This window comes from Arachis stenosperma, chromosome 1, assembly GCF_014773155.1.
Source record: "Arachis stenosperma cultivar V10309 chromosome 1, arast.V10309.gnm1.PFL2, whole genome shotgun sequence".
Lineage (NCBI taxonomy): Eukaryota > Viridiplantae > Streptophyta > Magnoliopsida > Fabales > Fabaceae > Arachis > Arachis stenosperma.
In genome coordinates, this window is record NC_080377.1 from 82503054 (window position 1) to 82575142 (window position 72089).

The 72089-nt window shown below is 37.6% G+C and overlaps 2 protein-coding genes across 3 annotated transcripts; one reads left to right on the forward strand and one right to left on the reverse strand.

Annotated features, from left to right (window-relative positions):
* Window positions 1-34107: 34107 nt before the first annotated feature.
* Window positions 34108-35475, forward strand: LOC130980696 (high-affinity nitrate transporter 3.1). Its single transcript, XM_057904352.1, has 2 exons — window positions 34108-34353; window positions 34627-35475. The coding sequence occupies exons 1-2, from the start codon at window positions 34221-34223 to the stop codon at window positions 35112-35114; spliced, it is 621 nt and encodes a 206-aa protein (XP_057760335.1). The 5' UTR covers window positions 34108-34220; the 3' UTR covers window positions 35115-35475.
* A 364-nt stretch (window positions 35476-35839) lies between these two features.
* On the reverse strand, window positions 35840-38198 carry LOC130980682 (manganese-dependent ADP-ribose/CDP-alcohol diphosphatase-like). Of its 2 annotated transcripts, none has more exons than XM_057904339.1 (2): window positions 37986-38198; window positions 35840-37061 (listed from the first exon to the last, which is right to left on the reverse strand). In XM_057904339.1, the coding sequence occupies exon 2, from the start codon at window positions 37022-37024 to the stop codon at window positions 36026-36028; it is 999 nt and encodes a 332-aa protein (XP_057760322.1). In that variant the 5' UTR covers window positions 37025-37061; window positions 37986-38198; the 3' UTR covers window positions 35840-36025. The 2 variants fall into 2 exon arrangements, with proteins under 2 accessions (XP_057760322.1, XP_057760328.1); XM_057904345.1 differs by having other exon boundaries at window positions 35840-37058; window positions 37986-38130.
* Window positions 38199-72089: the final 33891 nt, after the last annotated feature.

Sequence of the window (72089 nt, forward strand, 5' to 3'; positions counted from 1 at the left end):
CAAGTTTAAGGAAAGACCAATGCATATGTGATAAAATTAAAGAAAAGTTGATGCATGAGTACTTAATGCAAAAGTGGGAATTTTGGGAAGCTAGACATGATTTCATAGAGTGTGTGTATGATAGGTGATAGCTTAGGTTACTCAAAGATTCAATTTATAGCTCACTTGGCCATACATATATCGTCACTCTTACCTTAGCCCCATTACAACCTTGAAAAGACCTCATGATGTTTGCATTGGTACATTAAATATTTGTTGATTGGTTAGATGAAGGATAAAGTTTTAGAAAGCATGACTAGAGAAGACTAGAGTGGATTACCCCATACACTTGAGTGATTAGAGTAATATACACCATTAGTGAGGGTTCAATGCTTGATTCTATGTTCCCTGCTTTCATGAGCTATCTTCTTACAAGCTTAATTTGCTCTTATTGTATAATTTGAATTAGTGGAATTTGATTTATGTTTGTCTTGAAGAACTTGCTTACTTTTGACCAAGTAGATAGAAACATTTTAGCATATAGTTGCATTCATATACATAGGTTGCATTGCATGAGTCTTACTTTCCTTATTCATTCCTTTTGTCTCCTTGAGCTTAGCATGAGGACATGCTAATGTTTAAGTGTGGGGAGTTTGATAAACCACTATTTTATGGTTTATCTTGTGCTAATATGAGTGATTTTTATCAACTCTTTACTCACTTATTCATATGATTTGCATCATTTTACAATTCCTCCCGAATTTTATCCTATGGTTGAAAACTTGCTTCCTAGACACCTAAATTATATACTTTTAATTCCCCTTTATACCATTCGATGCCGTGATCTGTACGTTAAGTGTTTTCATGCTTTATAGGGCAGGGATGGCTTAGAGGATGGAAAGGAAGCTTGCAAAAATAGAAGGAACGCAAGGAAACAAAGAAACTGACCAGCGAGGAGCGGCGCGCACGCACACCTGGCACGCACGCGCACATTAGCACATTCACATATTGACACGCACGCGCACTTGGCACGGACGCGCAACAAGCAAAAAGCACAATCGACGCGCACGCACACCTAGCGCGCACGCGTGACATGCGCGACGTACAGCAGTTGCAGAGAAACGCTAGGGGCGATTTCGAGCCATTTTTAAATCCAGTTTTCGGCCCAGAAATACAGACTAGAGCCAGGGAACAGCAGAGACTCAAGACACATTTCTCATTCTACATAGTTTTAGTTTAGTTTTCGAATCCAGAGAGAATTCTACTCCTTCCTCTAGGTTTTCTTTACATTGATAATTTTAGAGTTTTAGTGCTTTGCTTTGGATATTGAGAAGATTCATTACCTCCGTTGGAGCTTCATCATTCTAGTTTGTTTCTCTATTCCTTTACTCTTTAATTGCCCATTGACTCTGTTTAGATAAGTATGTTCATGATTTTGGAATTTATTAATGCAAAGAACCATATTTACTTTTAATTGATTTTTGGTTATTAATTATCATGTCTTCTTTTTGTTCCTCTCTTAATTCTGTGAAAGTTATATTCATGATAATGGAGTAGTTCCCTAACTTGATTGGGAGCTGATTAAAAGGAAAACCTTGAGTTGGAATACTCAAGTGTTAATATTAATTGGAAGTTGTTGGCTAATTCTCCTGTCTTCGACTCTAATCCTTTCTTAGGAAAGGATTAGGACGCAAGTGATAGGATTAGTTTGATAGTTACTTGACTTTCCCTTATTATATAAGGGATAACTAAGTAGGATAACAACCCTTTTATTATTACACTTGGGAAAGTTCAACAAGGATAGAACTTCCATTTAATCTTCTCCCGGTCAAGGCTTTTATTTGAATTTACTATTATTTATTTCTCTGTTTCTCAAACTCAAAAATTTCTTGGAAAACCTCTGATTAATAAAATAGCACTCTTTCTGCAACTCGTTGGGAGATGACCTGGGATTCATACTCCCAGTATTTTATTTCTAAATTTTGTGACAACCCCTTCTAAATTGATAAGCAGATTTTAGTGAGTTGAGAACTGTACTTGCAACGCTGTTTTCTCTATAAATTCTTAATCGGTCAATTTTCGCCACGTTAGCTCCCAACTGAAGGCCTTCCCCTATGTGTGCGTACGCACAAGGCTGTGCGTGCGTACATGTTTAAAATTTCACAGGGATGTGCGTGCACACAAGGCTGTGCGTGTGCACATACCAGAAATCACAAAATTATTCAACTTTGTAGAATTTCAGATTTTGACACAAACTTTGAATGATCATAAATCCCTCTTCAAAAATCCAAATTCTACAAACTTTAGATCAATTTGAAGAGTTTTCAATGAGTTTTAATTCTAAACAAATTTCAACAAATTTTGAAAACCAAGGCATAAGTTATGATCCGTCAAAGTTCACCAAAATTTCAGTTTTACCAAAAGCCTTTAAACCTCAATTTTACCAAACTCTCCACCCAAATCACTTATTCCACATTCAAAATAGTCCCAAGGTTCCCAAAATCATATTCATATACCTTTCCATAAAAATCATCAGTTCCATATACCAATTTCTACTTGTAAACTCAATCTCAACAATTTACATCACAAAATATCATTCCACTATCCTCTATCGATAAAATCCATCAATCATTAACAATCCTCAAAAATCATCATTACCCAATCCCCACATCATACATCAACATCATCATTCACCATAATCATCATAATCATCAAAATCACAATTACCAGCATTCAAAATCATCAACAACATCCTTTTTCAAATCTCAACACCCACTAACACAACTCATGAATAATCAATATTGCTTACAACATCAACAATATTTCTCACCCAGATTCATCACACATCATACCCCAACATATACATTTATTTTAATCTCATCATCATACATATATCACAAACAACCACATATCCAATTCTATCCTATCATATGAGCCACTAGCTTAAGTGTCCCAAAATATTATATATTACATTGAGAAAACTGAAACCATACGTTGGCCGATTCCCAATATGTAGAAACCACCACTTTGAGTCCAAATAAGCTTCCAAAAAGCCAAGCCAACTCCAACAAGCACCAAAGTTCAAACTAACATCACATATATCACCAAAATCAAAATATAGAACCCACAACATACCACACTACAAGGGTTTATGAGCAACTTTACCTTGTCCAAAGAAGATTGGGACAATATCCAACAATTACCCGCTACTAGAGATCACCTAAACAACCAAAGCCACAAAATCTACTCAAAAACTATAACCCAAAAATGTAGAATTCTAGGGCTAGAATATGGGGCTTGAGCTGAGAGATCTTACCAGATTTTCTTAGATAGAAAGAAAGAACCCGTCAGCGCTTCGCGTGGCCACAAATGGCTTGTCAATCAGAGCTCTGGATCAAAAGTTATGAAGCTTTGAAGGAGGAGGTGAATAGTAACTGTTTCGAGGGTTACCTGAAACTGTAGGTCGATCTCGGTCGAGATCTTCTGTGTCGGTCGGAGCCGACGTGTCCGGCAGGTGTATAGCGGCCGGAGCTGGTGTGTCCGACTTGTGGAACTGAAAATGCTGCTGATCCTTCGTCCCCAGAGGGTGGGGGGTACCTGCAAGGGACTCCGATACTTAAGTTAGCAAGGGTATTAAACAGGTATTGAGTAGGATCAGAATATGAGTTATACCTGGGTGCTCCAGTGTATTTATAATGGTGAGATGTGGCCTCCTGTGGATAAGATAAGTTTAGTTATCTTATCTTATCTTTATCTTATCTTCAAGTGAGGTCATCTTATCTTCAAGGGAACCGCCCTTCTCTTGTAGGCTTGGGCTGCCTTAGGATCTGGGGCGTGTTCCTCTATTTGGGCCCTTTGTTTGGGCTTTCTCGTGACTTGGCCGAGCTCTTTGAGAAGAGGTCGGATTATCCTGACCTGAAGAGGTCGGTCGCTTTGTCTGTAGAACATCCCGGGTCGGACAACTCGACCCAGGATATGAACAGTGCCCCTGCTTGAGCTCGGTCTTCTTTTTGAGGTCGAGTCCTTGACTTCGGTCTTTCTTTGGTGAAGCCGAACTCAAGAATTTTGTTGACTCCTTTTGTAGCAGCTTTGAATGTAGAACGTTTCTTCTAAAAGATGCGCGCTTTTATATCGGCACTTTTTTGGGAACGTGCGAGGGTTTAATGCCTTCTTTAATTTGAGCATTAATTGCCCCGTTTCCCTTTGACTCTTTACTTTGATTTTGAAAACCCAGAAACGATTTCTCTCCTTTAGCCTTTTTGTAACTTCTTTTCTCTGCTCTCTTTGCTTTCTGTTCTTTCGTTTGCGCTTCTGCTTTCTCTTGGAGTTTTTGTAGTTTTCGTGTTTTCTCTTCTGCGACATTACCCTTGTTCGCGTTTATACTTGTGAAAGGGCGTCCCAAATTTCGTCTCCTTCTTCAATTTTTTTGAAGCTTGCTGTTCTTTCCAGGTTAGTACTGGCTTTCTTGTAGCTTCGTTTTCAATTTTTGGTGAAGCTTTTAATTTTGCATGTTTGAAAGTTTGAATTTTTCCAAGGTCTTGTATTTGCTTGTCACTATAACATGTTTTTCCTGTCTTTCTTTTATGCATTCTCTTGGCTTTTCTGTTGAGGCTTTCTAGGGTTTTATTGTCGCTTGTGGTTTTTTCCTGCCTGATACTTGATAAAAATCTGCGTCTGTTCCTCGCTTTGTTTGGAGATTTGCTTTTTGTCTGATCTTGAAAAGGTTGCATCTTTAGTGGTCTCTGCTTGGCGTGTTTGGTAGAATGTAACGATTTTTTGTATTTCTCCTTGAAGAAAGGTGTTTGATGTTTTTTGAATTTCTTTTTGAGGCATGCTGGGATGTAAGCTTGTAGATTGATTTCTGGAAACCTTGCTTTGTTACTGCCTCCAAAGGATGCCCCAGGACTTTGGTTTGAGTCTTGGGGTTTTCCTTTTCTTTGTTCCATCGCCTGAGAAGTATTGACCAAGTTGTTTTCTCCCTTTGTCCGAGATGTTTGTGGTAACCCCATCTTCTTTTCTTACTTGTAGGGTTAGTTGGCCTCATGTCTTTTCACAATAACATTGTAGAGATGTCTTCCAGAGTTCCCGAGGGGATGTCCGATTGGCTGGACTCCCTTGTTTTTTGTGTGTTTCTGTTGTGGATGCTGAGTTTTGTACAGAGCTGAGGAAGCGCCATAGGATTTGTGGTAACACAGCCCGTGAGGAGGATTACGAGCTTGTTGCTCCTGATTCTGATGAGAGAGTTTGTTTTCCGACTTTCATTGAGAGGGAGTGTCCCTTCTTCTATGCCTATGAATACTTCTTCAGCCAGTTGAACGTTACTTTTCCTTTTACTGCTTTCGAGACCGACCTGTTGTGGTCGTGTAATATTGCCCCATCCCAGCTTCACCCCAATTCCTGGGGTTTTATTAAAATTTTTCAACTTCTCTGCCGTGAATTAGATGTAACACCTTCCCAGACTCTTTTCCTTTATTTGTTTGTTTCTGCCAAGCCTGGCGGTTCTTCAAAAAAGAAAGCTTCCTGGGTTTCCTTCAGGTCCGCCCAGGGCCATAAAGTTTTTGCTATGTATGATGAGTCCTTTAAGGACTTCAAGAATTACTTCTTTAAGTTTTGTGTTGTCGAGGGGGCCCGCCCCTTTTTTCTTGATGAAAACGATGAGCCTTCTTCCCTATAGAATGGCAGAGGGATGTGAGAGTGTCTCGCTATACCTGGGAGATGCTTGATGATGTTGAGCATTCCTTTGTTGTTGTTCTTGAGGATCTATGGGGGAAACCACCCCATCTTGATACAAAAAGGTTTTTGAATGACCCGTCCTTGGCTCGGACTGTTTTGGGTACTTGTCTGACTTGTCTCTTATACTTGTTTCTTAATTTTTTCTTCCTCTTGTTGTGACTGTAACTCTTTGCTGTGGCTAATTCTGTTTTTGCAGAGATGTCAAAGAACAACGACTCCATGAAGGCCTTTAAAAAGGCAAAGAAGGCAACTGCTGCTCTTAACATCTCGGCCAAAGTGGCCGGCGAGGGATCTTCTCAGGTCCCAGTGAAGCCTCTTGTGCCGAGTTCTCCCGGGCCGAGGAAAGCAATTCCTACTCCTCGGTTTTGTCAGGTCGATCCTCCACAGACTTCTGCTGTTGCTTCTGGTGTTCCTCCCTTAAAAAAGCAAAAAACATCCGAGCTCTTTAATCTGGATGCCCCGGATTTTGATGCTATTGAGTTTGTTGACCAGCAAATTGCCCCCTATAGTGGGCTCTCCATGGAAGACGTGTCTCTTCTTCAGCATCTGGATTTTATCACCAAAAGTAGTGTGAAAATGGCACATATGGGTGCGGTTGTTTTTCGAACAGTTCAGGGGATTACTTGTAATCCTCTTTCTTGGACCTTTGTTAGGTCTCTATCAGGGATTACTTTTACAACTTTTCTTGTAGGAGACCGACTTCATTAGGTCGATCTCTTCAAAGTTGTTTTTGTAATCCTCTTTCTTGGACCTTTGTTAGGTCTCTTTCAGGGATTACTTTTACAACTTGTCTTGTAGGAGACCGACTTCGTTAGGTCGATCTCTTCTAAGTTGTTTTTGTAATCCTCTTTCTTGGACCTTTGTTAGGTCTCTTTCAGGGATTACTTTTACAACTTGTCTTTATAGGAGACCGACTTCGTTAGGTCGATCTCTTCTAAGTTATAGCAATTCCTCTTTAATAGGGTTGGCCAGACCTCTTTCCAGGGATTTGCTGATAACTTGGATTGACTTGGTCCGACTTTTTAGTGTCGGCCAGTCTTTTTAAGTTATTATATAGCAATCCATAAGACCTCGTCAGGTTCTTTTTGGGATCACTTTCGATAACTTCTTGTATTTTTCTGTGTTCTTCTTTGCCGATTTGTAGATGGTGGTTTCTGTCCTGGTTTAATCGACCTTTAGGTAAATCGCATTTTCACCTTTGTCGGTCGATCATTTCTATCGAGATCGTATAGTGAATCTGTTCTTCACTTTCTGTTCGATCCGTTGCTTTATAATCGGATGATGAATGCTTCAGATTAATGCGTCTTGGGAATTTGTAGAATATCTGAAATGTATTTTATTTAAAGAAAGTGCAAATATATACAGGCGGGAGTTTTTCATACCCTTAAGTCGGATTAAATCTCAATCTTGACGCCTCATTAAAAAATCTTTTCAAGAAAAAGAGTGCATCTTGTGATGAGACCTTTATCTTTCCTAACTATAGTACCTTCTTAGGTTACAGGCGTGCCATGATCTGGGGAGTTCTCGTCCCTCGAGTTCGGACAGTCTGTAGTAGCCCTTCCCAAGTACTTCTGTGACTCGGTAGGGTCCTTTCCAGTTGGCTGCCAGCTTTCCTTCTTCGGGTCGGGTTGTTCCAATATTATTTCGGATTAGGATGAGATCATTCTCAGTAAAACCTCTTGGCACTATCTTTCGATTATACCTGGCAGCCATTCGCCGTTTTAGTGCTTCTTCTCTGATTCGAGCTCTTTCTTGGATTTTCGGAAGTAGGTCAAGCTCTTCTCTTTGAAGTTGAAAGTTGGTTTGTTCATTGTAGTGGACTACTCGGGGAGACCCTTCCTCTACTTCTATTGGAATCATTGCCTCCACTTCGTATGCTAATCGAAATGGTGATTCATTCGTAGTAGAATGGGGGGTTGTTCGATACGCCCATAGGACTTGTGGAAGTTCCTCGGCCCAAGCTCCCTTTGCTTCTTGCAGTCTCCATTTCAGTCCGGCCAATATGACTTTGTTGGCCGCTTCGACTTGTCCATTGGCTTGGGGATGTTCGACGGAGGTGAACTGGTATTTTATATTTAAGCCGGCCACTAGTTTTCTGAAGCCTGCATCTGTGAATTGGGTGCCATTATCTGTGGTGATGGAGTATGGGACCCCGAACCTTGTAACGATGTTCCTATATAGGAATTTCTGACTTCTTTGAGCAATGGCGTTGGATAGGGGTTCTGCCTCGATCCATTTTGTGAAATAGTCTACCCCGACTATGAGGAACTTGACTTGTCCCGATCCCTTGGGAAAGGGTCCGAGAAGGTCGAGTCCCCATTTTGCAAATGGCCAAGGTAAGGTCACGCTGATGGGCTTTTCTGGTGGGGCGATGTGAAAGTTGGCATGCTTCTGACATGGTGGGCATGTCCTTACAAATTCTGTAGCTTCTTTTTGTAGAGTTGGCCAATAGAATCTCGCTTGAAGTACCTTTTTGGTGAGAGCTTGTGCTCCGAAATGATTACCACAAATGCCGCTATGTACTTCTTCCAGGACTTCCTTTGTGCTGGAGGTCAGTACGCATTTTAACAATGGTATTGATATCCCTCTTTTGTACAGGGCGTTGTTTATGATAGTGTAGTACTGTGCCTCCCTTTTCAACCTCTTTGCCTCATTTTCATCTGTAGGGAGTGCTTCTGTTTTGAGGTAGTTAATTATGGGGGTCATCCATCCTTGATCCCGACCTGTTATGGCTAGGATTTTTTCTTCTTCCGATATTGATGGGTTCTGCAGTATTTCCTGGATGAGGCTTCTATTGTTGCCCGCTGATTTGGTGCTGGCTAGTTTTGAGAGTGCGTCAGCTCGGGCATTTTGCTCGCGGGGTATGTGGCAGATCCTATATTCCCCGAGTTGTCCGAGCTGTTCTTTGGTTTTATCCAAATATTTTTTCATGATAGGATCTTTGGCTTGGTAGCTTCCCGTTATTTGTGAGGTAACGACTTATGAGTCACTGTAGATGTTGAGTTTCTGAGCTCCAACTTCCCTAGCCAGCTTCATACTAGCTAATAATGCTTCGTATTCTGCCTGATTGTTTGAGGCCGGGAATCCGAATTTCAGGGAAAGCTCAAGTTGGGTTCCTTGGTTGCTTTCGATTATCACACTTGCACCGCTTCCGGTTTTATTCGAGGAACCGTCCACGTATATGTTCCATTCTATGGGGATTTCCGTGGTGTCTGTGAATTCTACGATGAAGTCAGCTAGGTATTGTGATTTAATGGCTGTCCGCACCTCGTATTGGAGGTCGAACTCAGACAACTAGATTGCCCACTATAGGATTCTTCCTGCTAGATCTGTTTTCTGCAATATCCCTTTTATGGCTGGTTGGTCTGAACTTTAATGGTGTGCGCTTGGAAGTATGGGCGAAGTCGTCAGGATGTGAGTATCAGAGCATAGGCAAACTTCTTTATTTTCTGGTAGTTCAGCTCTGACCCCTGTAGTGCTTTACTAATGAAGTAGACGGGTTGTTGTCCCCCTTCATCTTCTCTAATTAGTGCTGAGGCTATTGCCCGACTTCCAACTGCGAGGTACAGTATTAGTGGTTCTCCCTCTTGTGGTCGAGATAGGATAGGGGGCTGTCCCAAGAATTCTTTGAAGTCTCGGAAGGCTTGTTCACATTCCGTTGTCCACTCGAAGTTCTTTCCCTTCCTTAAGGTAGCGTAGAAGGGGAGGGATCTTATTGCTGACCCTGCTAGGAATCTGGACAAAGCCGCCAATCTCCCATTGAGTTGTTGTACCTCTTTGACGCAGGTTAGGCTTTTCATGTTGAGTATGGCCTGTCATTTATCTGGATTTGCCTCAATTCTTCTTTGTGTGAGCATAAAGCCCAAGAATTTACCTGTTTCCACTGCGAAGGTGCATTTAGCCGGGTTGAGTCGCATGCCGTGCTTCCGTATGGTGTCGAACACTTGAACTAAGCCGGTTAGTAATGTCTCTTCACTTTGTGTCTTTATCAACATGTCATCCACATAGACCTCCATGATTTTTCTGATGTGGTCTGAGAAAACTTTATTCATTAGCCTTTGATAAGTGGCTCCCGTGTTCTTAAGGCCGAAAGGCATTACGATGTAGCAATAATTTGCTTTTGGTGTGAGAAATGAGGTTTTTTCTTGATCCGGTGAATACATTGGGATCTGGTTGTACCCTGAGTATGTGTCCATGAACGAGAGATACTTATATCCCGATGAGGCATCTACTAGAGCGTCGATGCTTGGGAGTGGATAAGGGTCTTTTGGGCAGGATTTGTTGAGGTCGGTGTAGTCGGTGCACATTCGCCACTTCCCATTTGACTTTCTCACCAAGACAACGTTTGCTAGCCATAGTGGGTATTTAACTTCTCTTATGAACGCTGCCTCTAGTAGTGCTTGTACTTGTTCTTCTACAGCTTGAGACCGTTCTGGCCCGAGTTTTCTTCGTCTTTGTTGTACCGGCCGGGATCCCGGATAGACTGCCAACTTGTAGCTCATTAGTTCGGGATCTATGCCTGGCATGTCGGCAGCTTTCCATGCGAAGAGATCAACATTATCTCGTAGGAACCGTATTAGTGATTCTTTTGCGTCTCCTTTCAGGATTGTGCCAATATTAGTTGTTTTATCCGAGGTATCTCCGATCTGGACTCTTTCTATTTCTCCTTCAGGTCGTGGGCGGAGTTATTCTCGTCTCTGAACTCCGCCGAGTTCGATTGTGTGGAACTCTCCTCGTTCACCTCGGAGGTTTAGACTTTCATTATAACAGCGACACGCCATCTTTTGATCTGCTTTTATTGTAGCTATCCCTTCTGCAGTTGTGGATTTCATACATAGATGTGGAGTTGAAACTATTGCACCGAGTTGATTTAACGTAGTCTGACCTATTAATGCATTGTAGGCTGAACTTACGTCGACCACGATATAGTCTATCTTAAGTGTTCTGGATTGGTTCCCCTTTTCGAAGGTTGTATGTAACGATATGTAGTGGCTGTACTGGGGTATCCCCAAGTCCGAACAGGCTGTTCGGGTATGCTCTTAGCTCTTTTTCTTCTAAGCCGAGCTTGTCGAAGGCGGTTTTGAATAAGATGTCGGCAGAGCTTCCTTGGTCAATTAATGTACGGGGGAGGTTGGCGTTTGCCAATATGATTGTGATGACCATGGGGTCGTCGTGTCCTGAGATAATTCCGGATGCATCTTCTTTGGTAAATGTGATTGCTGGGATGTCTGGCGCCTCCTTCTTTCCTTCAACATGGTATACTTCTTTGAGGTGTCGCTTGCGGGATGATTTGGAGATTCCTCCTCCAGCAAATCCGCCGTGTATCACGTGGACGTGTCTCTCCGGTGTGCGGGGTGATCGTTCAGACCGTCTGACATCTTCATCCCTTCTTCTTTTTCTTGGTTCTTCGTCCTGATTGGCCAAGAACCGATCTAGTTTTCCTTCCCTTACTAATTTCTCTATGATGTTTTTCAAGTCAAAGCATTCGTTGGTGGAATGTCCTCGGACTTGATGATACTCACAGTATTCATTTCGATTTCCTCCTCCCCTTTTGCCTTTGAGTGGCCGAGCTGGGGGTATTTTTTCCGCATGGCAGACTTCTTTGTAAACATCTACCAAGGATACCCTAAGAGGGGTGTAATTATGATATTTTTTGATTTTCTCCCCGGAGCAATCTTTCTTCTTCTTGGATTCTTTATCTTTATCTCAGTAGGCAGAACCGAACCTCGAGGCTTTCCCAAGTCAAGAATTCTCCTTCATGTTGATGTACTTCTGCGCCCGTTCTTGTACTTCGTCTAGGGATGCTAGGGACTTCTTTGATATAGATTGGCTAAATGGTCCTTCTCGCAGGCCATTTATGAGGCCCATGATGGCAGCTTCTGTTGGTAGACTTTGTATGTCCATGCATGTTTTGTTGAATCTTTCCATGTAGTTACGAAGACTCTCCCGATCTCCTTGCTTGATTCCTAGTAGGCTGGGTGCGTGTTTGGCTTTGTCCTTTTGTATGGAAAATCTGGCCAGGAACTTTTTGGCCAGGTCGTCGAAACTCGAGATGGATTTTGGAGGTAGGTTGTCGAACCATCTAATGGCTATCTTGGTAAGAGTTGTTGGAAAGGCTTTGCAGCGAACTGCATCTGAGGCATCAGTGAGGTACATCCTACTTCTGAAGTTGCTGAGATGGTGGTTGAGGTCCGAGGTGCTGTCATACAGAGTCATATCCGGAAGTTTGAAATCTTTTGGAATTTTGGTCTTTATAATTTCCCTGGTGAATGGATCTTGATCTTTGTGAGAGCTATCCTCTGGGGTGGATCGAGTAGCTTTAGTTTTGAGATCAGCTTCGAGTTTCATAAGCTTATCTTCTAATTCTCGGCGTTGCCTTATCTCCCGATGTAGATCCTCTTCTTTTTCGCGTTGATGTTGGCCTTCTTTCTCAAGTTACTTTAATCGATCTTGAAGTGCTTCTATCACCCCCGGATTTGATGAATTTTTGTCTCCATTGGATTCCGGAGTATCTTTAAGTATAGCATCCATGTTCTTGTGCGGCGTTCTATCTTTCAAACCTAAGTCGTGGTCGTTGTCATGGTTGTTCGCCATGGTGTTGGGATGACTTCCAGGTTCCCTGGCAACGGCGCCAATGTTCCGAGGGTTACCTGAAACTGTAGGTCGATCTCGGCTGAGATCTTCTGTGTCGATCAGAGCCGACATGTCCGACAGGTGTATAACGGCCGGAGCTGGTGTGTCCGACATGTGGAACTGAAAATGCTGCTGATCCTTCGTCCCCGGAGGGTGAGGGGTACCTGCAAGGGACTCCGATGATTAAGTTAGCAAGGGTATTAAACAGGTATTGAGTAGGATCAGAACATGAGTTATACCTGGGTGCTCCAGTGTATTTATAATGGTGAGATGTGGCCTCCTGTGGATAAGATAAGTTTAGTTATCTTATCTTATCTTTATCTTATCTTCAAGTAAGGTCATCTTATCTTCAAGGGAACCGCCCTTCTCTTGTAGGCTTGGGCTGCCTTAGGATCTGGGGCGTGTTCCTCTATTTGGGCCCTTTGTTTGGGCTTTCTCGTGACTTAGCCGAGCTCTTTGAGAAGAGGTCGGATTGTCCTAACCTGAAGAGGTCGGTCGCTTTGTCTGTAGAACATCCCGGGTCGGACAACTCGACCCAGGATATGAACAGTAACCTTCTTCCTCCCTTCTCTCACCTAGCAGTGCCCTTTTTCTTTTATTTTGGGGTGGAATGGACTGAATTGCTCATTAAATGAGCATATATATGTTGGGCCTTGGGCCCGGTCTAATCCGTTAGCGTTTTTGGTCTGTTTGGTCCACTTTGGGTCAAAACCTTTAAAATTAGTGCCCGGTTTGTAATTCCAAAATATTTTTGTCCTTTAAAAACAACAAATCAATTTTTCAAAATCTTATTTTTTCAAAATACGCGGTACTGGACAGACTAGAGCCGGTACTGCCAGCTTAAGAATCAGTACGCATTTTTACAAAACTTTTCAAAGAAGGTACATTTTCCAACTCAGAAAAATTCATTGAAATCAAATTTAACTTTTATATTTTCAAATTAAAACTTCTAAATTTTGAATCTACTCCGGGCACTTAAAATTATTAGTTTTGTTAAAACGGTTTTACATGAAAAATTCTGGTTCTTATACTTTATCACCCGGTAACTTGGGCCAACTGGCTTAGGATTATCGATTGAATGCCCGCAATCAAGAGCTTCCTTGAGACGAAGCACTTAGAGTTAACATTTTAAACATCTCTCCCAGTTAAAAATATAAATGACTTCAAGGATCAAATAAGTTTAAAGAGGAATCTCATAATACTATCTGAATTTAAGTTGATGAAAATTCTTGATTCCCAAGATTTCAAGATTCATCAAGATAAGAGAAGACCGTTTATGATCACAGAGTGTTGAGTTAAGAAATTAACTAAATTAATTAGTGATGACAAACATTATTTTTGGGTAAAATAAATAATTAGTGTTGATTAATTTTAATTGCATATTACTAATTATTTATAAAATGTTGCAGGCCAAAATTTGAATTATAGCCCAAATGGAATGGTTAAACAAACAAGGCTGATGGGCTGGTTAAACAAACAAAGCCCTAAAGAAACAAAGCCAAAATCAAATGGGTTGCTTAATGGATGTTTGATCCAAGCCTAAGTTGATTTTAATTCCCTCCAACTTGATCTCACATCAAAAGCAACGCTCACCTCTGTGTGTGGGTCAGAAACTCAGAAAAGTGAGAAAGAGAGAAAGAGCTTCTTCCCTAAGTAAATCACCAAAGAAGCAAGAAATAGAGAGATTATGTTTGAAAGGTAGATGTCAAATCAGTGAGATCAAACCAAATCAAGTTTAAGAAAAGATTAAAGGTAACCTATTTCCTCTTGCATGCATCAGATCTTCTTCTCTTCTTCCCAAATCTCTACAAGTCCAAAAATGGCATACAATGGAATTTTGCTCTCTGCCCTAATCTGCTATATATCTACGGTCACAAGGTATTCTTGGGGACCAAGTAGCTTCTCAATGGTTCAGATTTGGTTGACCATTGGAAGACTTTTGTGGTTGATGTATTATGGCTTTCAGTCAAGATAGAGAAGTCAGAAGCAAAGTTTCCACTCTGATGCTTAATGAGAAAAAGTGAACGGCTGGGTTGGTGAAGCTCAGTGCTCAAGAAGTTGACCTAGGGTGAGCTATCAAGGAACATGCAAGGAAATAAAAAGAAGCTTTCTACTCATTCAGAACCAAGGAGAGAAAACCAGAGTTTGGTAAGTTGAGTTCTGTGTAGTTCCTCTACTTGAATAATGCTCTCTTTCAAAGAAGCATTCGGCCAACACTGAAGAACTGTACCTGAGGTTTGCAAATCTGGTTTTGCATATAGCAAAGAGGCTGTTGATGAAGTTAATCTCCTTTATGTTTTACAGAATGTGATGTTCTTTTCTATGTTTATCTTTCTGTAATTTCTTGTGAGAAAAAGCATTGTGAGAAAGCTCAAGTAAAAGCCATGAGTAGAAAAAGGCTGAGTGATACACTTGAGAGAAAAGCCTAGAGTTATTTTCTTATTTCTTTATGTTGGTTAAGTGTCTTGTATCTTGTACCTGTAAGGTATCCCTTTCTTAGTTGGGTTAGCACTAAGAGTGAATAGTTAGGTATTAGCATAGCCAATGTCAAGTTAGGTTAGAACTTGAGTGTGAAATTGGTGTATGTAATCCTTTTAACTATAGTGGAAATTCCTCCATTGTTGTGGAGGAGACTGGACATAGGTTGTATAGCACAAGGCAACCGAACCAGGATATATGCTGGTTTTAGCTTTTCTCTTCTCTGCTGTGTTCTGTTTTCTGATATTCATGAGACAAAAATAAATTGCCTCATAAATTTCCGCTACTGAGTACAAACAGAATCAGAATTAAAAGTTTGTTTAAAAGTATCATAACAATAACTTAAAAGGAAGGCATAGATTTAACCCCCTTATCTAAGCCTACCACAACCTTTAATTGGTATCAGGAGCTAAGATCTCAAGAATCAAGCTTAACCACTTGGAGCAAAGATCCAATGGCGAACAACTTGGGCACAACCACAGTTGCCTACACCCTCACTGAAGGCCAGTCAAACAACCGGCCACCTTTCTTCAACGGGAAGAACTATGCCTACTGGAAAGAAAGGATAAGGATCTTCATCCAATCTATTGACTACAACATATGGAAGATAGTTGTGAGTGGTCCCAAGATTCCAACAAAAATAAATGCTGATGGAGTGGTGACTCCAAAAGAAGAAGCTGAATGGAATGAAGATGATAAGAAGAAGATGGAGCTGAATGCTAAAGTAATCAACCTTCTTCACTGTGCTATCAGCTTTGAAAAGTACCGGAAGGTGTCTAGATGCAAGACAGCCAAATAAATCTGGGAAAAACTCCAGGTTACACACGAAGGCACTAAACAAGTCAAAGAAACGAGGATTGATATGCTGCGAAAAGAGTACGAGATGTTCAACATGAAGGATAGAGAAAGCATTGATGAAGCGTTTGAGAGATTCTCAATCATAATCAACAACCTTGATGCTATGGGTACAAACTATGCAAAACAAACCTTGGTGAGAAAACTCCTTAGATGCCTCACAAAAGAATGGAAAATCACTGCCACTATCCTAACCGAGAGCAACAATCTAAGTCCCATAACCTATGATGAGCTGAGAGGAAAACTCCTTGCCTATGAAACCACACACACAAACACCGACTCAAAGAAAAAGGGAATAGCCCTCAAGTCAAAAGTAGAACCAAAAGAGAGTGAGTCTAGTGATGGTATTTCAAATGATAAACTCTTACTTTTTGCTAGGAGATTTAGAAGGATGATGAAGAACAAGGGCAAGTACAAGGGTTCAAGTTCAAAGGAACACAAGATGGACTTAAGCAAGGTGACATGTCATCATTGCAAGGAGGCTGGACACTTCAAAGTAAACTGTCCAAAGCTCAAGAAGGAGAACAAAGGCAAGAAAAAGAGGAAAAGAGTGCTCATGGTAGCTTGGGAGGATCTTGAGAATGACTCAAATGAAGAAGAAGAATCTGAAGGTGAAGATAAAGACTGCTTCATGGCTGGAAACAACAATCTTGATGAGGTAAATTATTATGATTTGACCATTGATGATTTACATGCTATTATTGATGATCTCACTTTAAATACCTTAAAACTGCTTGACAAGTACAATGAATACAGATCTAAAAGAGATGTGTTGAGAGCTGAAAATGATTTTTTAAAAGAAAAAGTGAAGAAAACTAAATGTGCTTTGGACATTATTGAAGAAAACAGATTTTTAAAATCTGAACTTGAAAAATTGAAAGGAAAGCACATTGTGGATGCTTCTCATGAGTTAATTGCTGAAAATGAAAGATTAAATGATATGATTAAAAGGTTGAATGATGACTTAGCAAAATTTGCTCAAAGTTCTAGTAACTTGGACAAATTACTTGCATGTCAAAGACCATTATTTGAAAAATCTGGTTTAGGTTATATAGCCAATGAAGATGCAGTTTTTAATGATTCCTCTATAAAATTTGTGGCTTCTTCATCAAATGTTAAATCCATACCAATCAAATCTGGTATTGGATATGTTCCAACTTTTGAAGAAAAGTTTGATGAAGTATACACAAGTGAAACTAAACCTTCACCAAGAACCAAACCTAATTCAAATAGGCCAGGTTTGGGGTACATTTCAAAAAATGAGGTTGCTTTCAAGAAACCACCATCTCAAAACAAAACCTCATATTCAAAAAGTCCAAAAGTTCAAAACAATTCTGGTGAAAATGTTTTTGCAAAGAGGAACAATTTTAATAAAAATCAATTTGTCAAAAGAAATGCACCTCTTCCAAAAACCAGAAAATTTCAACCTTTCTATCATTTCCAGCAAAACAACTCACCTCAATTTCAGCGATACACATCAGAAAATCATTGTGTAATTTATAAGAAATTTGGTCACTCATATGCACAATGTTTCATTGAAAAGAGAGTTGTAAGAAACAAAATTTACAATGTTGTTTGTGATTTCAATGCACTTGGGTAACCAAGATGGATTAACTTCAAAGGATCCAAATTAATTTGGATACCTAAGGCTACTTGAAACTCTTCATGCAGATTTGCCTAGCATCCAAGAACAAAAAAGACATGTGGTACATGGATAGTGGATGCTCAAGGCACATGACTGGAAGGTCAACTTATTTCATCAAACTAAACAAGTATGATGGAGGTTTTGTGACCTTTGGAGATGATGGTAAAGGTAAAATCATTACTGTTGGAAAAGTAGGTAATGAACAATCTACTTTCATTGATGATGTATTTTTGGTATGTGGTTTGAAGCACAATCGTTTGAGTATAAGTCATCTATGTGATTTAGGATATTTAGTGACTTTCAAAAGACTTGAATGCTGTGTTGTTAATGAGAAAACAAATGAAGTGCTTTTTGTTGCCAAGCGTTTTAATAATGTGTATGGACTTACTCTTGATGAACTAAAGGATCAAAATATAGCTTGTTTTCATTCCAAAGATTCTGAAAAGTGGTTATGGTACAAGAGATTGGGCCATGCAAGTATGTTTTAAATAAACAAACTTGTAAAGAAAGAATTAGTAAGAGGTCTTCCTTTGATAAAGTTTGACAAAGACATCACATGTGATGTTTGCCAAATGGGAAACAAACAAAAGGTTCTTTTAAACCAAAGGAAGACATCTCTACTAAAAGACCACTTGAGTTGCTACACATTGATTTATTTGGTCCAACAAGAACTCAAAGTCTAAGTGGTAAACATTATGGTTTAGTGATTGTGGATGACTATACTAGGTTTGGTTGGATTTTATTTCTTGCACACAAAAATGAAGCCTTTTCGGCCTTTGAACCTTTTTGTAAGAAAATTCAAAATGAAAAGGATTTAAAAATCTCTTCTATAAGAAGTGATCATGGAACTGAATTTGAAAACAATTTATTTGAATCCTTTTGTGAGGAATTTGGAATATCTCACAACTTCTCTTGTCCAAGGACACCTCAACAAAATGGTGTTGTGAAAAGAAGAAATAGAAGCATACAAGAGATGACAAGAGCTATGCTTTATGAGAGTAATGTTCCAAAATTCCTTTGGGCTGAAGCGGTTAACATGGCTTGCCACATTTTGAATAGAACAATCATAAGGAAATTTTTGAAGAAAACCCCTTATGAGCTTTGGAAAGGTTACCCACCAAACTTAGACTACTTTCAGATCTTTGGATGCAAATGTTTTGTTTCAAATAACAAGGATAATTTGGGTAAATTTGACCCAAAGGCATATGAGCGTTTGTTTGTAGGATATTCCACAACTAGTAAAGCATATAGGGTTTATCATCAAGATGCTAGGATTATTGAAGAGTCCATACACGTTACATTTTGTGATACTAACTTGGTGCAAAGTATTTTGGAAGATTGTGATGCAAGAAATCAAGCTCAAAAGGACGTTGAAACTGTGCAAAATCAAGAAAATGGAAATTCTGTTCAACCTAAACCAGAAACTGCAGTTGCTGAAAATTCGAGAGACAATTCCATTTTGTCTCATGAATTTGAAGAAAATTCTGAAGCCAACAGGATCCAAAATCCATTGGTACCTAAATTTGCCTCCAAGTCCACCAGACCTCGTAAATGGAGATTCTTGAAGAACTATCCTAAGAAATTTATTATTGGGGACGTCTCTCATGGAGTTTGAACTCGGTCCTCAACTAGAAAGGCCAATGAAGAGACAAATATTGTCCTTCTCTCTCAAATGGAGCCTCAGAATGTCAAAGAATCCCTTAGTGACCCCTCTTGGGTTAAAGCAATAGAGGATGAGCTTCTTGAGTTTGAGAAGAACCAACTGTGGACTTTGGTTCCAAGGCCAAGTGAAAAGAAAGTGAGCGGCACCAAGTGGTATTTCGGAACAAGTCAGGAGAAGATGGCAGCATTGCAAGAAACAAGGTAAGGCTTGTGGCACAAGGATATGACCAAGAAGAAGGAATAAACTTTGATGAATCCTTTGCCCCTATTGCCCGAAAGGAAGCCATAATACTTCTCTTAGCCTATGCTGCATCTTGTGGTTTTAAATTATATCAAATGGATGTGAAATGTGCATGTTTGAATGGTGTGATAGATAGAGAAGTGTATGTGGAGCAGCCACCTGGTTTTGAAAATAAAGAGCATTCTAATCATGTTTTTAAATTATCTAAAGCTCTCTATGGTTTACGACAAGCTCCTAGAGCTTGGTATGAGAGACTTAGCTCTTTTCTTTTGAAAAATGGTTTTCAAAGAGGCACCACAGACACAACTCTATTTATCAAAAATTCTAATGATTCCTTTATTCTAGTCCAAATATATGTTGATGACATTATTTTTGGATCAGCCAATGAATCCCTTTGTTCTGAATTTGGAAAACTCATGACAAGTGAATTTGACATGAGTATGATGGGTGAACTTAATTTTTTCCTTGGGCTATAAATTAAACAAATTGAAAATGGTATTTTTATTCATCAAGAGAAGTATGCCAAGGAATTAGTTAAGAAATTTGGTATGAAAAATGCCAAACCCATGGGAACTCCCATGCACCCTAATTCTAAATTAGATAAGGGAGAAACTAAAAAAGATGTAGATAAGACTAGGTATAGAGGAATGATTGGTTCTCTTATGTACTTAACTTCTTCTATACCCAATATTGTGCAAAGTGTTGGATTGTGCTCAAGGTTCCAATCCAAACCTAAAGAGTCACATCTTTCGACAATTAAAAGGATCATTAGATATGTTCATGGCACATCCAACTTTGGTCTTTGGTATCCTAAGATTGATGATTTTTCTGCAGTTGGTTATTGTGATGCAGATTTTGTTGGTGATAGAGTTGATAGAAGAAGCACTTCAGGCTTATGTTGCTTCCTTGGAAAGTCCTTGAATGTTTGGTCAAGTAAGAAACAGCCAACAGTGGCGTTATCCACTACTAGGGCTGAGTATATAGCTACTTCTTCATGTTGTTCTCAGCTTTTATGGTTAAGAACACAGCTTGCTGATTACAAGTTAAATGCTAAAAATATTCCCTTATTGTGTGATAATATGAGTGCCATTAATATTTCTAAAAATCCAGTTTTGCACTCTAGGACTAAACATATTGAAGTGAAATTTCATTCAATAAGAGAACATGTTCAAAAGGGGGATATTAGCATTCAATTTGTTAAATCAGAAGAGCAATTGGCAAACATTTTCACTAAACCACTACCTGAGGACAGATTCTGCATGCTTAGGACTAGTCTCGGCATTTTGAGTTATAATTCATTGTTTGAAAATTGCTAATGTGTTTGCTGGAGCATTTTGTCTCATAAACAGGTATGAGACAATTCTGGGCAGGTGATGAACGTTCTAATCAAATTAGCATGTTCTGGGCTTGTTTCAAGTGAGAGTTAATCTGGGCCTTCCTCAAAAATCAGATTTAGAGTGGTCCAATATGTTTCCTTAAATCCAACCATCTCTGGGCCCAAATATGAATGTTACATTTTTGTTTGGTTGATTTTTTGTTGGCCTGTGTGTTTAATTTTTTTTTAAATGGTTCTCATTTAATGCTTTCTGGTCCAAAAGATTTTCAGTTTGATTTTCTTTCAAAAAGGGGGTTTTTTAAATTTAAAATTAATTTTCTGTTTTAGTTTAAAATCAAATAAAATCTTTCTTTTATGAGGTCATGTCTTTTCAAGTCTTTTCAAAAGATGATGCAGTTGCATGGTTTGTAAAAAACTTCCTTCGGTACAGTTACCAACGCTCCCTCTCTTCCCTCCATTATCTTCTCTTCAACTCCTCAGTTTCCTCCACTACCTTTACTGCCTCTCTTCCCTCAAAAGCCTGAACCTAACCAAATGAGGAAGAAAGTTCTTGCTAAAAGGCCTCCTCGAGAGAAAGTGTACAAGCTTCCCACAAAACCTTCAACTCGCTTGATGAGAGAACTTTTGCGTGGTCTAGAATTCAGAATAAATTCCCGTTGCAAGTATAGCTTCTAAACCAACAAAAGTCCTTTCATACAAACGTTTTGGTTGTCACAAGTAACAAACCCCTTTTTAAAATTGATAACCGAGTATTTAAACCTCGGGTTGTCTTCTCAAGGAATTGCAGGGAGGTATGTTCTTATTATTGGTTATGAGTTTGTAAATTGGGGTTTTGGAGTTTGGGCAATGGGCACAGGTATATATTTAAATGACAAGTAAAATAAATTAACAATAATAAATCTCTTGGCAAGGTATAAAGAACTGGAAGTCCTATCCTAGTTATCCTTATCAATTATGATGAGAATTAGATTTTTCTCCCACTTTGTTAACCACTAACTATGAAGGTAAGTTAAGTGGATGAATTAATTCGAATCCTCAAGTCCCAGTCTTTCCTTGGGAAAAGTTGGAGTTATTGGATCTTGAATTAATTCTTGAAGAATTCCAATTTTCAATCAACAATGAGTTTGATAACTCAAGAGTCACCAATTATTTAACCAAAGCCAAAAGGGAAAATATCTAAATTAAATCAAAAGCATTCATATAAATAAAACAATCATAAACTGAAATACCTCAAATAACATTAATTAAGAAAATCAATCCAAACATAAAGAGTTCATAAACTAAATTGGGAAAATATATAAAAGGAATATTGCACCTGTGATTGAAGAAGATGAAATCCTAATCCTAATCCTAATCCTAAGAGAGATGAGAGAACCTCTCTCTCTAAAAACTACATCTAAAACTAAAATTATGAATTATGAGAGCCTCTTGAGTCTCTACATGTTCCCTGACTTTAATCTGTGTTTCTGGGCCGAAAACTGGGTTGAAATGCGGCCCAGAATCTCTGCCAGCGACTTTTGTAATTCTGCAGATCGCGCACGTCACGCGTCCGCGTCGTCCACGCGATCGCGTCACTTAGCATTTTTCGTATTACGCGTGCGCGTCGTCCACGCATTCGCGTCGTTCATGCATCTTCCAATCCGCGCGGTCGCGTCAGGCACGCGATCGCGTCACTCTGATTTCTTCCATTTCACGCGGTCACGTGAGCCATGCGACCGCGTGACTTCTCGCTGGTCATCTCCTCAATTCCTTGTGTTCCTTCCATTTTTGCACGCTTCCTCTTTATTCTCTAAGCCATTTCTGCCCTATGAAGCCTGAAACACTTAACACACAGATCAAGGCATCAAATGGTAATAGGAGAGGATTAAGATTAGCTAAATTAAGACCAAAGAAGCATGTTTTCAATCATAGAACTAAACTAGGAAGGAATTGTAAAATCATGCAAATCATATGAATAAGTGGGTGAAAAGCTTGATAAAACCACTCAATTAAATACAATATAAACCATAAAATAGTGGTTTATCATCACTCCCAAGACCGAACCTTTACCCCATCTCCTTCTCCTCCTACCTCTCCTCCTCGCCCTGATCCCATGGCGCAAACCAAGACCACTCCAAGGTATCCTGCCTCTGCCAAACTGACGCCACCACCAAAGGCAACACCTTCCAAACCAAGCTCATCGAAACCTGCCTCATCCAAGGGCAAACGCCCTGCTGCTGAAGAACCTGCTCCGGAGCCACCACAACCTAGGTCAAGGTCTGTTCCTGTGCATTCTCAGCGAGGTAAAACTCAAGTTCCCCTTAAATCAGTTAGTGAACCTGACATTGGGCCTTTTGATCACAAAGTTCATTTTTTGACATCTCATTCGAACTATAATCCTTATAGATTCAAATCTGCCATGAACAATGACTTTTATGAAGGAGTTATTTGGTATTGTACACTGTGTCCATTTTTTCTAGCTGATTTGCCATCTTTGAAAAGAAAAGGTTTTCCATTTGTTGATAACTTGATTTTTCTGGACTGGAATCACCTTTTTGACATCAAAAAGCCTGTTTATCCCTTATTGGTCAAAGAATTTTATGCCAACATGACATATCATGAAGGCACTACTCACTCATATGTAAAGGGCTGAGACATAGTTTTAAACAATGAAACTATCAATGATGCTTTGAAGTATACTGATGTTGGGCCTTGTGCTTACACTTCAGTTAAGTGGGATGATGGTGTTGGTATTTCCTACAATGATGCATTAGCACACATCTATGAACATGTTTATTTAATTGATGGCATCACACCTACTCACAAAGCTCTGGGATATGAGCGCGCTCAGCTGCACCGAAAGGTCAACCACATTATACTTCCTCAAAGTAGTTCATATTAAAGGGTTTCCTACACTGATACTCTTGTTTTATATGACCTTCTCACCAAAACTGAAATTTTATTTGCATATTTGATGGTTAGATACATGTTTGACTCCGTTAGGAGTGAAAAAGACAAAGCACTTCCTTATGGCATGTTTCTAACTTGCATATTTGAGTATTTTGGTGTTGACTTTACCAATGAGGAGTATCAAAATAGACATTCATATCTAAAAGGAGGTGGTGCAGTGAAACAGCAAAAGGGACCTACTCGATCTGAGAGAGTGGTCTTAGATGATGAAGATGATGATTTTGTCCCTGAGGAATCTCCTGCTCCTTCCACCGAGGGTACTTCCATCTCTACTGGGAAGAAATTCGCTCTGCTGAATGTGGTCAAGGATGTTGTTCAGGAGTTTGTCTCCCAATCTAATCATCATATGATTGCAATGAGTAAGGAACAAAGGAAGCTAGCTAGCAAGCATGAGAACTTCCTAAGAAAATCAAGGGATAGAGTGGCTGTGTTCATGACTTTCATTGATAACCTTCAAAAGGATGAAGACCCTGCCACTGATGATGAAGAGGAAGCTGGCTCGGAGGGGAATGGTTCTGATGCCTAGAATTTGTCTCATGAAAACTGCTACTGCTCTCTTTTTTGTCTCATGATTTCTGTTACTTTTGCTACTGTTGCACTATTTTTTGGATAACTGTAATAACTCTAAATACTGCTGCACTTTTGGTTGTTTAGTTTGTACTTTGAACTGTGCTCTAACTCTTTCCTACAGGTTAATAGGGAGGTGTTTTTGTTGTTCATGCTTATTTTCTGCCCTTGATGATAAAAAGGGGACTAATAGCTACATTGGTATTTCTGCAGCCACTAGTATTGTGTTTTGTGATTATGTGGACTACTGTATTAGAACTTGCTTTTATAATGTGTTGGGCTGATTCTGTGGTGTTGTTAGTTCTCATCCCTTAAACAAAATAAATGTAGCTCTTTATTATGTTCTCTTTAAGTATAATGTAAAACAGGAACAAAAAGGAAAGCATAAATCCAGGGGGAGCTACTATTAAAAAGGAAAGGGGGAGCAACACAAAAGAAAGAAACATTAATCAAAGGAAAGTTTTTCAACTTTACTAAATTTCAATTCCTTTTGGTTATTGTGTAAATATGTTTGTCATCAAGGGGAAGATTGTTGAGTTAAAAAATTAACTAAATTAATTAGTGATGACAAACATTATTTTTGGACAAAATAAATAATTAGTGTTAATTAATTTTAATTGCATATTATTAATTATTGATAAAATATTGCAGGCCAAAATTTAAATTATAGCCCAAATGGAATGGAAAATAAAACAGGCTGATGGGCTGGTTAAACAAACAAAGCCCAAAAGAAACAAAGCCAAAATCAAACGGATTGCTTAATGGATATCTGATCCAAGCCTGAGTTAATTTCAATTCCCTCCAACTTGATCTCACATCACAAGCAACGTTCACCTCTGTGTGTGGGTTAGAAACTCAAAAAAGTGAGAAAGAGAGAAAGAACTTTTTCCCTAAGCAAATCACTAAAGATGCAAGAAAGAGAGAGATTATGCTTGAAAGGCAGATGTCAAATCAGTGAGATCAAACCAAATCAAGCTTAAGAAAAGATTAAAGGTAACCTATTTTCTCTTGCGTGCATCAGATCTTCTTCTCTTCTTCCCAACTCTCTGCAAGTCCGAAAATGGCATACAAGGGAAAGTTTCTCTCTACCCTAATCTGCTGTGTATCTACGGTCACAAGTGATTCTTGGGGACCAAGTAGCTTTTCAATGGTTCAAATTCCGTTGACCATTGGAAGACTTTTGTGGTTGCTGTATTATGGCTTTTGGTCAAGATAGAGAAGTCAAAAGCAAAGTTTCCACTCTGATGCTTAATGAGAAAAAGTGAATGGCTGGGTTGGTGAAACTCAGTGCTCAAGAAGTTGACCTAGGGTGAGCTACCAAGGAACATGCAAGGAGATAAAAAGAAGCTTTCTGCTCATTCAGAACCAAGGAGAGAAAACCAGAGTTTGGTAAGTTGAGTTCTGTGAAGTTCCTCTACTTCGATAATGCTCTCTTTCAAAGAAGCATTCGACCAACACTGAAGAACTGTACCTGAGGTTTGCAAATCTGGTTTTGCACATAGCGAAGAGGCTATTGATGAAGTCAATCTCCTTCATGTTTTACAGATTGTGATGTTCTTTTCTATGTTTATCTTTCTCTAATTTCTTGTGAGAAAAGACATTGTGAGAAAGCTCAAGTAAAAGCCATGAGTGGAAAAAGGCTGAGTGATACACTTGAGAGAAAAGCCTAGTGTTATTTTCTAATTTCTTTAGGTTGGTTAAGTGTCTTGTATCTTGTACCTGTAAGGTATTCCTTTCTTAGTTTGGTTAGCACTAAGAGTGAATAGTTAGGTTTTAGCATAGCCAATGTCAAGTTAGGTTAGAACTTGAGTATGAAATTGGTATATGTAATACTTTTAACTATAGTAGAAATTCCTCCATTGTTGTTGAGGAGACTGGACGTAGGTTGCATAGCACAAGGCAACCGAACCAGGATATATGCTGGTGTTAGCTTTTCTCATCTTTGATGTGTTCTGTTTTCTGATATTCATGAGACAAAAATAAATTGTCTCATAAATTCATGCTGCTGAGTACAAACAGAATCAGAATTAAAAGTTTGTTTAAAAGTATCATAACAGCAACTTAAAAGAAAGGCATAGAATCAACCCCCCTTCTCTAAGCCTACCACAACCTTTACAAAGATTATTAAAAAATCCCATTGTTGAATTGGACATGAACATTCAAAGAGATTCAATTCTTTTCTTTTCTTTTTACTTGAGGACAAGCAAAGTTTTAAGTTTGGTGTTCAGATCTGATACCACACCATCCTCTTCTTCAGTTATTTATGATTTTTCGTAAAAAGGTCTTTGCATGCATCAAAATAGATAAACATAAGGATTGATCTTCCAAAGAACTAAACATTTCCAAAATCCTTGACACTTTCACTCATTGTTTACTCTCAATCAATTTCATGTTCACTAGCTCCTTAACATTCAAACATTCAAGCATTTTAAAGTTTTAGCAAGATAAACCCTTCATCAATCCAGGTTCATTTGATCTAATTAGAAATTTGACTCGATATTTGTAAGAACTAGAATAAACGCTTTAATAAAATAATAATTTTATTGTCCAAAATAGGTTCAAAAATATAGAAGTGTTCTTTTTAAAATATAAAGGTGAAATTTGAATTCAACAAATTTTTTAAGTGGAAAAATGTATCTTTTACAGAGAGTTTTTGTAAAAATGTGTACTGGCACTTAAGCCGGCAGTACCGGCTCTAGTCTAACCGGAATCGCGTATTGAGAAAAATAAGATTTTAAAAATTGAATATTATTTTGAAAGGACAAAAATAATTTAGAATTGAAAACCGGGCACTAATCTTAAAAGTTTTGACCCAAAGTGGGCCAAACGGACCTAAAACGCTAACGGGTTGGACCAGGCCCAAGCCCAATATATATATACCTCACTTAAGAGCCAATTCAGCTCATTTCCACCAAAAAATAAGAAAAGGGACGCTGCTGAATTGAGAGAAGAGAGGAGAGGGTTTACTATTCACATTCATCTTGTTTCGCTTATAACTTGAGCTACGAAGCTCCGATTGACGAGCTGTTTGCAATCACGCATCGCTCTCGCTAGGTCTGTCATTTCTAACTAAGCCTTGCTGGTAAAAACTCGCGTCTCCTCCAATTTTCTGTCCTAAGTAATTTCACATTTTTGAGATAAAATTACTCATACTTTTTATACTCTATATGGTAAATTTGAATTATATTTTTTTAATGATTATATACATATATCTTCCTACTTTTTCTTTCTTTTATGCATTTTATTTGAATTTCGAAAAGAGAATTATCATGGCATATGGAGTGTAAAAAATGAGTAGTTTTATCCCAAAAATATCCCTCCCATTAAACTCAAATTGACAATGCATGTATTTCTGTTGAACTAAATCAAGTCATAGATGGCAATATATTTCTATATTAACATCTTTTGTCTTAATCCAATTTAACCAAGTATGATATCTATCGACAAACCTTTAAAGGTACAAACTAATTTGTTACGAGATTTAAAATATCACTTGGGGATAAAATTTTTAAAAATTGAGTTTTCAAAATAACCAAAAACACATTGTTAGACTTATTAAAAATGTTACATTTTAAATTTAATTTTTATTTGATATAATTGTGACCTAAAAGTGATGAGATTTTATTAAATTTAAATTCGAATTAGGATCTAAAATTTAAACCCAATAAATATTTGTGGTAAACTTTTATCAGGATGAACCTGATCTCAACTAATCATGTACAGCACTAATTAGGAACAATAGAACAAAAAAACTAATTAATGTAAAAAATTATTTTCGTGGACAAAATTTTTGGTCCAAAATACAAATCCAACTATTTTATATTTTTAGGATAAAACATTTAAATAAACTAAAGTCATGTAAATATTACGCAAATCACCTAAAGCAAAAAACGTTATGTAAATGTCACTATTTATGTATCTATATAAATTGAATTACATAAATTCGATTTTTAATTTATAATAGTAAATTGAATTAGGGTGTATAGATTTATATTGGAATGTTGTGTTAACTATAAATCGAGTCGAACGTACTTGAATTACGTAAACTCAGACGAATTCGACTTATTCGATTTACATGGTACAACAATAAAACCAACTAAACTAATTAATTTTAGTAAATCGAATAAGCTTGTGTCGATTTACTCCTTGCTATTAGTCACCTAGTAAATTGAATAGGATTGTTTCGATTTGCATACAAATGAATAAATCCAATCCACATAGTTTGATTTACCGTGTATTTAGCAATATATATAAATGGATTTATGTTAATTCTATGGTGCAAACGTACATAAATAAGAGTTGAAATTAATTTATGTTTTGAGAATTTTATACTAAAATTAATTTTAATAATATAAATATTGTTTGGATAATATTAGTTAAACTCACTTTTAGATAGATAATTATTATAAAAATATGATATTAAATTATAATATTATCTTTTAAATATATTTAATTTTTTTATATTTTTTTAGTATATTTTTTATATTATATAATAGTATTTAAGTACTCTATTTTAACATGTTATAATTTTTTATTATTATAATAAAAATTAATATTTGCATCGCTATGATTTATTTAAGTGTTTTACCCATATTTTTATCAGAAAAGCTCTACATACAAGCCATTAGGACTTGTATGCTTTACAAGTTCATTAAGCAATAAACCCACAAAACGCGTTGCATGCCCTACGTCCAATACACGCGCTATATAAAGATCCCGCGTATATGTAACTACCAAATTTAAAAGATTTGTTTCCTTCTTCGTTCTCCTTATCGTTCTTCTTCTTCTCGTTCTTCTCTCTTTATTTCTAGATTTGTTTTCTTCTTCGTTCTTCTTCTCGTTCTTCTTCTTCTCGTTCTTCTTCTTATTATTCTTCTCTCTTTCTAACTCTAGCTTCGTTTTCTATCGATTTTTGTTTACTGAAATCAAAGTTTGGATTCGTTTTGAAGATAATGGATGATTCAACCTCAGATTCTCAGCTGAATCAGGGGAAAGTGGATTATGGATTTGAATCTAACGAAGTTCCTGAGGTTTGATTTACATACGTTTACTCTGAATTTTGTTGCAGTAATTTGTATAGCATTGTGTAGCTGAATAATTCGTGAACATTGACTGTGAGACTAACGCGTCAACATAAATCTGTGGATTGAAAGTAATGTATTTGATTGATTATCTGAAATTTATAGCAGACGCTCGGGTGTAGATCAGAGCTTTCTTTGGGTGTATTTGTTTCGGTAGTGTGGGTGTATTTACATTTATGACTTTTTCTGTTATTTTAGCTGAGTTGTTGTCGTTCGGGTGTATTATATGAGACATGATTGGGTGTGTTTTTAGTTTTCATCATGGTGTATTCTGCAGCCTGTGTATTTACAGCTTATGGCTTTTATTGTCATTTTGGTTGAGTTGGTGCCGTTCGGGTGTATTATATTACCAATGATTGGGTGTATTTATAGTTTTTGACATGGTGTATTCTGCAGCCTCTCTCTGTTGTTGATGACCAGTTTATTCTGAAGATTGGAATGACCTTTACCACCCTTGAAGATGCTAGAAAATTTTACAGAAACTAGTATTTCGGAGATGTTATTTCATTTGACACCACATACAATACAAACAGGTAATAAATTGTCCCTTTTTATGATTCTAAATTAATGTGTTTTATGAATCTGCCACAGAGATGTATATTGGGTGTTTTTTGGGTGTATACAAAGCATTTGTTGGGTGTACGTAATGATTTTCCATTCTGCACTATGGTAATTTGTTTCAGGTATAATTTGGTTTGTGGTTCTTTTGTCGGGGTGAATCACCACGGTCAGTCAACACTTCTTGGATGCTCTTTGATGAAAAACAAAGAAATTGAATCATTCAAATGGTTATTTCAATGTTGGTTTCGTTGCATGGGAGGAAATGCTCCGAAAGGGTTTTTCGCCGATCAATGCGCATCAATGCAAAGGGCTTTAGAGGCCTGTATGCCAACAACAATTCACCGTTGGTGTATTTAGCACATCATGAAGAAGATTCCAAGCAAATTAAACGGGTACAAGGGACATGCAGAAATTGAACAAGAAATGAGCGAAGTTGTTTGGAACTCTGATAGTAAAGACTCATTTGATAGGAATTGGAATGAATTTCTGCTGAATTTTGGTCTTGTGGACAACAAGTGATTTTTAGGTAATGTTTGTTTAAAATCTGCAGCAGAGGTGTAAATTTAATTTTCTTCGGGTGTATTTATAGTTTGTGTTTGGGTGTATTCTGCAGATCTCTATGAAGACCGTCATATATGGGTTCCAATCTATCTGGATCACCACTTCTGGATAGGGATGAGAAGCACGCAAAAGATCTCTATGTTATAAAATACTGTTTATTTTTTTTACAATGGTTTAAGGGTTTTGGGTATTAGGGTTTAGGGTTTTATGGTTTACAGGGTACGGGTTAGGGTTTAGGTTTTAAGTGTTTCGTGTTTAGGGTTTTAGTGATAAAGCATCAGGGGGATAAATTTTTTGGTGTATATTCAACGTTCTTTGGGTGTAAAAAATGGCAAGTTATGGATGTATATTTGGTTTGATTTTTTCTTTCATATTATAGTACCTGTAATTCATACATTTTGAATACAACAGAGAGATTTTAATTATTGAAAGAAATTTTACAATAAACAGAACTATAATTGAAAAATTTTTATAGCATGTGTTCAATTTGTTACAGGACTATATAACATTTACATTAAACAGTGTCAATATCCTCAGAATCTATCTGACAATATGGACTCAATAAAAACGAGGATGACTTGGACAGTCTTATTGCATTACTTTTCCTAATGGCTTCAGCTTTGTCTAGATTCATGTCATGGAATAGAATCCTGGAAGCATATTCCACTCTAAAGTGGTCCACCTCGTCCTATAGTTAAAAAGAATATTATGTTTAATCAACCATGTTAATTGAGAAATGTAATACAGAGTTATTTACTTTTTAAACACATTTACCTAGCTGACATTTATTTCATCTAAGCACACTTACATTTCTTCCAACTTGGTTTCTGGCTGCCATTTTTTCTGAAATAAAAAATACACTCATATATATCAGCAAGATACACCCAATGATATAAATAAGATACACCCATAGATATGAGTCAGATACACCCATAGATATCAGTCAGATATCACTCAAACATGCATTAATATACAAGGGCAAGCAACATTACAAGGTCAGGCAATATACACCCATGGACAATCAAATATTAGAACAGTGAAACTGTTGAATATATATTACAGTATATCAGTTCAGAAAAATACACCCATAGATATCAGCAAGATACACCCAAGGATATAAATAAGATACACCCATAGATATGAGTCTGATACATAGATATCAGTCAGATATCACTCAAACATGCATTAATATACAAGGGCAAGCAACATTACAAGGTCAAGTAATATACACCCATGGACAATCAAATATTAGAACAGTGCAACTGTTGAATATATATTACAGTATATTAGTTCAGAAAAATACACTCATAGATATCAGCAAGATACACCCAAGGATATAAATAAGATACACCCATAGATATGAATCAGATACACCCATAGATATTAGTCAGATATCACTCAAACAAGTATTAATATACAAGGACAAGCAACATTACAAGGTCAAGTAATATACACCCATGGACAATCAACTATTAGAACAGTGCAATTGTTGAATATATTACAATATATCAGTTCAGAAATATACACCCAACAAAGTATGTGATATACACCCAACAAGTTACTCCATATACACCCAGCAAATTACGCATTATATTCCAAACAATCAATTACCAGAAGAACTAGAAAAACAACTATAGTAATACCTAGAACAACTAAGAAGAACACTATAACCTAGAACCAAAAATAACAGTAAAACGTAGAACAAGTAGAATATTAAAAACTGTAAAATGAGACTTGGAACAAGAACAGTAAAACCTAGAAGAATGTAGAAGAACAGTAAAACCTAGTTCTTCGTTTTCGAAATCTGGAAAATATAGAATATGAGTGAAATAGTAACATAACGTACCTTGAGTATTATAACTTCGTTTTTTCTTGAGATTCTTGATCGAGAGTTCTACGTTGTGTTGATGGAGAGTTCTGATCTTCGCGACAAGTGCTATCTCTGCAGTTTGGAATGTTGCTCGAAAATAGACGGTTTGTGTTTTTTTTGAACGGGTTGGAGAAGTAGAAGAGTGCGCCATTAAGGAGCGCTATTTGCGAAGAGAAACCATTTGAGTGGGACGCGTGTAATTTACGCTCCATTCAAAGTGAGATGAGTGCGCGTGTGAATGATGTGTGGGTTGGAAACTTGTAAAACTTGTAGGGCCTTTTTGCTTGTATGTGTAGGGCAGGCCCGTATTTTTATATACCTTTTTGTAGTTTATTGATAGAAAGAAAAAAATATATCAAATTTATATTCTTGGAGATTAAACAAAAAAAAAGGAAATATGTACTAGGTAAAAGAGAATAATGAGCTCCAATATTTTGTTAATTGAAGACAAATTATAAATTAAGAGACCTGGAGTACGGAAATTACGGGACATCGTATGACCAACGAATCATGGATTACTTAATTTCTTTAATATAAAATTAGATATAATTTAGCCACATAGATGAGTTATGTTCAACTTAGTTCGGAATTTTTTCTTTTTGGCAGAGTGAAAAGAAAATTAAAAGGACAAACCATCCACTAAAACACCAAAAAAAAGAGGACAAGTCAACGATGATGAGCAAATGCATCATCAACCATTAATCATTCATATCTTAATACCTCTGGATAAAATTATAACGAAAGTTTATTGGAACTTTTTTTTACTTGAACAATAATTCAGATTTCAGAATGATGAGACCAAATTGTAAATACACAAGTGTCAACGAACTATAATATATATTGAGTTTGCGACATTAAAAGCGTGTAATAATAACAATAATGGAGTTATGTTATTTGAATATTGAGGTTTAACATACATTTAAACTATGGGTTAGCATTAGGTAGTAAGTATCAGGGTTGGGTCATTGTGTGGCTTTTCCAAAATTGTATGGATATGCATTCCAGTTTCCAATACGCTACGTATTTCTTATCTGATTGTCCTTTCCCAGACATAATGGGACATAAGAATATATACTAAATGAAAGGGCTAAAAGATACTCCCTACATGTATAGAGTATTAAACTCCGATCATATATATTATAGAGTAAAACAAATTATTAAATTTCTGACGCACTATATGCTGGCTAGAAATTTAATCCAAATCAGTTAGAATTTATTTTATTTAATATTTATTAATTATTATAATAAATATTAACTAAAATAAATTTTGATAATTTTTTATTTTTTTAATATTACCAAAAATATATATATAATTTTATTTTATTAAAATTATTTAAAGTCGTAATATGTAAACTCGCGTGTCTAACCATTTGAAGTTACTAATGTCAGTATGTCACTTTTTCTACAAGATCATTTACATCACTTTTTTTCTTCCACACCTAGAGTATAATAGTTTATAGTTAGGATTATCTAGTTATATTATGAGGAGGTTTATTTTTCATTTTTTATTTTTCGCTATTTTTAAAAAAAATGAAAAAAAATGTGGAGTTTCATGTTAAAAAAGGAAACGAAAGGAACTGAATCAACTTACCCGTAACTAATACAATAACTAATATAACTAAATACACTTGCGCTAAGATTGTTAACATCTCATGTGTCATGCATATTTTAGAAGAAAAAAAAAAGTCAACATATAAATTAGGAGTTGCTTCTCAGATCTCAGTATGAATTGGCCCTTTTAACAAGCTCAAGGGCCATATCTACCACTTGACTGTTTGAAACTTCCACTATTTTTGTCCAAAAACAACTCAAGTAGTATTAATAAAATTTAAAATTTTTGGGCTTGGACTTTTCGTGGCTATGGTTGATAAAAACTCAATTTATATTCCTAATACATATTTATCGATTTCCTAATATTTTATAGGACCGGGCCTTGTATAAAAGGCTTAAAACTCATGCGTCCCACTCAGATTCCAAATTACATAATTTCCAATTAATTTGATTCGGCCGTGCGCTCTCTCTCTTTAACTCACTCTCTCACAAAGTTGACTTTTCTAACCTTTGCAACAATGGCATCAAGATTGGTTGTGGTAGCATCACTACTTGTCCTTTGCTGCTTAGCCGGAATTTGTTATGGCAAAGGTCACTTCTCTTCCTTGAAGAAAACCCTTGATGTCACCGCTTCCCCCAAGAAAGGACAAGGTAACAAAACCACAACTCACGTGCCAAATTCCATCATCATTAATCTTAACTTCTCCGAACCAAACCCAAATTTTGCATATCTTGTATAATTAGGTCACCAAATAAAAGGACCTGATTAGTTTCATTATTTGTTTTTAGTATTTTCTGTTATCAATAAACAACAACGAAATTAAAATTAGTTAATGCATACTAGGTGTAAATTGCACAACTATATTATAATCGAAATTCAGTGAATTTATAATAGTTATTTATCGGCTGTTTCCAATTTGGCAGTTTTGAAAGCTGGAATAGACAAAATAACAGTGACATGGGGTCTTAACAAGACCTTACCAGCCGGGACAGACTCTGCATATCAGACCGTTAAGGTGAAGCTGTGCTACGCGCCAATCAGCCAGAAAGACCGCGCGTGGAGGAAGACGGAGGACGACCTCTCAAGGGACAAAACGTGCCAGCACAAGATCCTGGCCAAACCCTACGACGCTTCCAACAAGACCGTTAATCGTTTCGAGTGGGTGATCGAGCGCGACGTGCCCACCGCCACGTACTTCGTACGCGCCTACGCGTTTGATTCTAATGACGCTGAAGTTGCTTACGGTCAGACCACTGATGCTAAGAAGACAACAAACTTGTTTGAGATCCAAGCAATCAGCGGGCGCCACGCGTCCCTTGATATATGCTCAATTTGCTTCAGTGTTTTCTCGGTGATGTCACTCTTTGTGTTCTTCTACATCGAGAAGAGGAAGGGTAAGGTTTCCAAGTGATTGATAGGATATCAAGTCTCAACTGAAGATGCATGCTACTAGGTAAAAGTACTGGAAAAGACACGTAGCTTTGTTTTCTTTCTTTTGTGTTCTTGCTGTATGGTGTATGTCACAACATAAGCGCTTGCTGCTATAATTTTTTTTAAAAAAAATGTACCTATGTTAAGTTCATGCTGAGTTATTAAAACAGAGCAAGCAGAATTAGAGAGGGGAAATTATGAAGATATGGAGATTTATAGTTATTGTTGAATAAGTAAACTATCTCTTTGGTGTATGAATTATAAAATTGGATCATTAATTCCATAATGATTAATAAATAATCATGAGGGTATCGCGTGAAGCACGATGAACTCTTCCGAAAGTTGTGTGTTTTTTTTTTTTTTTTTTTGGGTTTAAGGAAGACTGATATCTAACTCCTTTTGTTCTCTTTTTTCCATAAATATAGTATTTTGGTATATATTTATGTAAATGTAGCAATGACAAATAAAAAGAAATAGAAAGTGTAATAACACAATTTAATGTCTAGGATTGCATCTAGGTGAGTGGTACATCATGAAAGCCAAACTCAACTCCAAAAATGTAGTATTAGCTTGCAATGAGAGCTAAGCCACCTGGAGTGAAGTAAGCTGAAAGCAGTTGAATTCGCAGATTTAGATTGAATTTTATTTATTATTTACTTAATTTTTATAGTAATGAAAAATAACTGCACTAAGAAACAAGAGGAAGTTTATCATTGAATATATATATTTATATATATCTGGAACAAAGCCTGCTAACAATTTTACAAGAATAATCAAAATTTGTTAAAGCAGATCATTTCTGACAAAACCGCCATTTATGTTAGTGCTTGCTGAATATTTTCTCTTCAGCAGAACTTTGTAGACTCATGAACCAACCAAACAATCTTTTGATCACAAATCTGCCTTAGGATTAAAGTACATATCTACACTCTTCATTCTATCAGTGCCATGAAGCGATATTCTGTCATCATAAACATCAGCATATCCAAATGCATCTGTCCCAGGAGGACACTCCAATGCAGCTTCAAGAACTTTATGGTGTACGCCATGTGAATCAATTGAGTATCCACCTTTGTGATCATGTCCTGCTATACATAGCTTCACACAATTGTATCTATGTATTAAGTTCATTACTTCGTCATAATTCCATAACAGTGCCTCCTTCGACGATGCGCCGGGATGCAGAGGAAGATGGCAGCAGACCACAACTTTCTGTTTCAATCTTGTTGAATCTTCAAGGACGCGGTCCAACCATTTCATTTGCTCCTCTCCAACACCCCCATTGAACATGAGGAACCTTCTCTCAAGCCCAACCAAACCCATTGGACTGTTCTTGTCCTCGTTCGGATTCTTTGCCTGCAAGAATTTTAAGGCCTCTAATGTTCTTGGATGATCCTTGGGCCAACCAATGGCGCTGATGTCATATCCATCGAGAACAACGAACCTATACTCTGGCATGGGCGAGAAATCATAGTAACCGTGGCCTTTATCGCTCTGAATCCTCAACAACGGAAGCAACTGACTGCGAGGGAGATTGTATAGGCAATGATTGCCAATCAAGTGATACACGGGTCCCTTGAAGTTCTCAAACTCATGAACAATTTTCTTTACCGTTTTGAGAGACTGATCTTTCGGACAATATCCATCAACAATGTCTCCAAAATTTATCACAAAATTATGCCTCTGGTGATTGTTCCATTCTTTAACTGCTCTTTGCAATACAAGAATGCTATGCCTATAGTACCGAGGAACACCAAGAAACGATCGACCATCTGGAATGTCTGCATATTGGACATCAGTAATCAATCCAAAAGAAAAGAGAGGTTGTTGTTTCCTATTTGAAGTAGATTCTCCATTAACATAACTAGCTTGCCCGTTGGCATAACCCATTGTGTATCTATGTCTCTAAACTCCCCACAAGCTCCTACTGTACATAGAAAATCAATTATATATGTATCAGCAGAATAGAGTTTTCTCATATATAAAAAATTTAATTTGAGATTACAAATTACTTCTTATACGAGTTTTTTTGTAATGATATTAACTAACTTCATTAATTCTACAAATATATACTGGGTACATTAATCTATCATCCACCAAAAAAGTTCTGAATTTGATAATATCAAAAAATTTAGTGTTTATGGGAATGAGAAAATACAGTAGCATACAACAAAAGTTTAAAAATCATGGCTTGTCCTGATATAACTAGACAGTTTCAAAATCAAACAAAACTAGAGATACAACATCAGTTATCTGGTAACAAGTTTCAACTTTCAAGTCCAGATAAAAAGACATTCTCATTGTACACAAACTGCACAGTGATCTATAGATATTATAGAAAGAACTTAAAGAAGGAAGTGCAGAAGAAATTGTTCGAAGCATGTATGATAGGACACACAGTAATCACAATTAGTTGCGATCAGAATAGTGTCTATTGAAGCATTATAAAGCGCGAGAACATGAGAAATTCTGAATTCTAATGGCCAATTAAGATTGAAAAGAATATCAAAAATTCAAAACCCAGTTACACCCTCGTTTTCATTATTTGATGTCACAATCACATCAAAGATTCCAGATTTCCCTTCGAGTTAAATTAATAATTTCCACATATTAGATTAAATTTGTATGTAATGTGCCCACTAAGGTGCACGAAAACCACCTATAAAGCAAGCAAACCAACGAAGAACAATTGCTTTCAGATGATACAATAAACCAGCAAAATATATATATATATATATATATATATATATATATATATATATATATATATATATACAGAGAGAGAGAGAGAGAGAGAGAGAGAGAGAGAGAGAGAGAGAGAGAGAGAGAGAGATCAAATTAAAGGACGTACTTGTCCGAGTTTAATAAACAATGATTGAATTTGAATCCTGAGATGGAAGTGGAGCAATCATCAACAGAGCATATATATGTATATACCACAATGACACAATGTATGTGGATACTGGAGAGAGTTTTCGATTGTGACGAGGTTTGAAGCTGCAGTTTAGAGTTGGGGTTATATAAACTTTTTAATTTGGGGGAATTGCAAGGAAGTTATTTATGAATTAATAAGTTAAATTCATAATCGAATGACTAAAAATTTAGGTTTTTTGTTGGCTAAAAAAAGTAGAGGGGCTAAAATTGTCTTTTTGTCGAGTTGTCAGGCACACGGGACTAACACAGTTATCAATTAGTCTCTAAGTCTCTCTACCTGTTCATTAACGCCACGTGTCTTCGTAACCAAGGCCATTGACCAATGTCTCACGCGCCCCAAGCTACCATGTGTGTTGTCTCTTGCTTTTTCTGGCGTATTTCATCTTCCTTGTAATACTGCGGCTTTGTCTCGGATTTTAAACTCAACCCACCAACACCAGCATGTTTGCTTACTAAATACTAATTGTAAATATTTTAGGGGAGTAATATTGTAATTTTTAATTAATTATGTTAAGTGTATATTAAAATTAATTAATTATTTAAATATATTAAAATATAAAATATGTATTTTTTAGTGGTTAATTTTAATATATAAATAATATTTTTATTTTTAATTAATAACATCAGCAACAAATTTAAAAAATTTTGATAATGAAAACAAAATATATATAATATAATAATAATTTTTATAATTATATTATGTTATTATGAAATATTATTAATCTTTGAATTATTTGACTAATAAATTAAAATAATAATTTAAAATAATAATAAATAATTTAAAATTTTATTTTTTTAAAATTGTATATTTTAATTATAGGAATTTTGGCAGAATTCTTTAGTTCTTCAGTTTTTTATTTTGTTAATTTTATAATGCTGAATAGAGTTTTGATATAATTTTGGATTTAAATTTATGTTTGCTTCAATTTATAGTTGTTTTTATTTTGTTAATTTTTATGAGTTACTAAAATTTGAAATTTAATTTTTTAGTTGCTGTTTCTTCCTCTGTTTGTTGTGTTCTAATTTGGGGTGAGTTGCTTTTTTTTTTTTGTGTTTTGAGTTAGAATTGGTGGTGATGATATGATTGCTGAATTTGGATTAATTATTTAATTTTTTTTGTTTTTGGATTCTTTGATTTTTTTATTTTTAAATTATAAAAAATTATTTTTAAATATTTTCTTATTTTATATTTTTGTTGCTGATTGATGAAGATTGCTCATTATCTATGAGAACTCGGGAGAATAATGTTGTTGCTTCCTCTCTGTTAATTGGAGAACTTGACTTATTTAAACTTGTCACATGCTGATTTTCTGGGACAATTCCAATAGAGATTTTTCAACTTACATACTTGGTTACTCTTATCTTTCACTATCTTTTGACATGAATAGTTCAATGCTTTGTTGTTACTGCCTCTCCTCCAAGAATTGAGCATGTGGCACTTTGGATTGATAGGAACATTTTCTCCAGAGATCTTCCATATTACAACTTTGTCTTATATTGACATTCCAATAAATCAAGACCTCTATGGTTTCTTTTTGGACTTTTCACTCAGTGGATCTCTTCATACTATAATAGTAGATCACACAAATTTCAGTGTGTTAAGTTTTTGGTTTCTATAATTATTATGAAATTGGAATAATTGTTGATGGTTGATTTCAATGAATCTGAACTAATTTTATTCTACTATTTTACTTCTTTTAAATTTTGATGGATGATAGTTAATGGTATTTTGTTAAAATTTTTAAAATAATTTTATTGATGATTGATGTTTTTTTAAATATTTAAAATTATATATTTAATTTTTAATATTTTTACTTAATATTTAATAAAACCGATTAAACTCTAATTAAATTTCAGTCAAATTATTAAACCAATAAACCAGATATTCTACTTATTCTTTGATTGGTCTGGTATCGTAACCTTGGTCAAAACATATATCTAATATAAAGTAGTTGACTAACAAATAATAAAATTAAATAAAAAAATCTAATAGATAGAATTAAAAATTAAAAAAGAATAAAACATAAACCAAGAGCTAGGGACTTGGGAAGCTGAGATAATTAGAGTAATTATAAAGGTGTAATTTATTTTGACTTTTAATTTTTTTATAATAATTTTAGTTTAATATTAAAATAAGTTTAATAAGATAATTTTTTTAATTTGGGATTAATTAATACAATAATTTTATATATTAGTAGAGTTAATTTTAGTAAAATAATTTTTATAATAACTTTATTATAAACTATTCAAGAACGTTTTAATTTTTATAATAATTTTAGTGGGGCAAATGAATTTTTTTATTAAAAACTATTCAAGAAAGTTTAAAATTTTACTGGGGCACTTGGCCACTCCCTTGTGAATAAATCTGTCCCGGATAATATCATTTTTTATTGACTTTATTAATTTTAAAAATAAATTTATTATCCTATATTCTAATCTAAAATTTGTGGTAAGCTAAGGATATATTTGAATCTAATTTACAGATATAGGATAAGAAACATGTAAAATGTTATCGATCTTCTTGGTCTAAAATCGTTACTTTAACGTTAATGATGTGAATTTGGATTTTTTTAATTTTAGATTTTTATTTTAAAAGATAAAATAAAATTTTTATGATTAAATATTTTTTTATATATTTTTTTAGTCTTATTTATAAAATAAATAGTGATAGGTCATATCTTATCTTCTAAAATTAAATTCAAAATTTAAAAAATTTAAATCCTAATAATATATTTGAATAGAAGATACAATAATATTATTTATACACAAAACGATTTTGATATTCGTATAAGAATAGAGTTGTATGGATTAATTATATATTCATATAATTTTTAATTGTATTCCACTGTAGTTATAGATTTATCATATATGATATTAATAAATTACATATATAAATCTAAGTAAATGGGAAGACCTCCTTGACGGATTATTTTTTAAATAAATAAAATAAATATTTTATTTATTAAAATATGTAATTTATAGAAATTTTATAAAAACGCACCTTATTTTTTATCGTGTAAACGAAATAAGACTACATATATTTCGTTTATACTGTAAACGAGATAAAGTACGAAACGGCATAACCGTATTACATTTACATATAAGTTGTGTAAGGACTTTATCTCATTTAGAATGTAAATAAGATACGTGCAGTTTTATTTCTTCTATAAACGAGATAAGACTAAACACGGCTTATATATACAATTCGTTTACAATATCATTTGGAGTTGTTTTTCATCTATTTCTTCAAATTTTCTCCAACTTCTACCCTCTTCTAACTATATTATCGACTTATTAGATGAGCATGACACACACATATATACATGATCTGGACATTAATTGCCTGAATGCGATATGACACAATGCAGGGACAGCCAACTTCGAGGTTAGTGTTGTTGTCTTTTTATTTATGTTAGAATATGTATGAATGAAGCCATAGTTAAAATATTTTTTTATAGAATTAGTGTACAAAACATGTTAGATAGATGAATGTATAGTTGATAAAGTTTGTTTTTAGTAATTTAAATTTATTTATTAACTTAATATTTATTAATTTAGTTATTAACTAACTTAATGTTTATTAATTTACTAAGTAAATATTTTAACTCATTTATCGAATTTGTTTCTACTTACTTGTTAATTTAGTTATTAATACAATAGATGTGTGATATTTTGGTTATTAATTATTTAATATGATTTTTTATTTAAATTAAATATACATGTTTACTAATAAAGTTATTAATTAATTAAGTAAACATTTTTATTTAAGTTAATCTATTAAATAAATATTTCTACTCATTTGTCAAATTTATTTTTAGTTCTTTATCGATTTAGTTATTAATTAACTAGTTGTGTAGTATCTTAGTTATTAATTATTTAGTACAATATTTTTATTTAAATGAAGTTATTTATTAAGTACATGTGTATTAATAAAGTTATTAATTAATTAAGTTGATGTTTTTTATTTAAGTTAATTTCTTTTGTGACTGTTAATTGGGAGTATAATTTGGTGTTAATTAATCTAGCTTTATAGTTTTATAAATTTTTTAATCAATTTTTCATTTTTTATCAGAGGCCTCGGTTGTTTTTTTTTAGGTGAGTGAGTCACACACTTACTCCACCGGATGCTACTATCCTTTATTTGAGGGAGGCTAGCTTTGGCGATACGGTGCCTCTCAAAAATTTTGTATTTGATAACTCCCTGATCACAGCATTTGTGGAGCATTGGCATCCGAAGACACACACTTTTCATCTACCAAGGAATGAGTACACCATCACCCTATAGGACGTCACATACCACCTCGGGTTATGGGTGCATGGAGAGCCAATAGATGGGTGTTTTCGCAATTTTCACACATGGTATACGACGGAGAGCTGGGAGTTGGTGGAGCGGCTACTTGGTGCCAATCCTCTTGTGGTTCAGCAGTAGGGAGCACAGAGGAAGGAGTTTTTCTCCCTCAAGCTAACATGGCTTTGGGAGCGACTCTAGCAGATACCCGTTGATGAGCGGATATTTTATACGCTTTTTGGCATTATTTTTATATAGTTTTTAGCATGTTTTGTTTAAGTTTTATTATATTTTCATAAGTTTTAGTGTAAAATTCATATTTTTAGATTTTACTATGAGTTTGTATGTTTTTATAAAATTTTAGATATTTTCTGCCTGAAATTGAGAAGATGGAGGAAAAGTCTAATCCAGAGGCAGAGACAGAACTGCAGATGCTGTCTGATGGGATATTTTAGGTTGAGACAAGAATCTCTCCCAAAAATAACACCAATCTAACCGGCAAGTATACCGGGTCGCATCAAGTAATAAAAATTCACGGGTGTGAGGTCGATCCCACAGGGATTGAAGGATTGAGCAATTTTAGTTTAGTGGTTGAATTAGTCAAGCGAATCAAGATTTGGTTGATTGAGTTGCAGAATTTAAATTGCATTGAAAGTAAAGAGAGCAATGAGTAAATTGCTGAATCTTAAAGAACAAGAAATTAAATGGCAGAAACTTAAAGAGCAAGTAATGTAAATTGCAAAATCTTAAAGTGCTGGAAATGTAAATGACTTAAATTGTAAAGGGAATTGGGAGTTGGATTTGCAGAAATTAAACAAGGAAAAGTAAAATTGCATCGAACAGAAGGATAATTGGGAATTGGGATTAGATCGTAGTTAAAACAGAAAGGTAAATGAATAAGTAAAGCAAGAGCAGAAAATTTAAAATGTGAGAATTGGATCTCAGGACCCAGAGACTAGAAAACTGAGTCTAGATCTCAATGCCCTTCCTAGATCCAACAAGAACAATAGCCAGGAAATTGTAGATTGCAAGGGAAATAGAAGAAGAGCAATTAACAGGAAGCTAAATTCAATTAAACAGTAAATCAAAAGAGAGATCTAAGGTGAGATTGAAACAGAATTCCTTCAATTCTCCAACCCAAGATCCCAGACAAGTGTAATTGAAATTGAAAGCTAAGAGGAAGAGAATGGACTTCTCCTTCCCCCGAAACAAGAAACTAAAGATCACTCTATAACTCAAAACTCAAGGAAAGCTCTCAGCAAAATTCTAAAAAGAGAACTCCCCAAACAAATTGAATTCTAGCCTATTTATACACCTTCTTCAATTGATCTTCAAGCCTTGGTTTGGGCCTTTGCTCTTGATGGAATTGGGTTGAAGGAGGCCTTGGTTGATTGCTCTTGAAATTTGGAAAGAGACCCAAGTGAATCAATTGAACCGGATGTGAGTTTTGCAAAGTTGGGTTTTTAAAGTTAGCCTCAAAGTTAGGGGCTAACTTCATGGCTAACTTTTTTTAGCAGCAAACCCCATTCTCTGCACTTCACGTTTGGGCCAACGTTAGGGGGCTAACTTTGTCCCTAACGTTGGCCTTGCTTCATGTTGGAATGGCGCCAACGTTAGCCTCCAAGTTAGGGGCTAACGTTGGCGCTAACGTTGCACACCCATGGGAAACAATTCAAATGCCAACGTTAGCCTCCAAGTTAGGGGCTAACGTTGGCGCTAACGTGGCTAACCCCTGGGAGCAATTTCTCATGCCAACGTTAGCCTCCAAGTTAGGGGCTAACGTTGGCGCTAACGTGGCTAACCTCTGGGAGCAATTTTAGTTCCCAACGTTAGCCTCCAAGTTAGGGGCTAACGTTGGGGCTAACTTCAATTCCAACTTCATTTGTTCCTGGTTCAATCTCCCTTAATTCATTGTCTCATCTTAGCTTCTAGCCATTCCTTCTCACTTCAATCCTTTTCCAAGCTTTCTTCACCTATCATAAATCAACCAAACACATCAAAGCTATGCTTGAAATCATGAGATGATCATTCTATCCTAATATGCACCAATTATGGCATCAAACCTCATGAATTTGCATTAAATCATATATGGTTGGTTTAATCAAAGGAAGCATGAAAATCTACCTAACTTAGCTTGCTTAAGCCTCAAGAAAGTGCATAATCTAAGTGAAATTAAAAGAAAAAGACTAGTGAAACTAGGCTAAGATGACTTGTCATCACAACACCAAACTTAAAGCTTGCTTGTCCCCAAGCAAGAAATGAGTTATTAAGAAGAAAGAATGAAGTGGAAGAGAATGTTCATGCTAGCAGAAAGTTATTTGGAAGTTCATGGGATTTTGTGTGGATATGCAATGCTCACTCCTTATTGATTCTTAGGCTTAGAAAGTCTCCTTCAAGTTTCAAGCACCCTACTGCTATGCCCTCTCATTATTTCTTCATCCTTGGCTATTTACTTTGTTCAAAGCTTTATTTGAGTGTCATGTGTAACAAGTTCATCTTCTTTTCTGCATACTTGACACATTATTCACCATGGACACTTGGCTCACCTTTCCTCTTAAACATTGATGCCCAGCACCTTTTGTTTTGGTTACTAAATGTCTTGTAGTTAGGTTGCTCTTGATAGTGGATTTTCAGCTGATGATCCCGGATTAGTTAATCCATGTCACCGAGTGTTGAAGCACTCCAAAGAGCTTAGTAGTCCAAGCAGATCCTAATACACAGACACCACAGGCATATATTTGTGGAGGTTCAAGCTATTGGTGTCTAGCCTTGTTTCTTTTTTTTATTTTCTTTGGTTCTGCCATCTTTTGGCTATTTCTTTTCTTTCTTTCTTTTTGTTTTTCTTTTGAACCAAGGATTTTCTTTATTGAGATTCATAGACAGCAAGTCACTTTATGCTTCGAAAAAGACATCCTAGCCCTTTATTCACTAAAGTGAGTTTTTATACAATCACACACATACCACCACTTACTATTATTCTACTTCTTTCTAACAATGAATAATCTCATTTCACATTCAAACATTTCTTTTATTGAATTAAAGATGCAGGGGACAGACATTCTTCTTGGTTAAGTGAAAGTAAACACACAAGCATACTCTTAGACTAGCTTATTTATTGTAGAGACCAATTCCTCTTGTATTAAAAGAACACATTAGCAAGACATACTAGAACTCCTAAATTAGAACATTTCTCAATAGCAAGAAACAAGTGTAAATACAACCTGTTAGTTTGCAGCTTGTTTGTTCTTCCTCCTGTTATGCCCCTTTTTAGTCATAATGCACAATGTCTTCAAATGGTGGCTAATTTCCTGCATACTCATCAAAAGTTGCTTGCTTCTCAAGCCTTTAGGTAGCAGGTTAGTATGCAAAGATTGGTTATGGCCTCTTGAACTTACTTTGGTGTGTGAACACCAAACTTAGTCCCTTGCCACTATTTCCCTTGCATCAGATTAACCATATGTGGAATCCTTTTTGTCTTTGCTAAAAGTAGTAAAACTAAAGACTAGAAAACAAACAATGGCTGAATAGTTTATCTGATTGCTCGGAGCTAGCAAATCTTTATGCAGGGAGTTAGAATGTGCTTTTAAATGAGATTTTGGTGGGACACCAAACTTAAAATCTTTCATTCTCACTTAAATTGTTTTGGTGTGCAACACCAAACTTAGCTCTTTGCACTACATATAAAACTACTCAATCTTTTTATTAAAATAGTTAGGAAAGAAAACTACCTCAGGTTGGGTTGCCTCCCAACAAGCGCTCTTTTATTGTCATTAGCTTGACATCTTCTGTTTTTGCTTCAAGGGGGATTTAGGCTCTGAACCTCTGCTTCTTTGTTCCATTGCCCTCCTAGGTATAGCTTTGCTCTATGTCCATTTGCTGTAAACCGATTCTTTGTTGCTTCATCTAGCAATTCAATACTCCCATAAGGAAAGACCTTAGTCACCAAGTATGGACCTGTCCATTTAGACTTAAGCTTGCCAGGGAATATCTTGAGCCGTGAGTTATACAAGAGAACTTGTTGTCCAGGTTTGAACTCTTTCTTCAAAATCTTCCTGTCATGCCATCTTTTGGCTTTTTCCTTGTATATCTTGGCATTTTCATAGGCTTCTAGCCTAAACTCATCTAGCTCATTCAGCTGCAACAATCTTTTCTCTCCTGCTGCTTCAGAATCCAGATTTAGAAGTTTGGTGGCCCAAAAGGCCTTGTGCTCGAGCTCTACAGGGAGATGACAAGATTTACCATATAGCAATTGAAATGGGGACTTCCCAATGGGAGTTTTGAAGGCTGTTCGGTATGCCCAGAGTGCATCTTCCAACTTCCGAGCCCAATCCTTTCTTGTGCTACCAACTGTCTTTTCTAGGATCTTCTTCAATTCCCTGTTTGCCAATTCTGCCTGTCCATTAGTTTGAGGATGATATGGTGTGGCTACCTTATGAATAACTCCATATTTGTGGAGAAGTTTCTCCATTTGTCTATTGCAAAAATGACCACCACCATCGCTGATGAGACCCTTGGGTACTCCAAATCTAGTAAAGATGTGCTTCTTTAGGAATTGAAGAACAATTTGTGCATCACAGGTAGTTGTGGCTATGGCTTCCACCCATTTTGAAACATATTCCACTGCCACCAAGATATATTTGAATGAATAAGAGGATGGAAAGGGTCCCATGAAATCAATGCCCCATAGATCAAACAATTCCACTTCCAAAATGAAGTTCTGTGGCATCTCATTCCTTTTTGTTAATCCTCCTGCTCTTTGGCATTCATTGCATTGGTGGACAAACTCCCTGGCATCTTTGAAAATGGTTGGCCAATAGAACCCACTTTGTAGTATCTTTGCTGCTGTTCTTTCTGGACCAAAATGTCCACCATATGTAGAGCCATGGCAATGCCATAATATGTCTTGCATTTCACTCTCAGGGGCACATCTTCTAATTATTCCATCAGAACACCTTTTGAACAAATAAGGTTCATCCCACAAGAACTTCTTTGATTCATTGATCAGCTTCTTCACTTGTTGCTTAGTGAATTCTTGAGGTATCTTCCTTCCCACTTTGTAGTTAGCTATATCGGCAAACCATGGTGTTTGTTGGATCAGCATAAGGTGTTCATCTGGGAAGCTTTCATTCACAGGTAGTGAAGCCGTTTGGATTGTTTCTAGTGGCAGCCTTGACAAATGATCAGCAACTAGATTTTCGGTGCCTTTCCTGTCCCTCACTTCAATGTCAAATTCTTGTAAGAGTAGAATCCACCTGATGAGTCTTGGTTTGGCGTCCTGCTTTGACATCAAATACTTGAGAGCAGCATGATCAGTATAAACCACAATTTTAGACCCTATCAAGTATGATCTAAACTTATCAAATGCATAGACTACAGCCAACAATTCCTTCTCTGTTGTAGTGTAAATTTTTTGAGCTTCATTTAATACTTTACTTGCATAATATATGACATGATGCAAGTTTCCCTTCTTCTGTCCAAGTACAGCACCAATGGCAATCTCACTTGCATCACACATGAGTTCAAATGGCGAATTCCAATCCGGAGGTGTGATAATTGGTGCTGTTGTGAGTTTCTGTTTTAAAGTTTCAAAAGCATGCTGGCACTCTTTATCAAAAACAAAAGGTTGATCAATCATCAAAAGGTTGCTCAAAGGTTTGGCTATTTTAGAAAAATCTTTGATAAACCTTCTATAAAATCCTGCATGCCCCAAGAAACTTCTAACAGATTTCACATTAGTTGGTGGAGGGAGTTTTTCTATTATCTCAACCTTTGCCTTATCAACCTCTATCCCTTTTCTTGAAACTTTATGCCCAAGAACAATCCCCTCAGGTACCATGAAATGGCACTTCTCCCAGTTCAAAACCAAATTAGTTTCTTGGCATCGTTTCAAGACAAGAGTTAGATGGTTTAAGCAAGCATTAAAACTATCACCAAAAACAGAGAAATCATCCATAAAAACCTCCAAGAATTTTTCAACCATATCTGAGAAAATGGAAAGCATACACCTTTGAAAAGTGGCTGGGGCATTGCACAATCCGAATGGCATTCTTCTATAAGCAAAAACTCCAACTGGGCATGTGAATGAAGTCTTTTCTTGGTCCTTTGGGTCCACCACTATCTGATTACACCCAGAATATCCATCCAAGAAGCAATAATAAGCATGGCCAGCCAACCTTTCAAGCATTTGATCAATGAAAGGAAGTGGGAAGTGATCTTTGCGTGTGGCATCATTCAACCTTCTATAGTCAATACACATCCTCCACCCTGTCACAGTTCTAGTTGGAATGAGTTCATTTTTCTCATTAATAATGACTGTCATTCCTCCTTTCTTTGGTACCACTTGGACTGGGCTTATCCACGAGCTATCGGAAATAGGGTATATGATTCCTGCATTCCATAATTTCATCACTTCCTTCTGGACAACCTCCTTCATTGCAGGGTTGAGTCTTCTTTGAGGTTGAATCACTGCTTTGGAATTGTCCACCAAAAGAATCTTATGCATGCAGACTGTGGGGCTGATGCCTTTCAGGTCATCAATAGTCCATCCTAAGGCATCCTTGTGAGTTCTGAGAACATCAAGAAGCTCTCCTTCTTCTTTCTTTGTCAAGGACGAGTTGATGATCACTGGGAGGCTTTCTGAAGTGCCAAGAAATGCATATTTGAGATGAGAGGGTAATGGCTTCAGTTCTTGCTTTTGCACCTCTTCTTTCTTGCTTGGTTTCACCTCTTTGCTTGTGAAGGTCTCGGCTACTTGTTCTTCTATTGCACTTTGATCTCCTTCTTGCTCTTGAGAACTTTCTTCCAGCATTTCTTCCACCAAACTCTCTATCATATCCACTTTTACATAATCCTCTTGCTCAGGGCTATTTTGCATTGACTTGAAAACATTTATGATCATTTGTTCATTATGGACCCTGAAGACCATTTCTCCTTTTTCTACATCGATGATGGCTCTTGCTGTGTGTAAGAACGGCCTCCCCAAAATGATTGAGTCACTTCCTTCCTCTTCAGTATCCAAAATCACAAAATCTGCTGGGAAGATGAATTCCCCAATCTTCACCAACAGATTTTCCACAATTCCATTGGGTGTCTTAATGGATCTGTCAGCCATAACTAATGACATCCTGGTGGGTTTGAGCTCTTCTATATCAAGTTTTCTCATCATTGAGAGAGGCATTAAATTGATGCTGGCACCAAGGTCACAGAGAGCTTTGTTGAGGATTGTTTTTCCAATGGTGCATGACACTACAAAGCCACCCGGATCCTTGAGTTTTGGGGGAATGCCCCGCTGAATCACAGCACTGCATTCCTCTGTCAGTAATATGGTTTCCTTCTCAAGCCAACTTCTCTTCTTATTGATAAGGTCCTTCAAGAACTTGGCATATAAAGGCATTTGCTCAAGTGCTTCAGCTAGAGGAATATTGATTTCCAGCTTCTTGAAGGTCTCAAGGAACTTATGGAAATGTTGGTCCTTAACCTCCTTGTTGAATCTCTGAGGATATGGTAGTGGAGGTGTGAGATGCTTTTCGACCTGCTGCTTTCCTTGAGTCTTTTCCTTTGAGCTATGTGGCTGGTTCTCCTGTTCTTTGAGTTTCTCATTGTTTTTGGTTGGCACCACACTTTGCTCCTTAGCTTGATCTGCTTTTGTTTGCTTCTCTTCCTCTGTTGGTTCTTTGATGCTTTCTTTTTGTTTCTTTGGAGTGTTGTTGTTCATCAATATTCTCCCACTTCTCAATTGTATTGCCTTGCACTCCTCCTTGGGATTTGGGATTGTGTCACTAGGCAATGAGCTTGAAGGTCTCTCAACAGTCATTTGCTTGGAAATTTGCCCGATCTGCCTTTCTAGGTTCTTTATGGATGCCTCATGGTTTTTGTTTGTCATTTCTTGGAGTTTCATCATTTTCTCTATCATAGATTCCAAGTTGGTGATTCTTTGGGGTTCAGGTGGTGTTTGTGGTGGGTTATGAGATGTGGTTGGTGGATGATAGGAATTTTGATTAGTGGATTGGTACTGGTTGGGGTTGGGGTAGTTGTTTTGAGGTTTCCTGTAGGTGTTTTGGTTGGTTTGATGCTGGTTGAAATTTTGATTGTGTCTTGGGTTGTTTTGGTTTGAGTTCCTCTGCCATGGTTGTTGGTGGTTTTGAGTGTCTCCCCATCTGAGGTTGGGGTGATTCTTCCATGAGGGGTTGTATGTATCACCATAAACTTCATTTGAATTAGAATGCATATACTGAACTTGTTCTTGCTGTGGCTCTTCTTGAACTTCTTCATTTTGTCCCCATGTGGTTGATGGTTGGCTAGTGTTGACTGCTGCAACTTGAAGGTTGTCAATCCTCTTGGTCATTTGCTCAAATTGTTGTTGAATTTGCTGCTGCATTAGTTTGTTTTGAGCCAGGATTGAATCTACTCCTTCTAGCTCCATTACTCCTCTTCTTTGTGATGGTTGGCGGCTTCTTTGATGAGCAAAGAAGTATTGATTGTTGGCCACCATATCAATAAGTTCTTGAGCCTCCTCTGCAGTTTTCATGAGCTGCAAGGAACCTCCAGCTGAGTGATCCAAGGATTCCTGAGACTTCAGTGTTAAGCCTTCATAGAAGTTTTGCAGCTTCTCCCATTCATTGAACATGTTGGAAGGGCATTTTCTGACTAGAGCTTTGTACCTCTCCCATGCCTCATAGATGGGTTCATTCTCCATTTGTGTGAATGTTTGTACCTCAGCCTTCAACCTTATCACCCTCTGTGGTGGGTAAAACTTGGCAAGGAACTTGGTTACCAAGTCATCCCAGTTGTTGATGCTGTCTCTTGGAAATGATTCCAACCATTGTGTAGCCTTGTCCCTGAGAGAGAATGGGAACAGCATCAATTTGTAGCTGTCAGGGGGTACTCCATTGGTTTTGACAGTGTTGCATATCCTCAGGAAGGTGGATAAGTGTTGATGTGGGTCTTCAAGTGATCCTCCACCAAAAGAGCAATTATTCTGAACCAAAGTGATGAGTTGTGGCTTGAGTTCAAAATTATTTGCATTGACATTTGGAGCCAAGATGCTGCTTCCACAATGTCTAGGATTGGCAAAGGTATAGGAAGCCAAAACTCTCCTCTGAGGAGGATTTTCATTGTTGTTGTTTGCTCCTCCTGGTGGATTAGTTGAATGTTCCTCCATCTCATGAAATTCTTCTTCAGATTCCTCTTCTCCAACAATATTTTTTCCTCTTTCAGCTCTCCTTAACCTTCTGAGAGTCCTCTCATCTTGTTCATGAAGGTTTAGTGTGCTTCTTCTTGTACCTGACATACAAGCATGACAAAAGGAATTCACAAACCAGTGATGTTTCAATTTACTGCTAAATTGAAATTTTAGTTAGTTAAAACAATAAATCAAACAGTTAGTGGGTTAATCAAAATTAAAGAAAAAGTGCTTGATCTAGATAACCACCTCACTTAATCATTGTCAATCTAATCAATCCCCGGCAACGGCGCCAAAAACTTGATGGGATATTTTAGGTTGAGACAAGAATCTCTCCCAAAAATAACACCAATCTAACCGGCAAGTATACCGGGTCGCATCAAGTAATAAAAACTCACGGGTGTGAGGTTGATCCCACAGGGATTGAAGGATTGAGCAATTTTAGTTTAGTGGTTGAATTAGTCAAGCGAATCAAGATTTGGTTGATTGAGTTGCAGAATTTAAATTGCATTGAAAGTAAAGAGAGCAATGAGTAAATTGCTGAATCTTAAAGAACAAGAAATTAAATGGCAGAAACTTAAAGAGCAAGTAATGTAAATTGCAAAATCTTAAAGTGCTGGAAATGTAAATGACTTAAATTGTAAAGGGAATTGGGAGTTGGATTTGCAGAAATTAAACAAGGAAAAGTAAATTGCATCGAACAGAAGGATAATTGGGAATTGGGATTAGATCGTAGTTAAAACAGAAAGGTAAATGAATAAGTAAAGCAAGAGCAGAAAATTTAAAATGTGAGAATTGGATCTCAGGACCCAGAGACTAGAAAACTGAGTCTAGATCTCAATGCCCTTCCTAGATCCAACAAGAACAATAGCCAGGAAATTGTAGATTGCAAGGGAAATAGAAGAAGAGCAATTAACAGGAAGCTAAATTCAATTAAACAGTAAATCAAAAGAGAGATCTAAGGTGAGATTGAAACAGAATTCCTTCAATTCTCCAACCCAAGATCCCAGACAAGTGTAATTGAAATTGAAAGCTAAGAGGAAGAGAATGGACTTCTCCTTCCCCCGAAACAAGAAACTAAAGATCACTCTATAACTCAAAACTCAAGGAAAGCTCTCAGCAAAATTCTAAAAAGAGAACTCCCCAAACAAATTGAATTCTAGCCTATTTATACACCTTCTTCAATTGATCTTCAAGCCTTGGTTTGGGCCTTTGCTCTTGATGGAATTGGGTTGAAGGAGGCCTTGGTTGATTGCTCTTGAAATTTGGAAAGAGACCCAAGTGAATCAATTGAACCGGATGTGAGTTTTGCAAAGTTGGGTTTTTAAAGTTAGCCTCAAAGTTAGGGGCTAACTTCATGGCTAACTTTTTTTAGCAGCAAACCCCATTCTCTGCACTTCACGTTTGGGCCAACGTTAGGGGGCTAACTTTGTCCCTAACGTTGGCCTTGCTTCATGTTGGAATGGCGCCAACGTTAGCCTCCAAGTTAGGGGCTAACGTTGGCGCTAACGTTGCACACCCCTGGGAAACAATTCAAATGCCAACGTTAGCCTCCAAGTTAGGGGCTAACGTTGGCGCTAACGTGGCTAACCCCTGGGAGCAATTTCTCATGCCAACGTTAGCCTCCAAGTTAGGGGCTAACGTTGGCGCTAACGTGGCTAACCTCTGGGAGCAATTTTAGTTCCCAATGTTAGCCTCCAAGTTAGGGGCTAACGTTGGGGCTAACTTCAATTCCAACTTCATTTGTTCCTGGTTCAATCTCCCTTGATTCATTGTCTCATCTTAGCTTCTAGCCATTCCTTCTCACTTCAATCCTTTTCCAAGCTTTCTTCACCTATCATAAATCAACCAAACACATCAAAGCTATGCTTGAAATCATGAGATGATCATTCTATCCTAATATGCACCAATTATGGCATCAAACCTCATGAATTTGCATTAAATCATATATGGTTGGTTTAATCAAAGGAAGCATGAAAATCTACCTAACTTAGCTTGCTTAAGCCTCAAGAAAGTGCATAATCTAAGTGAAATTAAAAGAAAAAGACTAGTGAAACTAGGCTAAGATGACTTGTCATCACTGTCAATATTTGACTTCCTTGCACTCAAAGGAGCTTTTCTAGAGCTACAGAAATCCAAATGGAGCATTCTCAATGGCTATAGAAAGCTAACATCCAGGGCTTTCTAGATATATATAATAGTTCACACTTTGCTTTAGAATTAAAGGCCCAAAACTAGTGTTCTTATTGATCTTCAAATTGTTCTTGTTTTTCTTCTTGTTTTGATCTTTAAAATTTTAAGTTTGGTGTCTTTAGGTGTTTGTCTTTGAAAATTTCTATATCTTGTGTCTTTAGATCTAAAAATTTTAAGTTTGCTATCTTTTGGTAGTTTTTCTCTTTCTTCATTAATTAAAAAAAAAATAAAAAAGATATCTTTTCTAACTTTTTTTTATCATAATTTTCAAAAATATAAAAAAGATTTCAATTTTTAATTTCAAAATCATCATCTTATTTTATCTTAGTTTTAAATTTCAAATTCAAAACCTTTTCAAAAATCATATCTATTTTCAAATTACTATCTTATCTTTTTATCTTTCTTTAAAATTCAAAAATATTATCTTTTCTTATTTCAAATTCAAATTTTAAAATTCAATTTCAAAATTTTAAATTTCAAATTTCAAATTTCAAATTTCAAAATCAAATCTTTTTCAAAAATCAAATTTCAAATCTTATCTCTTCCAAATCTTTTTCGAATCATTTTCAAATTCTTATCTTATCTTTTCCAATTTCAATTTTCAAAATCAAATCTTTTTCAAATCTTTTGAATTTCTATCTTATCTTTTGTAATTTTAAATTTTAAATTCAAATCTTTTTTAATCTTCTATCTTATATTATTTTCAAATCTTTTTTAATTAGTTACTTGTTTTCTCTTTGTTATTTTTCAAAAGTTCCTAACTAATTCTTCTCTCTTCTAATTTTTGAAAATATCTTCTCTCTTTCTCTTTCTTCTTTTTCGAAAATTGATTATTTAATTTTCAAATCTTTTTAGTTAATTAGCTTTTTTTCGAATTTAATTAATAAATAAAATAAAAACAAAAATATTTTCTCTTTTTACTTCTAATTTTCGAATTTATGTCCCTCTCTTTTCGAATTCTTCTCCTCTCTTCTCTATCTTTGTTCTTCTTTCTTCTTCACATCTCACAGGGAGTCCTCTGTTCTTGAACATAGAGCTCCCATTCTTCTTCCTTCTTGTTTTCTTTTTCTTGTTTATGAGCAGGAACAGGGATAAAGAACCTCTCTTTAATTTTTATCCTGAACCTGAGAGGACCTTAAAGAGGCATTTACAACAAGCTAAAGCACAACACTCCGAAGGAAATCTCACAAGGATTTTCGAACAAGAAGCTGAAAGCATGGCAGTCGAGCCTAATAATGAAGGATAGCTGACCAGCAAGTGCACTGGGTCGTCCAAGTAATACCTTACGTGAGTAAGAGTCGATCCCACGAAGATTGTCGGCTTGAAGCAAGCTATGGTCATCTTGTAAATCTCAGTCAGGCGGATTCAAATGGTTATGAGGTGTTGATAATTAAAAGATAAATAAAACGGAAAATAAAATACAGTTACTTATGTAGTTCCTTGGTGAAAATTTTAGATAAACATTTGGAGATGCTTTGTTGCCTCTGAACCTCTGTTTTCCTATTGTCCTCATTCAATCATGCGTACTCCCTTCCATGGCAAGCTGTATGTTGGTGGATCACCATTGTCAATGGCTACCATCCGTCCTCTCAATGAAAGCATGTCCTCTACGATTTCCTGCATGGCTAATCAGCTGTCGGTTCTCGATCGTATCGGAATAGAATACGTTTATTCTTTTGCACACTGTCACTGCGCCCAACAGTCACGAGTTTGAAGCTTGTCACAGTCATCCCATCCCAGATCCTACTCGGAATACCACAGACAAGGTTTAAACTTTTTGGATCTCAAGAATGCTGCCAATTGATTCTAGCTTATACCACGAAGGTTCTAACGTCACAGATTCGAATGCTCTGTTGTCAGGAGAGGTGATTCAGATCCGTGGGTCAGAAACCAAAGAGAGTATACTGCAGCTGTCGTCCAATGACTACGTTGAACATCATGTAGACCGTTTTGGGGTTGTCAGGCACACGGATCTTGGCTAAGCGAGTAACGAAGATTGGGTGATTGTCACCTATCACCCCTTCATTCCGACTTAACTGAATGAAGTACAAGAGTATATCTTGGAGGAGAAGTAGGCGTGAATTGAATAGAAAAACAATAATACTTGCATTAATACTCGAGGAATAGCAGAGCTCCTCACCTTAATCTGTGAGGTGTAGAAACTCCACCGTTGGAAAATACATAAGAACAAGGTCTAGGCATGGCCGAATGGCCAGCCTCCCCAAATAGCATAATACATTAGAAATAGGGTTCAAAGACCCGATCAAAAGATCAAAAGTGGTCTAAAGATGTGAATACAGTAGTAAAAAGTGCTAGTTATACTAAACTAGTAAACTAGGTTTACAGAAAATGAGTAGATAGTGCAGAAATTCACTTTTGGGACCTACTTGGTGTGTGTTTGGGCTGAGCATTGAAGCTTTCACGTGCATAAGCTCTTCTTGGAGTTTAAACGCCAGTTTTGGTGCCAGTTTGGGCATTTAACTCTAGCTTTGGTGCCAGTTCTGGCGTTTTACGCTAGAAAAGGGTCTCTGGTGGGCGTTTGGACACCAGTTTGGGCCATCAAATCTCGGGCAAAGTATGGACTATTATATATTTTTGAAAAGCCCAAGATGTCTACTTTCCAACGCAATTAAGAGCGTGCCAATTGAATTTCTGTAGCTCCAGAAAATCCACTTCGAGTGCAGGGAGGTTAGAATCCAACAACATCTGCAGTCCTTTCTCAGCCTCTAAATCAGATTTTTGCTCAGGTCTCTCAATTTCAGCCAGAAAATACCTGAAATCACCGAAAAACATACAAACTCATAGTAAAGTCCAGAACTGTGAATTTTTCATAAAAGCTAATAAAAATATACTAAAAAGTAACTAAAATATACTAGAAACTACCTAAAAACAATGCCAAAAAGCGTATAAATTATCCGCTCATCACAACACCAAACTTAAATTGTTGCTTGTCCCCAAGCAACTGAAAACAAAATAGGATAAAAAGAAGAGAATATACAATAAATTCCAAAACACCAATGAAGCTTAGTTCTAATTAGATGAGCAGGGCTAGTAGCTTTTTGCTTATGAATAGTTTTGGCATCTCACTTTATACTTTGAAGTTCAGAATGATTGACATCTATAGGAACTCAGAATTCAGATAGTGTTATTGATTCTCCTAGTTCAGTATGATGATTCTTGAACATAGTTACTTTATGAGTCTTGGTCGTGACCCTAAGCATCTTGTTTTCCAGTATTACCACCGGATACATAAATACCACAAACACACAACTAGGTGAACCTTTTCAGATTGTGACTCAACTTTGCTAGAGTCCCCAGTTAGAGGTGTCCAGAGTTCTTAAGCACACTCTTTTTGCTTTGGATCATGACTTTAACCACTCAGTCTCAAGCTTTTCACTTGGACCTTCATGACACAAGCACGTTACAACTTGGCGTTTAACTCCAAAAGAAGCCTCTGCACGTGTAAAGCTCAAGCTCAGCCCAAGCACACACCAATGTGGGCCCCGGAAGTGGATTTTTACATTTAGACTTATTTCTGTAAACCCTAGTAACTAGTCTAGTATAAATAGGATATTTTACTATTGTATTAGACATCTTTGGATTATTTTTGGATTACCTTATGATCCTTTGATCACATTTATGGGGGCTGGCCATTCGGCCATGTCTGGACCATCACTTATGTATTTTCAACGGTGGAGTTTCTACACACCATAGATTAAGGGTGTGGAGCTCTGCTGTTCCTCGAGTATTAATGCAATTACTACTATTTTCTATTCAATTCATGCTTATTCTTATTCTAAGATATTCGCTGCACTTTAACATGATGAATGTGATGATCCATGACACTCATCATCATTCTCACCTGTGAACGCGTGACTGACAACCACTTCCGTTCTACCTTAAAACGAGCATGTATCTCTTGTATTCCTTAATCAGGATCTTCATGGTATAAGCTAGAACCCTTTGGCGGCCACTCTTGAGAATCCAGAAAGTCTAAACCTTGTCTGTGGTATTCCGAGTAGGATTCAGGGATTGAATGACTGTGACGAGCTTCAAACTCGCGATTATTGGGCGTGGTGACAGACGCAAAAGAATCAATGGATTCTATTCCGACGTGATCGAGAACTGACAGATGATTAGCCGTGCTGTGACAGAGCATTTGGACCATTTTCACTGAGAGGATGGGATGTAGCCATTGACAACGGTGATGCCTTACATACAGCTTACCATGGAAAGGAGTATGAAGGATTGAAGGTAGGTAGTAGGAAAGCAGAGATTCAACAGCGACAAAGCATCTCCATACACTTATCTGAAATTCCCACCAATGATTTACATAAGTATCTCTATCTTTATTTTATGTTTTATTTATTATTATTTTCGAAAACCATTATAACCATTTGAATCCGGCTAACTGAGATTTTCAAGATGACCATAGCTTGCTTCATACCAACAATCTCCGTGGGATCGACCCTTACTCACGTAAGGTATTACTTGGACGATCTAGTGCACTTGCTGGTTAGTTGTGCGGAGTTGTGACAAAGTGTGATTCACGTTTGAGAGCGCTACCAAGTTTTTGGCACCATTGTTGATGATCACAATTTCGTTGATAAACCCTATTTTTAGGGTTTATCCGGTATTGATTTCGAGGGTTTTATCAATGATTCTACACACTTTTCATATGAAAATACATGACTTTGTGTTCCTTTCCCAATTTTGCCTGATGGATGAAAACATGCTTCTTTTGCACTAAATTAGATATATTTCTAATCCTCATCTATGCCATTCGATGCCGTGACCTGTGTGTTAAGTGGTTTCAGAGTTTATAGGGCAAGGATGACTTGGAGAAGAGAATGAAAGCATGTACAAAGGAAAGGAGCACGGGAAATCAAGCTTTGGAAACTTCGGCACCGACGCGTGCGCGCACATGGCGCGTCCGCGCAGGTCTATGCCATTAAAGCCAAAGCTAGGAGCCAAGCTACGAGCCGGCGTGTGTAGCGGCTAAGTCATGAGCCTCATGGACGCGTCCGCACAGATTGCGCCTACGCGTGGATTGCAGTTTCCCTAGGGGCGCGTGCGCGTGCTGTGCGCGTACGCGTCGGTGGTCACACATGATTTTTTAAGAGAGCACATGACCAGAGCATGGAGATAGTTAGAGACCCTATTTTGGGGAAGTGCATTGGCGGGAAAATCTTAAAGAGGCAAAGGATTGAAGGGTTAAGGTACTTTAGCTCATTTTGCATGTTCTTAGATATTTTCTTAGAGTTGATTACATTTTGGGGTAGAGAGAGAGACTACAACCTCTCTCTAGGGTTTTATTCTCCACATTCTCCACTACAATTCTCCTTTGATTTCTCTTGGTGAGATCCATTGTAATACACTTTTATTTTGATGCAATTAGTAGATCTACTCTTCTCATATTCTCAATTAGTGTTCTTTGATCCTCTCACTTTGGATCTACCTTTTGCCTTTGTTACTTGGATTTGGAACTAGTGAATTGAGGTACTTTCATATCCATTACTTGTAATTGTTCAATTCTAGATAATTGTGTGATTTAGGTCTCTTCATTTCAATTCTTCATTCTAATTTCTTAATGCCTCTTATGAATGCTCATCATATGTTTGATAAAATGGCAACACTAGTTATGGAGTAAAAGTTTCTCATTTGGCTTAGGGTTTAGACCATTAGGAAAAGTTGAATAGTGGATGTCTATTATTGATTGAGAATTAAGGATTGCTAATTGGCTTGGAATGCACTAAAGCTAGATTCCCTTAGGGTGAAGCTAGGACTTGTGATTTAAGCTAGTCACTTTCACTACTTAATTGTCATCATCATTGAAGGAAACTATAGTGATAGAATTTCTAGTGCTAACCCTAGGCCAAGTCTTTTAATATTGATTACTTGTCACCTAACCTTTGTTAATTTGAATTAGTGCAGCGACCTTCAACCATTACAATAAAAGCCTCCTAATCAATAACATGTATTCTCTAGCAATTCCAAGGGAAGACGACTCGGGAGATTGATACTCTCGATTGTAAATTGTAGAATTGTTTGATGCGAGGTTTGAGTGTCGAGTAGACTATACTCACGATTGTACTCATTATTGAATTCTATATCGACATAAAAATTTCGTTTATCAAAATGGCACCGTTGCCGTGGAGTTGCTTATGTGTGCCATGTTATTGCTTAGTGTAAATATGTGTATATATACATAGTTGCATTTTCTCTTGATTTTTTTATTTGATTGACCAATCCCACTTATTACCATGAGCTTTACGTCTCCTTCATTGCATGACGCGTTCACAACCGAATCTGAGCTTAGTCCCATTTTATCCGGAAATTGAACGAACTTTGCTTCACATTAGACAAGCTCGGAGGCGGTTAACCTTTGGGGAAGGTGAAAAGGTTCCTACCAATTCACCAACCTTACCCGAAGTGAATAGTGAACCATCATTTGAAGAAGGAACTAACCATCCCTCCGTTAATACTACTAATAATTCTTCTTTTGGTCTAAGTACCAACACCATGGCCGCTCCGAGGAGAGTTACTCTCAAGGAAGCGGGTGCACCGGACTATGTTCTTCAACCCCTTCATGTGCTTCATCCTTACTTGAATGCAAACTTTGAACTCAAGACCACTTTGATTCACCTCCTACCTAGATTCCATGGACTTCCCGCACAAGACCCTATTCGACATCTCAAAGACTTTCATCGTATATGCTCAACAACTAGACGGGAAGGTTCCGATGAAGTTGCTATATGGTTGTTTGCTTTCCCCTTCTCTCTTGAAGATAAGGCTAAAGAATGGTTCTACACTCTACCTAGTGAGGTTATTTCCGATTGGGACTTGCTTAGAAGAGGGTTCTTGGAAAAATTCTTGCCCCCGGAAAGGATGGATAAGCTAAGGAAGGAGATCTCATGTATTGTGCAAGGCGAAACGGAACCCCTATGTGAGTATTGGGAACGGTTTCGCAAACTTCTTGATGCATGCCCTAATCACATGATTGACACCCAAGTGTTGCTCGGCTACATATGCCAAGGGATGCGAGAACAAGATAGGACTCTCTTGGACTCCTCTAGCAATGGTTCTTTGTCTAAATACAAGACGGTGGAGGAGGCATGGCAATTCATTAGTATCAACATGCTAGACGAAGAGTCAACCGCCCAAAAACCGTGAATGAAGTATCAACTAGTAGCGAGACCACCGCTCTAGCCAAATCTTTGGGTGAAATGACAAACATCCTAAAGCAACTCCAATTGGGTCAACAATAACCTTATCAACAACCACCCTACCAATAACAACCTCCACCACCTCCTCAACAATATAGTCAACAATTAATCCCCCAAAAAGTGTGTGGCATTTGTTCTTGCTATTCCCACTACACGGATGAGTGCCCAAGTCTTCAAGAAGATAACACCTTGGCGGCTATCCACAACTTTTATGACCGCCCAAATCAAGGGTACTACCAACAAGGCGGTAATTTCAATCAAGGGTACCCCCATCAAGGAGGAAGCTACAATCAAGGGGGTGGCAATTATAATCAAAATTGGAGGGACAACCACCAACAAGGAAGTAGGGACAACAACAACAATTGAGGTAACCAAAGATGGAACAACAACAACCCACAAAACCGACCCCATACCCCCAAAACCAATCATACACCCAACAAAATCAAGGAAGAAATTACCAAACATATCAACCACCACATCAACGACCACCACCCAACCAATCACAAGCCCCTCAAATCACATACACTTCCACTCCTCCAAATCAAGATGACACACTCCGGACTATCCTCCAAGGCCAAAAAGTGCTCCAAACCACACTAGCCTCCGGCCTTACCGGTCTTACATCTACACTATAAGCTCTTCTTGCACGCATGGATCCACCATCCAATTCTACTCCTCATGCCCAAATCCTAGTGCCATTCCATCTCAACCTCAACCCAATTCCAAGGGCGACATTAATGCCATTACCTTGAGATCCGGAACTCAATTAAAAGAGAAGAAGGCAAAGGACCCAAATCCAATCATAAATATTCAAGGGGAGAAAGGAATAGAGATAGAAGAAATAGAAGAAGAGGATGAACCACAAGTCATAGTTGAGGATGAAGAAACTCAACCAACATGTGAACCCCCCAAGAACAAGAGAGCCATGGAAGAAGAAATTGCACAACCAATCCCATTTTTGGTACTTGCAAAGAAAGCTCGGAAGTGCATGGAACTTGACCCCAAAATGATAGAAATGTTCAAGAAAGTTGAGGTAACCATCCCCCTCTTTGATGCTATCCATCAAGTACCTAAATATGCAAAATTCCTTAAAGACTTATGCATGAACAAAGATAGGATTCTTGAGCATTGCCCGAGAAGTGTGATGATCCGGGCCCATGCATGGTCACTTGCACTGTGAATGGAGTGCAATTTCTAGATTGTATGTGTGACCTCGGTGCATGCGTTAGCATTATGCCTCTCTCCGTCTACCGTGTATTGAAGCTACCACCATTGAAGAGGTCGACGGCAAGATTTGTTCTAGCGGACAAAAGCATAATAACCGTGACGGGTGTTGTGGAAGATGTATTGGTAAATATCAAAGGGTTGGTGTTTCCGATTGATTTCTATGTTCTTGAGATGCCATCAAGCGAGTCCGAAAGGGCATCATCTATTCTACTTGGGAGACCATTTTTGAGGACCTCTAGATTCAAGTTAGATGCCTACTCGGGAACCTACTCGTTTGAAATAGATGGGAGAGTCGTAAGTTTTAGCCTAGAAAAAGCAATGAAGCATCCACCGGAGAATCACTCTCTATTCCGGTGTGACCCACTTGACAACATTGTTGCCGAAGTGCACCTAGCAAAGATAGATGAAAAGCACATGATTGAGGACACAAATGAAGATCCAAGTGGATCAAACACATTACACCATCCGGATCATCCGGAAATTCAAACTTCCAATCAAGACCAAAAAGTAGAATTGAAGCCACTACCACCCCACCTAAAGTACTCATATCTTGATGAAGCCCAAAAGTTCCCCGTGATCATTGCAAAGGAACTAAATCCTCAACAAGAAGAAAAGTTGCTATGCATCTTGCGGAAAAACAAAAGGGCCATAGGGTGGAGTTTGGCGGATCTAGTGGGAATAAGCCCCCAAGTATGCGAGCACCGAATATTCCTTGAAGAAGGAGCTAGACCCGTTCGACAACCTCAAAGGTGACTCAATCCGACTATTCTAGAGGTTGTGAAAAAAGAGGTCACCCGGCTACTAGAAGCGGACATCATATACCCCATTTCGGATAGCGAATGGGTGAGTCCCGTCCAAGTGGTGCCAAAGAAATCCGGGGTGACCACAATCAAGAACGAGAACGGAGAACTTATAGCAACAAGGGTGCAAAACTCTTGGAGGGTGTGCATAGACTACCGAAGGTTGAATGCAGCCAATAGAAAAGACCACTTCCCACTACCGTTTATCGACCAAATGCTTGATCGACTAGCCGATAAATCTCATTATTATTTTCTAGATGGTTATTCGGGGTACTTCCAAATACAAATTGCTCTAGAAGACCAAGAAAAAATAACATTTACTTGCCCCTTTGGAACTTACGCCTATAAGCGTATGCCATTCGGCTTATGCAACGCACCGGCAACTTTCCAAAGGTGCATGATGAGCATATTTGCGGACTTTCTAGAGCAATGCATGGAAGTTTTCATGGATGATTTCAGCGTGTATGGTGATTCTTTTGATCATTGCTTGGACAATCTTGAAAAAGTTTTGCAACGATGCACTAAATCAAACATTGTCTTAAATTTTGAAAAGTGCCACTTCATGGTTAGGCAAGGCATTGTTTTGGGACACATTGTTTCCAAAGAAGGAATTTCCGTAGATCTGGCAAAAATAAATGTTATATCTAGCTTGCCTTACCCCTCCTCCGAGAGGGAAGTCCGTTCGTTCCTTGGACATGCAGGATTTTATCGAAGATTTATCAAGGACTTTAGCAAGGTAGCATTGTCTCTCTCTCGACTATTTCAAAAGGACATTGAGTTTGATCTAAGCAAAGAATGCATGGAAGCTTACGACAAGCTTAAAGTGGCATTGACACAAGCTCCTATCATAAGAGGGCCGGATTGGAGTCGGCCGTTCGAAATAATGTGCGATGCTTCAAACTATGCGGTAGGAGCCGCGTTAGCACAATGCGAGGGTAAGAATCCATATGTCATAGCCTATGCATCAAAAATACTAGATAGAGCCCAATCTAATTACACTACTACCGAGAAGGAACTCTTGGCTATTGTTTTTGCTTTGGATAAATTCCGAGCCTATCTTCTTGGTTCTAAGGTAGTAGTGTACTAGGATCATGCGGCGTTAAAATACTTGTTGGCAAAAAAGGAATCCAAATCGAGATTGATTAGATGGGTCTTATTGTTGCAAGAATTTGACTTGGAAATCAAAGATAGGAGTGGTTCGCAAAACTTAGTGGCGGATTACTTAAGTCGCCTTGAACACATCAACGGCGATACCGCTCCTATCAATGATTCTTTTCCCCTAGAAGGCTTGCACTCAATCTCGGAAGTTATTCCTTGGTATGCTCCAATGGCAAACTACTTGGTTTCACGCACCTTTCCTCCCAACCTCTCCAAACATCAAAAGGATAAGCTGAAAAGTGAATCCAAGTATTATGTATGGGATGATCCCTATCTTTGGAGATGTGGAGCGGACCAAGTAATTCGAAGGTGCATTCCCCATACCGAATTCCAAGCAATCTTGGATGCTTGCCATTCTTCCGAGGGAGGTGGACATTATGGACCTCAAAGGACGGCAAGAAAGGTCCTTGATTGTGGATTTTGGTGGCCAACTTTTCTCAAAGACTCCTCTCTTTATTGCAAATCTTGTTTTCAAGGCATTAGATTTGGTAATATCTCTAAGAAGGACAAAATCCCCCAACAAAACATGCTTTTTTGTGAAATCTTTGATGTGTGGGGCATCGACTTCATGGGGCCATTCCCAAATTCTAATGGTTTTCTCTACATTCTACTAGCCGTCGATTATGTATCCAAATGGGTGGAGGCGATCCCCACCCGAACGGATGATGCTAATGTAGTTCTTGCTTTTGTGAGGAACAATATAATTTGTCGCTTTGGGTCACTAAGAGCAATCATAAGTGACCAAGGTTCACACTTTTACAACAAAAGAATGAAAGGACTCATGAAAAAGTACGGCATTATACATAAAGTTGCCACGGCCTATCACCCCCAAACGAACGGCCAAGCTGAAGTTTCTAACCTGGAAATTAAGCATGTATTGGAAAGAATTGTGAAGCCTAATAGAAAGGATTGGAGTGCCAAGCTTACCGACGCACTTTGGGCATACCGAACGGCATACAAAACACCGATTGGCATGAGCCCCTTTCGGTTGGTGTATTGTAAAGCTTGCCACTTGCCAGTAGAAATTGAACATAAGGCATACTGGGCCGTCAAGGAATGCAATCTAAATTTGGGTGGGACCGGAATTGAGAGAAAGCTTCAATTGGAGGAGTTAGAATGTTTGAGATTAGAGGCCTATGACAATTCTAGGCTTTATAAGGAAAAGATAAAGGCTATCCATGATAAGAACATTAGGAGAAGAGAATTTAGACCCGGTGAACTAGTCCTCCTTTACAACTCAAGGTTGAGGTTATTACCCGAAAAGCTTATATCAAGATGGGTAGGACCTTATCAAGTAGAGAAAGTAGAACCCTACGGAGTCTACCATTTGCGCCATCCCTCAAATCCGGATATTTTCAAGGTAAACGGGCACCGTCTCAAATTATACCATGGTGAGCAAAGAAAGAACACCAAGGAGATTGAGGTATTCCTTTTGGAAGATGTACATCTTGACAAAGAGCATTGAGCTAGTGGAAGTCCAACTTAAGGACATTAAACAAAAGTGCTAGGTGGTAGACTGGTGGACGAAATTGTGATTCCTTTGTTATTGTATTTTGTAAAATTCATTGCTTTTTCAACTATGTGTGGACACAACTCCGTTCAACTTAACCAGCAAGTGTACTGGGTCATCCAAGTAATACCTTACGTGAGTAAGGGTCGATCCCACAGAGATTGTTGGTATGAAGCAAGCTATGGTCACCTTGTAAATCTCAGTTAGGCAGATTAAATGGTTATGGGTTCGAAAATTAATAATAAATAAAAAATAAAAAGGGATAGAAATACTTATGTAAATCAAACGTGGGAATTTCAGATAGGCGTATGGAGATGCTGTGCTCCTCTTGAATCTCTACTTTCTTATTACATTCATCCAATTCTTCTTACTCCTTTCCATGGCAAGCTGTATGTAGGGCATCACCATCATCAATGGCTACTTTTCATCCTCTCGGGAAAATGGTCCTATGCGCTGTCACTGCACGGCTAATCGTCTGGAGGCATCACCCTTGTTGATAGCTACATCCCATCCTCTCAGTGAAAATGGTCCAAATGCTCTGTCACAGCACGGCTAATCATCTGTCGGTTCTCAATCAGGTTAGAGTAGAATCCCTTGATTCTTTTGCGTTTGTCATCACGCCCAGCCTTCAGGAGTTTGAAGCTCGTCACAGTCATTCAATACCGGAATCCTACTCGGAATACCACAGACAAGGTTAGACTTTCTGGATCCCCATGAATGCCGCCATCTATCTAGCTTATACCACGAAGATTCTGTTGGGGAATCTAAGAGATATGCGCCCGGCCTAGAGTAGAACGGAAGTGGTTGTCAGTCACGTGCGTTCATAGGTGAGAATGATGATGAGTGTCACGGATCATCACATTCATCAAGTTGAAGTGCAACGTATATCTTGGAATAAGAATAAAAGATAATTGAATAGAAAATAATGGTAATTGTATTGAAACTTGAGGTACAGAAGAGCTCCACACCCTTAATCTATGGTGTGCAGAAACTCCACCGTTGAAAATACATAAGTGAAAGGTTCAGGCATGGCCGAATGGCCAGCCCCCTGAATGATCAAAAGACCAAATGATCAAAGACTAAACAGTCAAAAGATTAAACTGTCAAAAGATGTCTAATACAATAGTAAAATATCCTATTTATACTAAACTAGCTACTAGGGTTTACATGAGTAAGTAATTGATGCATAAATCCACTTCCGGGGCCCACTTGGTGTATGCTTGGGCTGAGCTTGATCTATCCACGAGCTGAGGCTTTTCTTGGAGTTGAACTCCAAGTTATAACGTGTTTTGGGCGTTCAACTCCGGATCATGACGTGTTTCTGGCGTTTAACTCCAGACAGCAGCATGTACTTGGCGTTCAACGCCAATTTACGTCGTCAATTCCCGAATAAAGTATGAACTATTATATATTTCTGGAAAGCTATGGATGTCTACTTTCCAACGCCGTTGAGAGCGCGCCATTTGGAGTTCTGTAGCTCTAGAAAATCCATTTTGAGTGCAGGGAGGTCAGATTCCAACAGCATCAGCAGTCCTTTTGTCAGCCTTTTTCAGAGTTTTGCTCAAGTCCCTCAATTTCAGCCAGAAATTACCTGAAATTACAGAAAAACACACAAACTCATAGTAAAGTCCAGAAATATGAATTTAACATAAAAACTAATGAAAACATCCCTAAAAGTAGCTTGAACTTACTAAAAACTACCTAAAAACAATGCCAAAAAGCGTATAAATTATCCGCTCATCACAACACCAAACTTAAATTGTTGCTTGTCCCCAAGCAACTGAAAATCAATTAGGATAAAAAGAAGAGAATATACTATAAACTCCAAAATACCAATGAATATTAATTCTAATTAGATGAGCGGGACTTGTAGCTTTTTTGCTTCTGAATAGTTTTGGCATCTCACTTTTTCCTTTGAAGTTTAGAATGATTGGCTTCTCTAGGAACTTAGAATTTTGGATAGTGTTATTGACTTTCCTAGTTAAGCATGTTGATTCTTGAACACAGCTACTAATGAGTCTTGGCCGTGGCCCTAAGCATTTTGTTTTCCAGTATTACCACCGGATACATAAATGCCACAGACACATAACTGGGTGAACCTTTTCAGATTGTGACTTAGCTTTGCTAAAGTCCCCAGTTAGTGGTGTCCAGAGCTCTTAAGCACACTCTTTTGCTTTGGATCACGACTTTAACCACTCAGTCTCAAGCTTTTCACTTGGACCTTCATGACACAAGCACATGGTTAGGGACAGCTTGATTTAGCCGCTTAGGCCTGGATTTTATTTCCTTGGGCCCTCCTATCCATTGATGCTCAAAGCCTTGGATCCTTTTTACCCTTGCCTTTTGGTTTTAAGGGCTATTGGCTTTTTCTGCTTGCTTTTTCTCTTTTTTTTTTTCCGCAAGCTTCTTCTTTTTCACTGCTTTTTCTTGCTTCAAGAATCAATTTCATGATTTTTCAGATCATCAATAACATTTTTCTTTGTTCATCATTCTTTCAAGAGCCAACAGTTTTAACATTCATAAACAACAAGATCAAAATTATGCACTGTTCAAGCATTCATTCAGAAAACAAAGAGTATTGTCACTACATCAATATAATTAAATTAAATTCAAGGATAAATTCGAAATTCATGTACTTCTTGTTCTTTTGAATTAAAATGTTTTTCATTTAAGAGAGGTGAAGGATTAATGGAATTATTCATAACTTTAAGACATAGTTACTAACTACTAATGATCATGAAGTAGAGACACAAAACATAGATAAACACAACATAAAAACCGAAAAGCAGAAAGAAATAAGAACAAGGAATGAATCCACCTTAGTGGCGTCTTCTTCTTGAAGGACCAACAATGTCCTTAAGCTCTTATATGTCCCTTCCTTGCCTTTGTTTCTCCTCCCTCATTGCTCTTTGATCTTCTCTTATTTCATGGAGAATGATGGAGTGCTCATGATGTTCCACCCTTAATTGTTCAATATTGTGGCTCAAATCTTCTAAGGAAGTGTTGAGTTGTTCCCAATAGTTGTTGGGAGGAAAGTGCATCCCTTGAGGCATCTCAGGGATTTCTTGATGATGAGCTTCCTCATGCATCTCTTGAGAACCGTGAAGGGTCTCTCTTGCTTGCTCCATCCTCTTCTTGGTGATGGGCTTATCCTCTTCAATGGAGATGTCTCCTTCTATGATAACTCCAGCTGAGTAACATAGATGGCAAATAAGGTGAGGAAAAGCTAGCCTTGCCATGGTGGAGGGCTTTTTGGCTATTTTGTAGAATTCATTGGAGATGACTTCATGAACTTCTACTTCCTCTCCAATCATGATGCTATGAATCATGATGGCCCGATCCACAGTAACTTCAGATCGGTTGCTAGTGGGAATGATGGAGCGTTGAATGAACTCCAACCATCCTCTAGCCACAGGCTTGAGGTCCAGTCTTCTTAGTTGAACTGGCTTGCCTTTGGAGTCTCTCTTCCATTGAGCTCCTTCCACACATATGTCCGTAAGGACTTGGTCCAACCTTTGATTAAAGTTGACTCTTCTAGTGTAGGGGCGTACATCTTCTTGCATTATGGGCAAGTGGAACGCCAGTCTCACATTCTCTGGACTAAAATCTAAGTGTTTCCCCCGAACCATTGTGAGATAATTCTTTGGATTCGGGTTCATACTTTGATCATGGTTCCTAGTGATCCATGCATTGGCATAGAACTCTTGAACCATTAAGATTCCGACTTGTTGCATGGGGTTGGTTAGGACTTCCCAACCTCTTCTTCGGATCTCATGTCGGATCTCCGGATACTCATTTTTCTTGAGCTTGAAAGGGACCTCAGGGATCACCTTCTTCTTTGTCACAACATCATAGAAGTGGTCTTGATGGCTCTTGGAGATGAATCTTTCCATCTCCCATGACTCGGAGGTGGAAGCTTTTGTCTTCCCTTTTCCTTTTCTAGAGGATTCTCCGGCCTTAGGTGCCATTGATGATAGTGGAAAACAAAAAATTGTGCTTTGACCACACCAAACTTAAAATATTGCTCGTCCTCGAGCAATAGAAGAAAGAAGAGAAGAAGAAGAAGAAGAAAATGGAGGAGAGTGAGAGGAGATGGATTCGGCCAAGGTATAGAAGAGGGGGTAGTGTTGTGTGAAAATGAAGTAGAATGGAAGGGTATATATAGGGAGAGAGGAGAGTGAAGTTTCGGCCATATAGGGTGGGATTGGGTGGGAAAGAAAATTTGAATTTGGAAGGTAGGTGGGGTTTATGGGGAAGAGTGGATGGATGTGAATGGTGAAGAGGGTAATTGGGAAGAGAGATTGAGGTGATTGGTGAAGGGTTTTGGGAAGGAGTGTTTATTGGGAAGAGAGATTCAGAGATTGAAGTTGTTGGGAAGTGTGACATGGGGAAGAGTAAAATAGGATTAGGAGGTAAAGTGGGAATGTGTTAGGTGGGGATCCTGTGGGGTCCACAGATCCTGAGGTGATCCTGTGGGGTCCACAGATCCTGAGGTGTCAAGGAATTCCATCCCTGCACCAAATAGGCATGTAAAATGCCATTACACACCATTCTGGCGTTTAAACGCCGAGTGATGCACATTCTGGGCGTTCAACGCCCATATGTAACATGTTTCTGGCGTTGAACGCCAGTTTCATGCTTGTTACTGGCGTTCAGCGCCAGCTTTTCCTCAAGGCACATTCCTGGCGTTCAAACGCCAGAATGTTGCTTGTTTCTGGCGTTCAGCTCCAGATTCATGCTCTGTTCTGGCGTTGAACGCCAGCCAGATGCTCCTTACTGGCATTGAACGCCAGTCTGTGCTTCCTCCAGGGTGTGATTTTTCTTCTGCTATTTTTTTGATTCTGTTTTTAATTTTTATATTTTTTTCGTGACTCCACATGATCATGTTCCTAATAAAACATAGAATAAAAATTAGATAAATAAAATTGGGTTTTCTTCCAACAAGCGCTTCTTTAATGTCAATAGCTTGACAATGGGCTCTCATGGAGCCACAAAGGTGATCAGGTCAATGTTGTATAGTCCCAACACCAAACTTAGAGTTTGGATATGGGGTCTTAACACCAAACTTAGAGTTTGGTTGTGGCCTCCCAACACCAAACTTAGAGTTTGACTGTGGGGGCTCTTCTTGACTCTGAACTGAGAGAAGCTCTTCCTGCTTGCTCTCTTTTGTCATAGAGGGTTGGCCATGTGCCTTAAACACAAGGTAGTCCCCATTCAATTGAAGGACTAATTCACCTCTGTTGTCATCTATCACAGCTCCTGCTGTGGCTAGGAAAGGTCTTCCAAGGATGATGCATTCATCCTCTTCCTTCCTAGTGTCTAAGATTATGAAATCAGCAGGGATGTAAAGGCCTTCAACCTTTACTAACATGTCCTCTACTATTCCATAAGCTTGTCTCAATGACTTGTCTGCCAATTGTAATGAGAACAAGGCAGGTTGTACCTCAATGATCCCTAGCTTCTCCATTACAGAGAGTGGCATAAGATTTATCCCTGACCCTAGATCACATAGAGCTTTTTCAAAGGTCATGGTGCCTATAGTACAAGGTATTAAGAACTTGCCAGGATCTTGTCTCTTTTGAGGTAAAATTTGCTGAATCCAGGTATCTAGTTCATTAATGAGCAAGGGAGGTTCACTTTCCCAAGTCTCATTTCCAAACAACTTGGCATTCAGCTTCATGATAGCTCCTAAATATTGAGCAACTTGCTCTCCAGTCACATCTTCATCCTCATCAGAGGAAGAATAGTCTTCAGAGCTCATGAATGGCAGAAGGAGATTTACTGGAATCTCTATGGTCTCTATATGAGTCTCAGATTCCTTTGGATCCTTAATAGGAAACTCCCTCTTGCTTGAAGGACGTCCCAGGAGGTCTTCCTCACTAGAATTTTCGTCCTCCTCATCCCTTGTGCATTCGGCCATATTGATTATATCAATGGCCTTGCACTCTCCTTTTGGATTCTCTTCTATATTGCTTGGGAGAATACTGGGAGGAGTTTCAATGATTTTTTTACTCAGCTGGCCCACTTGTGCCTCCAGATTTCTGATGGAGGATCTTATTTCACTCATGAAACTGAAAGTGGCCTTTGATAGATCAGAGACTAAATTGGCTAAATTAGAAATGTTTTGTTCAGAATTCTCTGTCTGTTGCTGAGAAGATAATGGAAAAGGCTTGCCATTGCTCAGCCTATTGCGTCCACCATTGTTAAAGCCTTGTTGAGGCTTTTGTTGATCCTTGATGAGCGGATAATTTATACGCTTTTTGGCATAGTTTTTACATAGTTTTTAGTAAGTTTAAGCTACTTTTAGGGATGTTTTCATTAGTTTTTATGTTAAATTCACATTTCTGGACTTTACTATGAGTTTGTGTGTTTTTCTGTGATTTCAGGTAAATTCTAACTGAAATTGAGGGATTTGAGCAAAACTCTGATAAAGGCTGA

Coding starts and splice junctions, on each gene's coding strand:
- LOC130980682 (XM_057904339.1), bottom strand. CDS start 37,024: ATGGGTTATGCCAACGGGCAAGCTAGTTATGTTAATGGAGAATCTACT.
- LOC130980696 (XM_057904352.1), top strand. CDS start 34,221: ATGGCATCAAGATTGGTTGTGGTAGCATCACTACTTGTCCTTTGCTGC. Junction 34,354..34,626: donor TTCCCCCAAGAAAGGACAAG/GTAACAAAACCA, acceptor CCAATTTGGCAG/TTTTGAAAGCTGGAATAGAC.